This window comes from Bicyclus anynana, chromosome 25, assembly GCF_947172395.1.
Source record: "Bicyclus anynana chromosome 25, ilBicAnyn1.1, whole genome shotgun sequence".
Taxonomy (NCBI): Eukaryota; Metazoa; Arthropoda; class Insecta; order Lepidoptera; family Nymphalidae; genus Bicyclus; species Bicyclus anynana.
The window spans coordinates 6,501,868-6,573,956 of NC_069107.1; the positions used below are offsets into that span (position 1 = coordinate 6,501,868).

The 72,089-nt window shown below is 37.9% G+C and overlaps 1 protein-coding gene across 1 annotated transcript; it reads right to left on the reverse strand.

Annotated features, from left to right (window-relative positions):
* Positions 1-1,880: 1,880 nt before the first annotated feature.
* On the reverse strand, positions 1,881-56,811 carry LOC112058328 (ankyrin-3). The gene is made up of 25 exons (XM_024099077.2): positions 56,332-56,811; positions 37,031-37,135; positions 31,436-31,615; positions 28,382-28,498; positions 27,402-27,557; positions 26,704-26,869; positions 25,817-25,977; positions 25,128-25,297; positions 24,546-24,652; positions 22,947-23,107; positions 21,930-22,232; positions 21,445-21,582; positions 20,736-20,882; positions 20,023-20,166; positions 19,535-19,656; positions 18,612-18,705; positions 17,371-17,542; positions 16,367-16,519; positions 14,766-14,886; positions 12,438-12,458; positions 11,594-11,713; positions 11,010-11,114; positions 10,061-10,221; positions 9,613-9,738; positions 1,881-8,122 (listed from the first exon to the last, which is right to left on the reverse strand). The coding sequence occupies exons 1-25, from the start codon at positions 56,356-56,358 to the stop codon at positions 7,932-7,934; spliced, it is 3,468 nt and encodes a 1,155-aa protein (XP_023954845.1). The 5' UTR covers positions 56,359-56,811; the 3' UTR covers positions 1,881-7,931.
* Positions 56,812-72,089: the final 15,278 nt, after the last annotated feature.

The window sequence follows — 72,089 nt, forward strand, 5'->3', positions numbered from 1 at the left end:
GTAAATATTGAAAGAAGCGTGCCATGTTTAATTTCAGATAAGAATCATTCAGTTTTGCTTAAAGATTTGATGAATGTGTTTGTTAATGTAAATATAAAAGTATTTAAAATAAACATAAATAAAAAGATAGAAACTTTACTCACCAAGAATTCACGTTAAATGCAAGTTTTGTAGAAGAACTAACTAACGTTTTTGTTATTGAAAGCGCAGATAGCTTTTGTGACGAAACTCGTTAGTCAACCAAATAAGGACAGTGTTTAGGAAATTGCAGACAGTGCGTAATTAAGCGGATTATGAACATTATGAAATCACAAGAAAAGCACAAAAATCAACAAAACCAATACGAATAAATCGCATTATTGGAATATCTCTCACACATGCGTTTGTAAATTAAAATGCAACACACTTTGTTTCTTACACATTAAGCTTTTAAGAGAAAAATTAGCAAATAAAAAATTACATCATGCATATCTCACGTTTGGTCTTTAGGAAATAAAATATCACAATCGCATATAATGTTGTATCAATTTTCATGTAGTTTAAGCATTTGGAACATTACCCAATAAATTTAGCACATTTCTTAAAAATACAGTAAACATCAAAACCTATCGGTTACACGCCATTCCAAGTATTTATAAATCACACAATCAATTTATATAAATATGAAAAGATAATTAAATATTTGCTGTAAATAACAAGCGCAAAAGTACTTCTTGTACCTAATTAAGATTTCATCTCACAGAAGTTCATAACATGCATAATTTTTGACAGAAAAATTAACATTTTAATCCTAAATCAATCAAAAAAGAAATCAAAATTTTTAAATGAAACAGATTTGTTAAAACGTATAACTTTTATGCAATCAAATGAATTTAAAACAATATATTTTCTAAGTTTGCTGTCAAAAATGAAATGGGATTTCAATCAAATTGTTTAGATATATTTCATTGTACACATTAAATTTAAGGTCTTCTTCCACAGAAAGCATTATATTATTTTAATTTTTATTTGTAACATTCATTAGCTCAACGGTAAAGGAGCCAGATTCATTTTCGATAAAAGATCTAGGTTCGATCCCCGCCTGCTGGAATATTGTCGTAGCACAGTCTTTAGACTACTCTTGTTGATGAGAATATTGGTCATATTTTTGTTTAAAGAAAATAAAAGTAGAACTTGTTCGCCATCCTTCAGACTGGAACACAGGAAAGCTTGAGATAAACATCGTGTCAGTACCTCTAATATTTACAAAATCTATGGAAAAGACCTTAAATTAATACAAAATACAAAATTTCAACAAATTGGAACGCATGCTAAACTCTAACCCAAAGACCAACAAGAGAACACAAAAGTCATTTCAATTTTCCATCGTCACGTGTGAGAAGATTACTAATTATTGTTACATTGTTGCGTGATTTCATTCAATTCGATAACCGCTTAGGCTGCGTTTACATTGGTGGAGTGGAATGGAAGCGAATTTTCTGTACAAAGTATAAGGAACTTTATGTTTATGTTAACGTCGAAAATTCCCCTATCGATGCTACGAGGGTTGTCAGGTCGCCGAAATTAAAAGCCGAACTGTCCAGTCAGTTTGGCCTGACATTTGGGTAAAAAGGCCGGACAGTCTACATTATTGTGGATTTTGTGTACATCAGTATTAATAGGAACGACAATTTTTTTAATGTAAAATCAAGCATTCATAAAATGAACCGTGAATTTAAAAAGCTCGTCAAATGTAAAGCCTAACAAAAGCCGGTACAGCCGGACACCATTTATTTTAACCGGACACATAATAGAAAAGCCTAACTATACTCGGCTTTATCCGGACACCTGGCAACACTAGGGGCTACTCGTATTTGTGGAATCTGGGAGTAATCGCGTTATAGAGTTCGATCGGTCGGTATTACGCTATGTTGAATTCTCGAGCATTCCCGCGAATTCACGCGGCTTCACGCGCAATGAGGCGAAATTTGGCGCTTCCATTCCATTCCATTTGGCAGTGTAAATTGACCCGTATAGTGACAAACAAAATTTTTTTTTATATATTTTATTTTCTTTCTCGACACTACTCATACAATATACGTATTTTTAAGTGAAATACTAAATTTATTGGGTATAATAATGAATATACGATTACAGTACAAACAAACTTATCAAATAATGGTGGTAACTTTATGGTAACGATATGTGGGGACACCATTTTTATAAATATATTTTTTTGAATATTTTACACAATTATTTCTAAAATAAATAAATAATAGTAAAAAATCTACACAACCTATATCAACTTATCGAACACCAATTTTTCATCCAAATCATCTCAAAATTGAGCCAATCAGCGTATTTTTAATAATACTTTTAGGTTATGTATGGGGTGATGTACCTAATGGTGATCTTATAATTATTTCACTTTCGATTACAAAATCAATGAAAATTACAAAAAAATTGACGATTGCAGTAAACCCGCTCATTGTTTTATTTATTTTAAGTTTGAAAGACTGCAAGTCTTAGGTGGTAGAGGACTAACTTGAAGGGGGTAGAAAAAATTTCTTCCCATATATACGACTCGCTAGTCAACATGGACCATCTACGCTATCTCACTTGTTAAGTCTGAACGGTCTTTCAGATTTACCAAATGAGAGCTTAACATGTATCAGGTTGTTAAGGGGTACGAATTTTTCTACCCATAACACAAATGGCGGGTTTTAAACGCTTAATTATTTCCCGGGTGATAATCCACAGGCAAGGCTACTTAATCTTACTGCTAAATTAATAAAATTTATATCGTATATTGGATATAAAAAGATAGACCATTATCACTTAATTTACTGGTTAATTATATAAATTTTTAGTACCATTAACATTATAAAGGGCGGAAAACATATTTGTTACGCGTGTCAAAAACAATGCCGCATGATGAATCTTTGCAAGTTAGCTCTTTACTACAATCTCACCTGATGGTAAGTGATGATGCAATCTATGATGGAAGCGGGATAACTTGTTAGAAATAGGATGAAAATCCACGACATCGGTTTCTAGACGACACCGTACCAGAACGGTAAATCATCATCATCATTATGGTCCCACTTTAGGGGCAGACTCCCTCCTTATAGGAGAGGGGAGGGGGTGGTGGAGATAAAGTGATTTATTCTTATTGTCTACCAGAATCAATTTTACACAATTCACATAAATGGCATTCTGTTTATTATTCGTAACAAATATGTGATCTACATCAAATCTGCAAAAATATCGCTGTTTAGAAAAATTAAATATATGCACTTTAAAAAAATTTGGCATCCGTATTTTGTACTTCGGTAAGCTAATGGCAATTTTCTTCATATTAGTATAATTATAGCCCGAGAGGGCGTGGGTAATCTAGAGGGGGTGTTAAATAATCCTTTTAATGTTTTATCCGTGAAACATATGACAGTTTAATACTTCTATTGAATTTTGAATCGCCCTTTAAGATTCAATCGTTTATCAAAATTGTTTCATGATCTTAAATATTATTATTATCAAGAATAAATTAATCCATATATTAGAAAACATAAAAGAAATTACAAGTAGGTATCTTTGTCATTTGTATCATGGTTACCTGAAACTTGTATTAGATATAAGAATTGAGTTTCTGATGAATTTGCGTATCTATGCTTTCAAATTGTTAATTTATATTGTCATTTAGTCAATTTTACAAAGGTAATGCAAAAGAAAACTACTAAGAAATTTAGAGAAGCACCCCTTAAAAAATTTCCCACAGTCTCTCGTGGTTTTATTTTAAGAACACAATGCATTTGGCGTGAAATAAATAAATAAACACTGTAAATAATATTCTATTATCTCTTAATTCTATTTAAATACTTTGATTACCTATTTCTATTATATTATTTTTATATATAAAGACGTTGTCGATGAGCCAGATTTGATATGCTGATTTTCAACCGTACTATATTTTAATATTGAAAGAATCGGGTAGGTACTTCTATGTTTATCCTATGCTGGCTTAACAAGGACATATTATGACATATTAGATATATATCCTACTAGTAGACGCCTCGCGGTTTCACCCGCGTGGTTCCCGTTTCCGTAAGAATACAGGGATAAAATATACCTACAGCATTCCTCGATAAATGGGCTATCACTGAAAGAATTTTTCAAATCGGACCAGTTCGGGTACTTCTAGACACATCCTATGCTAGCTTAACAAGGACATATTATGAGATGTAGAGCTAAGGGTTCGTTTCATGTGGGGTTATGTCTCAGACCAATTACCTTCTATAGGACCTGCCTCGGTAGAGGTTACCCCTTTGTCAAAAACATATGATCATGATCAAACGTCTTCATCTGCATTTATAGAATCGATGTTTCATTATGTTAAAATTACACGCGTGTGTATTACGATTTGAAATTTATAGTTGTGTGTAGAATCGTAAAAACGATAGACAATTTCGTTGGTGAATTTAATGCGATACAAGTTCTGTAGAAGGTAATTGGTATAAGGGTTTTATGGTTTGGGCAGAGTGTCCGCGTAGTTTCAACAGTTCTCGACAGATGGCGGTATAAATAGTGTGACTCGCGCTAACGTTTGTTTATTTGACTTTATGTAGTACAAACCATGTTAGATGGTTTTTTCTGTTCAGTTTATGTGTGTGCAATTAATAAATATTCAGTACAGTTTAGTCAGTGTTTCATTGGACACGGGTAGTGCGCCGTAACCCGTTCACAGCGGATCAGACAGAACGATAGAGAACGGGATAGAAATACAGGAAATGTCAATTAAATAAAAACAGTTTTATTTAAAACAATTGTAATAATACTAGCGGACGCCCGCGACTTCGTCCGCGTGGAAGTCAATGTAAACTTTGAATTTTAAAAATTCTTGATAAACGTCATATTTGTTATTTTTTTTCTAATTTATGAACAAATTTTTAAAAGTGTAACTCTAAAAATGAAGGAATTTCCATACAATTTTTCAACTTCTATTTTATCCCCTTGGGGGTAGAATTGATCAAAATCCTTTATTAACGGATGCCTACGTCATAACATCTACCTGCATGCCAAATTTTAACCCGATCCGTTCAGTGGTTTGGGCTGAGCGTTGATAGATCACTATGTCAGTCAGTCACCTTTGAGTTTTGTATATTTTGATACATAAACAAATGAAAACGGTGATCTTACAAAAATTAAGGTTCTGTTTAATAAACTGTTGAGGCCATCTTAGGCTTTTTGAGATTGCCTCTATTAGTATTATTTTTGAGATTGGTCTATTAGTAGGCCTATGCTTTGAATCATGAGGATTCGAGTTCTGAGTCAAAAAAAGTGTGTCAAAATGTGCAATTCACCAATAGCGTTCCGCTAGCGTTCATCTTCCGCCCGTCCGTTGTCTGCCTAAATCTTTAGAAATACCTAAGTATTCGCTTCTAAGGGCTCCCGCACACGAGCCACCGGCCACAACCACAAAACACCGCTACGGGCATCGATATAAATCGTTAGATGGGCCCCTCCATACTAAAGAACGCACAATTTTATGTCATTACCCAAAGACGTGCACGCACATTTTATCTTAGTACGTAACAAGCGCGTGCTGTGAGTGGACGTGGACTTAAAAAAATATTTTCTGTTTTTTTTTCATTTTAATCCCTTCATGTTCATTTTGGAAGTGTAAAAACACTAGCCACAACAAGAATAAAGAGAAATGTGTTACGAGTGATGACGTACTCAATGTGCGAAACCAATGACAATTCCGCGATGCCTTGAGGCCCATCTAACGATCTACGATCGATGGCTACGGGCATATTTCCTGTAGTTTTCATACACTAAACGCCGCTACACGCCACTCGCGCGATTACAATACTGCATGTACGGGTTATGGGCTCAGACCAATTATAGAAGGACCTGTATCGCACTCATAGTCACGAACAAAATTGTCTGTCATTTTCTGAGGAAAACGAGCTTAGTTTTGGTATATATGTTATACTAAACTAGAAGATTTTGCCCGTTTTTTACACAATTCAATTACACAAAACCCGGAGGTATTTTTACGGAGCTCTTTAACCGACGAACACGATTACAACTATTTAACATATAGATAGTTTTTATAATCAACGATCTAATGCGATTATAAAAATTCACTTTGACAGAAAAGTAACGTCTAGCGAGGCAGGTCCTATACAATAATAATTGGTCTGAGGTTATGGGTTATTTTGACAGTATAAAATTGGCTTTATTATTATTTTATTTTATCAGTCACAGTAATTTTGAATTAGATTTGTATTGGTCATAGAATCATAAAATGTCAAATTGTATAAGCTATTATGTTTTCTTTTTTTGTTTGAATATAAATTAGGATTAGGTATAGGTACATAGTCTATTTAAATTTTTATACTAGAAAGAATCAGGGTCTTAATTATATTATAAGCTATCTTTGTAAACTTGCTTTCTAATGAATAAAGAAATTATTATTATTTATTATTATTATTAAAAAAGTAGCAGCCACCGACCACAAGTGTCGACCACTGACCACAAGTGGCTGTCGCGCGCTTCAGCTACTTTTGTGGCCCCTTCTTGCTTCTTGTAGCGGCGTTTGTGGCTATCGAGTGTGGTCCGTGTGCGGCGACACTTAATGATAATACTCCATACATAGATATTAAACATATTATTTTTATTAAAGTGCCTGTATGTGATTAAATATTCACTTGAGACATCGACAAGAACTACGCAAACCGTGTTTTTTTTAATTTTTCAATGTAAACCTAATTATTACACTATACCCAAAGGATCGCTCATTAGATATTGCTTTTCTCTGATTGGATATTCAAATAAATCTATAAGACTTTAACAAAATTCGATAATATTACAATTACCTGTCAAGTCCCAGAATATTTTGTTTTTTTTTCTATTTCACTAAACAACCTTTGGGCAACTAATTTTCAATCCCAAATATTAAGTTTATTTCTTCATATTGATGTCTATTGAACTAAAAATACTTTATAATATAATTAATTAAAAAAAAAAGTTTTAAAATACAAAAATGAGCATTTTTTTTAATAAAACCTGGCTCAAAATTACGTGATAATTTATTGTTGGACAATGCCTGACTAGTTAGAATCCACACGAATCTAAATCGTGAGTAGAAAACAGCTTGCAAACGGCTCACGCCACGTTGCGTGAACAAGTTCATGATTAAAGGCCCCGTATGAGTTCTAAACAAGCAACAGCGTAATTTTTTGTGACTTGTACAATGAACCTGCTCATACAATTAATAAACGTGACAGCACTACTACCTCAATCAAGGTATTCATGAAATAGGTTATCAAATACAATATTTGGGAGAGAAAAACAGTTATTTTATATCTTTATAATTACCATTAATTAAAATTATTCTACATAATTCGATTATGATAAAAATTCATAAGCTTCGATTATTATTATTGTTTGACCGACTTAGTCGATTGAAATAAATTATTGTATATCACTATGAAAAATACTGATTCGTAAAACTATAATAAATTAACTTCTACTGAGGTAACTTTGTTTTTCAATGTAACAATATAAGTGCCTATGCTAGTGCCCTATCTCTAGTATTAAATATCGTTGGGCGGATACTACTATATACTACTACTAAATAGATGTAAGTGGTCTAACTTGTTAGGAGTTGGAAGAAAATCCACACCCCTTTCGGTTCCTATACATCGTACCTCTAAAGGTCGCCATTGACGGTCAATTATTCTCACGTTTCTGAAAAGCAAACGTGGCTAGCATAACTCACTTGGTGGTACGTCTTTGCCAGTAGAACTAGCCACAGTTAAATAATGCACGTTTAATGCATGCACGGTTAAAAATATAAAATTACATGGAAAAACAATGTCACCCCAAACATATTGTAAAATCTTTAAATCTCACACATGTTATACAATGAAATATCTTATGTGGTAACACTACCAAATCAAAGAGAACCTCTTTTTCTTAGATACGTTATTGACAGTGATCTTTTTCAGATTCAAATCCTTAACCCCTTTGCGGGGTTTGAAGAGGTTTACCTGCAGGCCAACTTTGATCTTCTTGGTGAGTGCTCCCTGGGGGAACACGGCCTGGACTTGCGGGACCACGGAGCTGGATACCATGCCACCTGGGGGGACATAATTTGATGACATTACTATCATCATTATTAGTCTCAGACCAATTATAGAAGGACCTGTATCGCACTCATAGTCACAAACAAAATTGTCTGTCATTTTCTGAGGAAAACGAGCTCAGATTTAGTATATTTTTTATACTAAACTAGAAGTTTTGACCGTTTTTTACACCATTCAACTACACAAAAAGGTATTTTTACGGAGCTCTTTAACCAAAGAACACGATTACAACTATTTAACATCGATTCTATAGAGACAGCTTTTATAATCGCATTAGATCGATGATCATATACTTTGACAGAAAAGTAATATCTAGTGAGGCAGGTCCTATACAATAGTTAGTCTGAGTTATTAGTCGATGGAAGAGACAACCACTGCTGAACAAAACAAAAAAACAAAAGGTCCTGTAAGGACATAAAAAATCCACGCATTGCATAATTTTCTTAAGCCCAGAAACTAAATATTTATTTATGACCTCATAAATCACATTAATATTAATTAAAAAGGCGAAAATTTGTGTTTTAATTTGTATGCTACGGAAGCGGTTCGTCTGAAATTTGGAATGGAAATAGATTTTACTCTGGATTAACACATCTACTACTTTTGATCCGTGTCAAATCTGTTTCCCGTGGGATTTGTGAAGAACTGAATTCCACGCGTACGAAGTCGCGGGCATCCGATAGTAAAACATAACTACATGCTTAAACTTTGTGTATTTGGTATTCATGGTTATTGGCTAGTCATACACAATTATGAACGTAGCGAATGGAACATAGTTATGTGTTGTTCTATAGTCTATACCAACGCCCTGTACCAAAATTAGTTGAGGGCCCAAATGAATCATACCTGCGTGCTCTCCATTCCCGTGGAGATATACCGGGATAAAATATAGCCTAACTTTCTAACTAAGAAAGAATTTTTAAAATCGGTAGAGTTGTTTGAGCTAAATTGTAAACGACAAACAAGTGAAAAGTCAATTTACCTCTTAATAATATTAGTTTAGATTGAGACAAACAACCTCAGAATACAGAAAACTCCAGAAGGTGTGATCGTGCGTAGGAATTAAGTCGTTGAAACTACTCTTTTTTGGTGTAATTTCACGAATAAGCGATTTGTCTAAGTAAACCGTGTTGTGTGATGTACAATTCTTTGACACAATGTGGATTTCGGTGTTTGCTGTATTCTGAGCATCCAACCTTATTTATATTATAAACCCATAACTACCCATGTACATTATATTTATTTAGGACTAGCTGACGCCGCGCTGTTTCACCTACTTACGCTGGTTTTCGTTCCCGTAGGAATACGGGGATAATATATAGCCTATAGCCTTCCTCGATTGATGGGCTATCTAACACTGAAATTTTCAAATCGGACCAGTAGTTCCTGAGATTAGCGCGTTCAATCAAACAAAAAAATTCTTCAGTTTCATATATTTGTACAGAAGTATAGTTATCAATTAAACAATATACACAATTAATACCTTCAGGTCCTATGGCATGCACTTCCTGGCGGATGCGCGATATGACAGCGAAGTACTGCGGGAAGTCATGTGTGAGGATGCGAGTCACCCGAGGTGCATCCCAGCCTTTCTCCTCTTCGTTGGTTTCTAATAACATAAAGTTCATTAATATTTATCATGGTGACCAAGTATCTCGAGATATATTACGATCTTTAACATTGATTTTATATTACAAATATATTATATACTCGTCGTTTTTTTTTTATCCTTTACAAGTTAGCCCTTGACTACAATCTCACTTGATGGTATGATGATGATGCAGTCTAAGATGGAAGCGGGCTATATACTACTGCCTTTCTTGATGAGTACTTCTTACTTATGATAAACAGATGAGGGTATATATTTCTAATAACGGATCTCGTACGATAGCTCATTGTTAAACAAAAGGTCCGGAAAGTTTTAAGCTCACCTTCGATCTCCAAGGTCTCGTTGAGTATATCTTGGACCACATCATCAGTAGCGTCAGCATTGTGCTCCCTCCAACTGGTTCCATTGTCAGACCGTAGGATCACGATCTCTCGCTCCTTGCCGCGGAGAGAAGCGTAGTGAGGCACTTCTAGGATGACTGGCCTACATGTATTCAATAACAATTTTATATTATTCACCCACCAACCCGCATGAGCACAGCATGGTGGATTTGAAATTCATATCCTGTCTCCTATAAGAAGGCCTGGCTTGTAGTGGCCCTTTAAAATGGGCTGTTTTGCGATAATGATGATATAAGCTTATTCCTTCCTTTCTAATAAAAGGAACATATTTGAAGGTGTTAGGTAAAATGGAAGGGCATTTCATATGTATCCTGTTGTTGTTGTGTTGTTGAAGACAAAGTCTTCGAACAGTGCGTGTTGCCAGTGATGACATGTGGTTCTGAAACTTGGTCGCTAACTATGGGCCTCATAAGAAGATTCAGAGTCACACAGCGGGCGATGGAACGAGCTTTGCTATCAGTATCTCTGTATGATCGAATCAGAAATGAGGAGACCCGCAGAAGAACCAAAGTCACCGACATAGCTCAACGTGTCGCGAAGCTAAAGTGGCAATGGGCAGGCCACATAGTTCGAAGAGCCGATGGCCGTTAGGGTCCCAAGGTGCTACAATGGTAGCCCCGCACCAGAAAGCGCAGTGTTGGTAGACCCCCCACCAGGTGGACTGACGACATCAAGCGAGTCGCAGGGATTCGCTGGATGCAGGTAGCTCAGTATCGTGATGTTTGGAAGCCCCTACAAAATGTCTATGTCCTGCAGTGGACGTCCATCGGCTAACATGATGATAATGATATAATTCTTTGTAGTTAGGGGGACCCACAGGAAAATATTGCTTAATCCAGCACTGGCATTATACAAAAGTTTGTAATTTACCCTAAGAACTTGGCAGAGACTGGGCCCATCTCCAAAACCCGTGACGCTAGCGCCTCTCCCTCCATGAGGGGCGGCATGTGGTTGATGCGGGATGGCTTCAAGTATCTGAAATAAAGTGAAGTATACTTAAGAAAATATAATATACAAACCTTTGCCTTTATACCTTTCTTTCTAAGTGACTATTTATACAGCAGCCGTACGAATAAAATTATTTTACTCTTTAAGTTAAGTTTCCAAGTTGTATATTATTATTAGTCCGTTCATTAATTAGACTTATTTTATTTAATATTATCGTCAGAGTTAGCACGGAACTGCATGGCATAACATCGTGCTAACTGCCTCTAGGGTATTTCCTTTTTCTTTTTCTCCTCTTTTTCCTTTTCTTCCCTTCTTATCATTATTTTCAAGATCATTTGTGCATATTTCTGCCACTCGCCTTCGTATGACAGCATACGCACTATCAGGCTACCGGAGTCTACGTGGCTATCTTCCGCATGTGTCGTCATTAATTAGACTGACGACAACTTTCCAGTTACCGTACGAATAACTTCAGCCTATAATATTTTGTGTTATTAAAAACTTGCCTGCAAGTGATTCTAGTAGGCTGTTGGGCAGACAGAGGAGGGACGATAACCCTCACCCCTCCCCCGCGGCACCCGCGCAGCGCACCCCCGCGAGCGTCCACCAGGAATGACACCAGGAAGCTGCAATTTTTTTCATTTATTTAAAAAACAATATTAATCATATTTTTTAATATGACCACAGAATATATAATAATAATATGACCCTTAGAGCCGTGATAGCCCAGTGGATATGACCTCTGCCTCCGATTCCAGAGGGTGTGGGTTCGAATCCGGTACGGGGCATGTACCTCAAACTTTTCAGTTGTGTGTATTTTAAGATTAAATGTCACGTGTCTCCAACGGTGAAGGAAAAACATCGTGAGGAAACTGGGCACCTGCATACTAGAGAATTTTCTTAATTCTTTGCGTGTGTGAAGTCTGCCAATCCGCATTGGGCCAGCGTGGTGGACTATTTGCATAACGTGCGCTTTGATAATTACAGCCTCTGCTTCATTACTACAGCTCTCGCCTTTGACACGAGCTGCAATATCGCCTCGGCTGTAATTTTTATCTTACCGCACTTATATCATAATGTACTATTATCATCTCTTCTACATTTATATTAAAAAAATTAAAAAGTTTTTATTTTGAGCAGCATGGAGCAGTTTAATATACGATTTAATTTACGGTTAAAGTGTTTTTCAGATAGAATGGGTACGGTGACAGTCGCATGTATGATAATACGTACTGTACCTACTATACCTATTATCGTGAAACGCGGCACACTTCCAAGAGTGAAACGAACTGTCACCCGCACCATCCTACATGTAACGAACTTTAGGTGACTAATTGATGGTACACTTACTTTTTCCACTGAAGCTTTTTCCTGTAGTGCAGAATCCAGAACGCATGCGTTATAAATGGTTAACTTTATTAACACGTTTCTGAAATAGGTATGAAAATAATGTCACAAAACTTTTTTGATTAAAATTACTTATGGAATAAGAAGTACAGACCTGAAAGAAAGCCTACCCTAAGTATCTAGCTTATATATCCACTTAATTTATAGCGTTTTTGTTTTCTTTACAAGTTAGCCCTTGTGATGATGCAATCTAAGATGGAAGCGGGCTAACTTGTTTGGAGTAAGATGAAATCCAAACCCCTTTCGGTTTCTACACGGCATCGTACCAGAACGATAAATCGCTTGGCGGTACGTCTTTATCGGTAGGGTGGTAACTAGACACAGCCGAAGCCTCCCACCAGCCAAAAAGTGTTACGACTGGTCGTACCCTTAACTGCTTTTGTGTGAGACTGTCGCGTCCCAGGCATGACCTCCGGACGTATGCTCTCACCCAATCGTTTTACGATTTAAACATAATAAGTCAGGAATTACCTTATTAAATGAACAAATAGAGTTATCGAAGTCACCACTAATAAAAATGTTTGAATGCGATGCAAGATAAATCGCTTATATTATGAGTATCTTGGCAACGCCCACCTCTTGCCCCATCTACTTTTTGGTCTATAAAAGACGAAGCAAAGGTCGAAAACGACACTTTGCAATTGCACGTTGTAGAGTCAACATCTCCTGAGGATGCTCCGGTTTCGGGGTGAAACGTACGTAGAGAGTATTTTATCGGACCTGGGTGACGTTGTCGCATGGGTTCGTCGACTTTTCGCGGATGATAGCAAAATAAATAAATCATTATATAATCATGATGATTTAAGGAGGGAGTTTAAATAGTTGCAGAATAAAATGTTAGCTTGCTTTTAACCTATAATGCGGCTTTCAAGGGTATACTAATCCTTGTAGCGATAGTTGATAAATAAAATAGAGAAATAGCAAATAGATTTTGCTAAAGCTAGCAAAATCTATTTACTCTACTAACAGAGAATTTGTTCGAATGCAGAAAACCCCAAATAAATATCGAAAATATTGTAAAATGATGACACAAACATCAGACATTACAAACACGGAATTAAAATTGCTAAAGCGTTAATTTTAATTTTTTTTTCTAATAAAAATATAATACCTAATACTTTTTTAACCTAGTAGAACGGCAATGAACAATTTAAGAACCTCAATTTTAACTAGACTATTGTCTACGTGTGTGAAGTCTGCCAACCCGCATTAGGTCAGTGCGTGGTGTACTATTAGCCTAACCCCTCTCATTTTAAGAGAAGACTCGCGCTCAAACGTGAGCCGAGGGTTGTTAATGATGATGACTAAGAATAGTTTTTTTTCTTAATATTTAAGTGCCGTAGGCTCCTTAATGGGTCTACATTTCTGAGGGGTTTGGACGAGCTCAGAAACATCGTCTGAAGCTCAGACCAATTATTGTATAGGACCTGCCTCGCTAGACGTTACTTTTCTGTCAAAGTATATGATCAACGATCTAATGCGATTATAAAAACTGTCCCGATACAATCGGTGTTAAATAGTTGTAATCGTGTTCGCCGGTTAAAAAGCTCCGTAAAAATACCTTTTTGTGTAAATGAATTGTTAAAAAACGGGCAAAAACTTCTAGTTTAGTATAACATATATACCAAAACTAAGCTCGTTTTCCTCAGAAAATGACAGACAATTTTGCTCGTGACTATGAGTGCGATACAGGTCCTTCTATAATTGGTCTGAGGGCTGAAGGCAGAAGCAGAATAGATAGGCGGAATGACTCTCTAAGGGCGTCTCCTCTGAGATTCGGATCTCAGCTTAGAGGGCTGTTTTGGAAGGGTGTTTTGGCTTGTGTGAGTTAAAAAGCCCATGTCCAAGTGACGTTAGATATCGGGGACCTCTTCTTCGCTGGAGACGCTGCGTAGCTTGTTGTGTTGCCTAGAAAGCTTTTTTTTTTATTCTTTAGTTAGCCCTTGACTACAATCTCACCTGATGGTAAGTGATGATGCAGTCTAAGATGGAAGCGGGCTAACTTGTTAGGAGGAGGATGAAATCCACACTCCTTTCGGTTTCTACACGACATAGTACCGGAACGCTAAATCGCTTGGCGGTACGTCTTTGTCGGTAGAGTGGTAACTAGCCACGGCCGAAGCCTCCCACCAGCCAGACCTCAAACAATCGGCCCAGCCGGGGATCGAACCCAGGACCTTCTTGTAAGTCCACCGCGCATACCACTTCGCCACGGAGGCCGTTAAAGTTGTTTGTCGTTATGTCATTGTCAGGATGGTAGGCTGTACTGACTTGGGTTGCGTAGGGTCGACGTTGTAGCAATATCCCTCGGGAGCCTGCGCCGTGCTGTACCGACTGATGCTCTTCACCACCACCTCCTGCTGCGGCTGGTACGGTATACCGTTCATTGAAGCTGAGGAAGAACAATTGGTGTTAAAAATATGTCTAGCACACTGCAGCAATGGAAATGGGCGATGGAACGAGCTATGTTAGGAGTATCTCTGCGTGATCGAATCAGAAATGAGAAGATCCGTAGAAGAACCAAAGTCACCGACATAGCTCAACGAGTTGCGAAGCTGGCAATGGGCGGGGCACATAGTGTGAAGAGCCGATGGACGTTGGGGTCCCAAAGTGCTGGAATGGCGACCCCGCACTAGTAAGCGCAGTGTTGGCCGACCCCCCACCAGGTGGACTGACGACATCAAGCGAGTCGCAGGGATTCGCTGGATGCAGGCGGCTCAGTATCGTGATGTTTGGAAGTCCCTACAAAAGGCCTATGTCCTGCAGTGGACGTCCATCGGCTGATATGATGATGATGATGATGACACTGCAGCAGCCCTAATTGGCATGCCAACTCAGCGTTGTTTCGGACTAGCTGACGCCGCGCGGTTACACCCGCGTGGTTCCCGTTCCCATAAGAATACGGTGATAATATATAGTCTATTGCCTTCCTCGATAAATGGGCTATCTAACACTGAAAGAATTTTTCAAATCGGACCAGTAGTTCCTGAGATTAGCGCGTTCAACCAAACAAACAAACTCTTCAGCTTTATTATATTAGTATAGATAGTAACTTTAACTACATTTCTAATTTGTATTTTGTATTTCATTAAACAGTGTTTTAATCTTATTATCTTTATTTTTTTTTATTGTGTGTATGTTTGTTACACCTTTATTCCGCAGCCGCTCAACCGATTTGGCTGAAATTTTGAATTCGAATAGATTTTACCCTTGATAGGCGACTTTTACTTTCGGAAAAATTCATGGTTGCCGTGGGATTTGTGTAAACTACAAATTCACGCGAATTTAGTTGCGGCCGTCTTCTAGTAAAATTAAAATACGAGTAGAATATTTTTTGCCTCGTAACAAAATGTCAATCAGTTGTCTATTTATTTTCCTCTCTATGTATAAGTTCACAAACATAATATATACGAACACTTATAATTCATTTGTTTGTAGAAATACGCTAAACTCTAGAATTCTAGATGATAGTCAAACTTTTGACAAGTACTTTAAAGGGGAATAAAGGTGGAGAAACTTTGTGTGAAAGTTTGAATTTCCTCAAAGTTTCCCATGTGGATGAAGTGTGCTAGTTAGATAATTCATCATAGTCATCATCATATCAGCCGATAGACGTCCATGGCAGGACATAGGCCTTTTGTAGACACTTCCAAACATCATGATCCTGAGCCGCCTGCATCCGGAGAGTCCCTAATTGATTATTCCACCTGATGGAGAGTCAACCAACACTGCGTTTTCTAGTGCGGCGTCGCCATTCCAGCACCTTGGGAACCACTGGCTCTTCGAACCATGTGCCTCGCCCATTGTGACTTCAGCTTCGCGACTCGTTGAGCTATGTCGGTGACTTTGGTTGGTTTGACTTAGATACTTACTTTGTGATATTTCCATAATGTTCTTGTGGCTCAAGGCTGATTCAGTGCGCTCGTCCTTGGTGACGTCAATGGGGAGAGAGTCATCCCCTAATGACTTCATGTCATCCGCTGTCAGATAGCGGTACGGCTGGTCGTTGAGGATTGTGTCTTCTCCTAAAATATAAATAAAATTAATATTATCTTTTATTTAATTTTTATTTATTTTTTCTTTTTGGACGAAGTTCCTTATCGCGCGTTGCGAAAAAATTAAGACCAAAAGTTGTAACGACACTTTTTGCTACAGTCGTAAACCGTGCGGCGTGCCGGTGCAAGTGTTTCTCTCTCTCTCTTATAGAAAGCAAGTCAGTTAATTTCATTTCGCCTTTCTCTTTCGCACTGTGGTGTGACGGTGATTATTTTTGTTGACTGTTTAAAGGTCTTTTTGTACATAACAAATTAAAAAAAAAAATAACAACTTCGTTCCATCCGGGTGTCCCTTGAGACCTCTCAAGCTTTTTTATGGGAAAGCCTACGGAAAGTTAAAAATCATCGCCTAAATCTCATAAATTTTTAGTATTTTTGGAATAATATTTTCGTTGTAAAGCGTAGCTTAATTGATTTATGATATTTATGTGCAGTGTTTTATTTATAGCTAAAATAATTTAAAAGCATAAGTACATTTAATTTGTGTTAAGGTGTATCACTTAAGTAATAAGTTGAATTAATTAAAACTTAAACACGAAATAGCTGACATATCACTGTATAAGCATGAAGCAAGTAATCGTCATCTAAAATTGTTACAAGCTATTATTTTGAATAAGCTAACTACATTTCGTACTATTCCAAGTCCGCTGATGACACTCCCATGATATGCGGGCGACGGGGGGAAAGACTGCGCGGGCGTGAAGTAAGGTGCGAGGGTGGGTTTTTCATTCATCGCTACACGCCCCCAGGTCCGCATTGGGAGTGTTACGAACGAAGTTTCCAAGCTATAACTCTAGTCTACTCAAATAGTAAATTCTTACCACCTTCTTCCTCAGAATCTGACATGAATGTCTCCAGCATGGTCTCCGGAGCGACCACCTTGTATTTGTCTTGGGACGCTGGCGCCATGGACGGCTCCGACACCTCCTTCAGAGTCTCCATGACGGTCACATAACCCAGTTTGGAGGCTATATCCAACGGAGTTTGGCCATTCTGTGTAGACATTCACACCATTATTATTATTTTACTACTAGCTGACGCCGCGCGGTTTCACCCGCGTGGTTCCCGTTCCCGTAGGAATACGGGGATAATATATAGCCTATAGCCTTCCTCGATAAATGGGCTATCTAACAGTGAAAATTTTTTTCATGTCGGACCAGTAGTACCTGAGATTAGCGCGTTCAATCAAACAAACAAACAAACTCTTCAGCTTTATAATATAAGTATAAATGTATACAATGTGACGTATCTTATTTATAACAAACACTTATCAACCCATATTCGGCTCACTGCTGAGCTCGAGTCTCCTTTCAGAAAGAAAGGGGTTAGGCCAACGGTACAATGCTGGCCTAATGCGGATTGGCAGACTTCACACACGCAGAGAATTACGAAAATTTTCAGGTATGCAGATGTTATAATAATACATCCTTCACCGTTTGAGACACGTGATATTTAGTTTCTTAAAATGCACACAACTGAATCTGAACTGAACTGCCCTCCCTGAACTGAACTGGAGTCGGAGGCAGAAGTTATATCCACTAACAGAGGCGGAGCGGGCTCCCTCCACTTGCGGAGGGCTGCTCTAAGCCCCGCACCGCCTCTGTTAGTCGAGTAGTTTGGTATCCCATCCTCGTCGCCACTTGTAAGGTCCCTTGTCCTTACTGTAATAGCAGTAATTCACCGTCTCACCACTACACTGGCCAGCAGCGCACGTCCGCCTCCTCTCGATGCCAGAGACAGACTGGCTTCTTTGTCAGATTACCGGTGTATATATACACAAACACTACACTATCCATAACACGGCGAACCGTTTCCCGGAACGCGATTGATAACAAACACACACCATGATTATTATAATTATTTGTGTTGTTATAATGTTTATGGGCCGCATAAAAAAATCAGCGGGCTACGGAGCAAACTAAGCTTTCAATAATCAACCCCCGACGGCTTTTTCCGACGTGGGAGAGGTGTTATAAGTATGACGTGTCTGTATGTGGCACCATAGCTCGTGAATATGGGTTGATAACGAATTATTAATACTATGAATTGAAGCTTTACTTACGACAGTAGCAGCGTTGGCGTCGGCTTTGTGCTCCAGAAGGATGTTAACTATATTGATGTGGCCTTGTTGTGCTGCGTGGTGCAACGCGGTGTAGCTGTAAACAAACAATTCATTATAACATAGCCTATCAGACGCATCGCGGAATTGTCATTGGTTTTGCACATTCAGTACGCCATTATAGCGTTATCCATACAAATATTATTGTTTAATAATTATTAGCATATCCACATTATTATTTAGTTCGTAGATTATCAATAAGTTTACAAAGTACAAAATTGTAAGTCGACATGTGGCGCGCACATGTCGATACTAAGAACTCTTTTTTTTTTATTCTTTACAAGTTAGCCCTTGACTATAATCTCACCTGATGGTAAGTGATGATGCAATCTAAGATGGAAGCAGGCTAACTTGTTAGGAGGAGGATGAAAATCCACACTCCATTTCGGTTTCTACACGACATCGTACCGGAACGCTAAATCGCTTGGCGGTACGTCTTTGTCGGTAGGGCGGTAACTAACCTAATTAACCCAATGTATTTTTTAGTAATGTGTTAACCCAATTAACACATTACTAACCCAATGTATTTAGCAATATTAAACCAGTTGAACAGTAAACGGCGATCGATAAACACGCTTTTCTTTGCCACCTTACCTTTTTACCACACGCGGCAAACCATCACTCGTAACACATTTCTCTTTATTCATGTTGTGGCTTGTGTTTATGCACTTCCAAATGAACACGAAGGCATAATTAAGGGTTTAAAATAAAAAAAAAACAGTAAATATTTTTTCAAGTCCACGTCCACTCACAGCATGCGCTTGTTACGTACTAAGATGTGCGTGCACGTCTTTGGGTAATGACATAAAATTGTGCGTTCTTTAGTATGGAGGGGCCCATCTAACGATTTATATCGATGATCTTACCCATGTGAAGTCTGCGCTTTCACCGAGGCGTCGTTGTCTAGCAAGTAGCGCACCATGTTGGCTTGTCCGTAGTGGCTGGCGATGTGGAGAGGTGTGTAGCCGCCCTTAGTGCATATGTCCACCTGCGAGCAAATGTAAGTAAATATATTGATGTGCAGGTGTGTGTAGCCGCCCTTAGTGCACATATCCACCAACGATAAAATGTACTGTTTAAAACTTATTTATTGATGTCAAAGTTAAACGTCAAGACGTAGAATAAGAGCCTGCGTCAGTCAAACACCATCATCTTTTGTAGGCTGAAAATTTGTCAGCCAATGCTCCTACCATAGCTGTAGCTTGGCAAATTCGTTCGTAACACTCCCAATGGTCCGCGCCGGCCGGAGGGTGTGTGGCGATGAATTAAAACCCACGACTGATGTACCTCACTTCCCCGCACGCACGATTTCACACCCACACAGGCTTTAAAGTACGATTTAAAGAACTCATACCTCAGCACCATTCTTCACAAGTAGCTGAGCGACGGGCACTCTGTCCTCCTGAGCAGCAAGATGTAACGCCGCTAAGCCATTCTTGGCTTGCTGGTCGACTTCAGCACCGTGTTCCAGTAATAGAGAGCACATTTCTGTGTGACCCTGTTTTGGATTAAAGAAAGATTAGAGGTCACTGACGAATAAGAGAAAAGAAAATAAGACTTCAGTTATGTCTATTTCAGTAGCGTGCAGTTCATGGATGCAAATGTACTCCCTACCCTTAGTTACTCATTCCTCATCATCATCATTATCAACCCATATTCGGCTCACTGCTGAGCGAGTCTCGCTGTGAGAGGGACTAGGCCAATAGTCCACCACGCTGGCCCAATGCGGATGGGCAGACTTCACACACGAAGAGAATTAATAAAATCATCAGGTATGCAGGTTTCCTAATTTTCCTTCATCGTTTGAGATATGTGATATTTAATTTAATAAAATGCACATCTGAAAAGTTGGAGGTGCATGCTCCGGACCAATCTACGCCCTCCGGAATCGGAGGCAGAGAAATCCACTTGGCTATCACGGCTCACTCATTGGAGCCACTGGATGCAAGGAGCTCTAATATGTGTTGTTTGGAAGTCCTTGGACGTCGATCGGCTGATAATCATGACAATTAAAGGCCTTCCCTAGTGCAAGCCGCTGGTCCATTCTATCACAGATTAAATACAAACCTGTTGTGCAGCCAAATGTAATGGAGTGAATCCAGCCTTCGATTCAGCGTTTGTAAGCGCTCCGTACTCCAACAAAGTGGCCGCTGTTTCCATCTGGTTCTTCCTCGCTGCTATATGCAGGGGTGTGTGACCATTCTTGGCAACCGCCTAAACAAAACGGAATATTTTGATTAAAAACCTTCCCTAGCACGATATTTAGCTTAAACCGAGTGATCCTGATTTGAGTTTAATTTCTGATGACAGAAGGGTTGGTCCATTTTTTTGCGCAAAGAATCCCTGGCTGTCCAACGCAGAAATTCTAGTATTCTTGCCACCATTCCACATGGGCATGATTTGGTAGATATTAGGATAAGTTAGCTTTAGTTCAATTTATTATTTTTTATGTTCTAGAAGCCAAGTTAAGTTTCCAAGCCAGTTTGGTATCTAAATCACCCCTAAACGCTAAGAGTTAGGCAGCATTTAAGGGTAATTTTACATAGATTCCAGTTTAAAGCAAGCGTAGAAAACAATTTATATCTCTCCTAAACTTACCTCCCTAACTATCGTCATCGTATTGTATCATCTTCAGTTTGTAGTAAGCCATTGACTGAGATTTACTATCTATCTATTGAAACTTAGATCTTTCAGAATTTTTCACTAATGATTCAAATAAAAGCAATGATTCTTAATATAACAGTGGATATAAAGCTTTTAAAAAACTGATATTTACCTTAGCATCCGCACCCTTTTCGAGGAGTGTGTTAGCAACTGCTTGTTGATCATACTGAGCAGCAATATGTAGAGGGGTCATCCCATTCTTTCCGGCTTGATCTGGTGATGCTCCATGAGCCAAAAGAAGATTAGCCACCTAGACATAGAAAAGACAAAAAAATGTCGAATTACTCCGTTTTAAATGATGTATGTCACATTACTACATTTTAAATGATGTATTGTTGTTTTGTAAAATATTATTCAAAATATAGTAACTATATCTAATTGTTTTAAGCTTATTAATCATATTTATTTTCATTAATTTAAGAACAATTTAATTATAATTATTATTAGGTGTGAAATGACTAGCGATTTATACCCTCATTTTTAATTTGTTTGTTCGTAAACAGTACTCCTCAAGTATGGCTTTAGTATAGGTACCCTCACATTGTATAATTTGTTAAATACTTTATATAAAGCATTCACTAAAAGTTTTACACTTACCTTCAAATTCCCATATTTAGCAGCAAGATGCAAAGCAGTAAATCCCTTTTTGGTAGTCGCAGTCAACGGTGCATTATGTTCTATCAGTGCCGCTGCAACTTCATGGTTATGCTGCTTAGCAGCAATATGCAGTGCGTTGTAATGGTCAGCAGTCATGGCTCTCACGTCAGCACCGTGTTGCAGCAGTAGAACAGCAATGTCGACATTGCCGAGACGTGATGCGATGTGTAGAGGAGTCTGCCGCTCCCTTGCTTTGGCTTCCACTGCGGCTCCGTTGCGGAGTAGGATGCGGATTATATCCGTCTGTTGAATACAAATTCAAACTCAAAATTCTTTTATTTCAAGTAGGCTTAGCTTACAATTTACATGCACTTTAGAGATGTCAATGCTTAAATCAGTTTCAAGTGATTTCTAGTTTATCTGACTGTTAGTTTGATGGTTGTGATGGTAGTTGATTTCGTGGATTTAGGAGGCACCCACGTGGGGAAGAATGTAAAAAATTAGGTTATTCCCAGAAATTTTAAACCATCACGAGCCTATGAATGAGTTACAGTAGGCACAGGCCTCTTTCTTTGTATACTTTGAGCCTATTTGGGAGTGAGATAATCCAAAACACAAATGCTTTTAAACGGTATTTCAATGTTAGTTTGCTCGTCACCAAGATTTACTCTGGAAAATTTTCTTAAAATTGAGAATGATTATCTTTCTTCCATGTTTATCGAAACTGAAACTTCGAGCAGCAGCAGCATAGATACTTCGATGTTGTGTCTTGTAATAGACTATGCTTGACTCGTTTTTCGAACCCATATTCTTCTGAGCTGGTTCTTCAAACGCGTCGTGAGACTAACGAGCGTTGCAAGAACCAACTCGTGAGTAATTTCCCCGTATGGGTTTCAAATGAGTCGGGCATAACCGACGTTGAGTTACGTGAAGTTAAGTGTGTAAGACTAATGAATAACAATAGTTTAAATTGTAAAATCATAAAGACTATGATAGGTTTATTGTTCTGATTCTTACCTGATTAGCCCTAGCAGCTAAGTGCAAAGGCGTTTCTCCTCTGACCGTAGGCACGTCAGGGTTGGCTTCGTGCTGCAGTAGGTAGATGACGATGTTCATACAGCCCATGAATGAGGCCACGTGGAGTGGAGTCAGGCCGGACTCGGTAGTTGCTTGAATACCTATAAAGGTGCAACTAATGTTGTAAGAGTTATGTTTATTCTAAAAAAAAGGATGCTAAAAGAGTTTTGCTAAATATTCAATGGTATCAGTGAAATAAGGAGCTTGATTGTTTCGAAGGAATTTGTGATAGTTTCAATATAATATTTATGCTATATAAAAACAAAGAGAACTGGTAGAAGCATATAGTAAAAACTAGCTTGGATCATTTGGGGATCTCTACAAAGAATGTAGATCAAATAATATATGCATCTTGGTTGCAATTTGACATATTCGTGGTTGGCGAGTTCGAGGATTTTATCTGTGCAATTATGAACGAAATTATCAAGACGGTAAGCTGCAGGAAATATACTTTTGAAAGATTTATTATTTATAGTTGTTCCGATTTTAATTTCAGTTAATGATCTTATAGCGAAAAGTTTTAACCAACACCTTAGAAGCTTTTGCATGACTGTTGGACCAAAGGGCGAATACTGAAGACAGTAGAGTCCTTGAGTCCTCGGTAATAATAATAATAATAATAATAATAACTTATTTGCTGAAACTGTGGGTTACAATGGTTCTTACACTATAGATAAAAATTCCATCACAATTTACTGATATATCAGCGTGCAAATATTTACAGAATTTTACAATAATTTATTATACCTACAATTATAAAACGTCAATATTTATACATTACAAAATTTTATGTCATTCATGTACTCGTCAACACTATAATAATTCTTATTATTTAAAATGGAGAAGATTATTCGCTTAAACTTTATTAGGGGCATAGTTTTATATGTTTCTGGAAGCTTATTGTACAAAGAAACAGCCATACAGAAGCAATTATTTGAGAGAAGAACCAGCCGTCTCGGTGGCACACAGATTTTATTTGGTTGCCTGCCCCGCCAGTTTGGGCACATTAGTTTTTTGGTAGTATGAGGTGTATGAGGAGGTCCAAATTCAAAATCCAAAGAAAAGGTTTATACTATACGTAAATATACATTTAAAAATACATAAGAAGACTCAGAGTCACACAATGGGCGATGGAACTAGCTATGCTTGGAGTATCTCCGCGTGATCGAATCAGAAATAAGGAGATCCGTAGAAGAACCAAAGTCACCGCAAAACTCAACGAGTCGCGAAGCTGAAGTGGTAATGGGCGGAGCACATAGTTTGAATAGTCGATAGACGTTGGGGTCCCAAGGTGCTGGAATGGCAACCTTGCCAGAAAGCGCAGTGTTGGTTCACCCCCCACTCGGTGGACTGACGACATCAAGCGAGTCGCAGAGATTCTAGACGCGGCTCAGAAAGTCCTTACAAAAGGCTTATGTCCTGCAGTGGACGTCCATCGGCTGATATGATGATGATGACACACATATACAAGGTATATTTGAATTTAACCCTTCCTTTTGGACTCCCCGTAGCGCAAAAAAATACTTTAGCAGTACTTACTTGCTCCATATTTCAAGAGTAGTTCAACAACTTTGATTCTGTTCTTCTTGCAGGCGATGTGCAGCGGAGTGAAGCCATTTAGAGCACGAGCATTGGCGTCGGCGTTTCTGTTGGAAATACACTTTCGTAAAGTTTAAAAGTTAGAGTTACTGTTTCTTGGGAAATATTTCAAAACTCTTGGTTAAGAACAGGACTCTAACTTGAGGGAGATTGTGAATCAATCCCCATTTATTGAGCTATAGTCGTACTACGCTTCTAGTCTTTTTGCCTAATTGAAGGGAATAGGCAGTGGACGGACGGAAATTAGTATAAAAGAAGAATACTTTGTTTTACCACCAACGGTTAGAAGTGACATACATAATGTAATGGCAAGTTTTTATTGGCTTTGTTCGAAGTTATATTTTAATCCGCAGTCAATGGATAATTGGATCGAATATTTTCTCAAAGTAGACCATAAAACTATTTCAATTGGTACTTGCCATTTTAATGAGCTCAAAAATTTGCTTATATTGCTAATTACCTCAAATCCTTAAATCCTGACTCTAAGTAAACTCTCTAACTTTTGTATGGTTGTGCACTCACCTGTCCAAAAGCAGCTTAGCAACTTTGGCATGGCCACAATGGGCGGCAACGTGTAGTGCGGTCAGGTAGTCAACGGTGACGTCATCAACGGGAGCCCGGCGTGAAAGCAGGACTCTAGCTGCTTCAGAATGATCACCCTGCGCTGCCATGTGCAGTGGGGCTAAACCATTCTGTGGGAGAAGAAATGTACCTATAATGACCATCTCTAGCTGGCCCAATTCGGGTTGGCAGACTTACACATGCAGAAAATTAAGAATATTCTGAGGATCATGATTGATTTTTGGGGATATAATTATCCTGTATGTTACCTAACCTCCTTTAATAACCTTTAATAACCTCCTTTGTCTTTCAGTTTCATTAAAATCGTTAGTCTAAAGATTAGTCTAAACAAACAGAAGAACTTACAGACACTTCAATTTTACTCTGTATTGATAGCTTCTTCTTAGAGTGCTTCTCCATTACTTAAGGTTCAGAAGGAAGGAAGGCTCAGCTTTCTAAACTTTTCCTTGTCCATGGCTAGGCGGAAAAGTTCATCGACTGTCTTTATGCCAGTCCCTTATATTTCGTAGCCAGGACTTCTTTCTTCTTCCTACACCTCTTTTGCCTGCAATCTTGCCCATCATGATGGTTTGAAGCAAACGGTATCTTTCGTGTCGCAAAATATGCCTTAGGTACGATTGATAGCTTACCTTACTCTTACTAGTGATGGGTGCTCCTCGGTCTAGCAAGGACTCCACGACCCTCTCGTGACCGGAGCGCGCTGCGCAGTGTAGAGGAGTGAGCCCGTCACGGGTCCTGGCCTCCACGTTAGCTCCGTTGTCACACAGGAGGGACACCATGTTCTCCTTACCTGGGGACATAACATTTATGAAAAATACCTTGCTTTTTCACCAGCGTAGCTCCGAGGTATTCCCGTATCATTAACAACCAATATTCAGCTCATTGTCACGAGGCTCCTCTCAGAATGAGACGAGTTAGGCCAATAGTCCACCTCGCTAGCCCAATGCAGAATGGCAGACTTAAGACTTACGATTGTAGTGTGATGTGTAGCAGTGACACCATAATTTTGTGGTGGAGGAAACAGCTCTAGCTGATCTTAAGACTTGTTGACCTTGGAAAAATATTGTGATGTTTTTTATTGACGGCATCCGTGGCGCAGTGATGTGACTGACTGGGCTGATTGAGGTATTTAATTGGTCGAGGTCTGGCTGGTGAGAGGCTTTAGTCGTGGCTAGTTACATCATCGGCAAATACGTATCGCCAAGCGATTTAGCATTCAGGTACGATGTCGTGTAGAAACCGAAAGGGGTAGATTTCATTCTACTCCTAACAAGTTAGCCCGCTTCCATCTTAGATTGCATCATCACTTACCATCAGGTGAGATTGTAGTCAAGGGCTAACGTGTACAGAATAAAAAAGGACATAATTATTATCGTCGTCGTTCGTCGTTATCTACCCATATTCGGCTCACTGCTGAGCTCAAGTCTCCTCTCTGAATGAAAGGGGTGAATAATTATTATACTCGTGCCAAATTTCATTCAATGGTCAATCCACTGGTAAAGTGGATGTGACTTACCCCATTTAGCAGCGACGTGTAGAGGACAAATGTTGTGTTTAGCTGCACAGTTGACGTCAGCGCCTTTAGCCAGCAGCAGTCGGGCCACGGACTCGTTGCCGTAGTGAGCGGCGATATGGAGCGGGGTGAAACCCGACTTTGAGGTCACGTCCGGGTTGTGCTCATTCTATTAAGAAAATTAAATTGGTAAGCTCTTTTAAATACTGATATCCTTACTGTAGTGTTTGTGTATACTAAATAGATACCTACACTACACTATCTCATGTACATTGGTAGTGGGGGCAATGGGACAGTCTATCACCGGCGCTTGACCGAGGTGGTCGTGCGCGGTCTGCTTGCCATACCAGTGTAGGAATGAGCCAGTGATTAGCTTATCTTATAGTAAGGACGAGGGTCCTTACACTTAATAAACACGTCCGGCACATCTTTGCAGGCTCATATGGAAATTTTCTTTCACCCTCTTAATCATATCATCTTTGGCAATCCATATTTGGCTCACTGTTGCACGAGTCTCCTCTCAGAATGAGAAAGGTTAGGCCTATCCACCACACTGGCCCAATTTTGGCTGGATTGGAGACTTCACACACCTAGATATGTAAGAAAATTCTCAGGTATGCAGGTTTCCTCACGATGTTTTCCTTAACCGTTTGAGACACTGGCTCGACAATGTTGACTGTCATTCTCAAAACTCTACTTACCTCGAGTAATAAATTGGCTGCTTTTACATCGTCTTTTTTGGCAGCAATATGCAGAGCAGGCAGACGTACTCTGCCACGCGTGTCTGCTTCTAGAAGCACTGCCACCACTTTCTCGTGGCCCTGCTGCATCGCCACTGCTAGAGGCGTGAAACCATCCTGTAAATGGAATTGTCATTAAGCTTGTCGCCTCAAATAGTATATCATATTACAACGTACTAAGTAATTAACACTGTTTCAGCAATGCATTGACGCTTTGAAGATGTGATGCTACAGAAGAATGCTTCGTATTTCGTGGATAGCACGCAGAACCAATACATCGATGTTGATCAACTGAAAGAATTCGAAGAGACTATACACCATCTGTCATCAAAGGATCCTTGAGTACTTCGGTCACATTGCCATAAGAGAAGGAGATAACTTAAGACACTTGATATCTACCCTCCCTCTTGTCCTCGAGGACGTACCCTGACGCGTTGCTCATCTAACCTATTGGATCAACGCTAGAAGTACACGAGGCTCGATAAGTCGCGAAAAACAAAGCCACATGACGCGAAATCGTAAGGAAGAGTTATTAATAGTGATTGAGATCGGATCCCCAGCTCAGACCAATTATAGAAGACCTGTATCACACTCATAGTCACGGACAAAATTGTCTGTCATTTTCTGAGGAAAACGAGCTTAGATTTTGTATATATCTTATACTAAACTAGAAGTTTTGCCCGTTTTTTACACAATAAAATTACACAAAAAGGTATTTTTACGGAGCTCTTTAACCGACGAACACGATTACGACTATTTAACATCGATTCTATAGAGACAGTTTTTATAATCGCATTAGATCGTTGATCATATACTTTGACAGAAAAGTAACATCTAGCGAGGCAGGCCCTATACAATAATTGGTCTAAAATCCCTAGTAATGAGGAACATCCATAAAGTACAAGTTCAATTATCTGATCATTATCTTAAAACAAACTTACCTCTGTGGCCAAACTTTGGTTTGCGCCATTAGATAGGAGAAACTTGACAACTCCATCATGGTTCTCCTGGGCAGCCATGTACAGTGGGGTGAAGCCATTCTGTGACTGAATGTTCACCTGGAAGAACATTACTGTATTATTGAATTGAAACAGCTGACGACAACAACAACAACAGCATTGAGCTATTGTGTGTTAAGATCTAATCCAATCTCAATTTTGGGAAATGCATTGAGAGTAAGGCTAAGACTGCAGCAAAAAAATTAGGCATCCTAAATAAGGTTAAGCGATATTTCACTTCTAAACAGCTTCTTACCCTGTATCAAGCACAGGTTCGAACAAGCATGGAATACTGCAGTCACCTATAGGATGGGTCTGCTAAATATCAGCTCTCCGCATTAGACTCAGTTGATCGTCGTGCTAGACATATCATTGGTGATGAATCTCCGACTGGAGATCTGCAAAGTCTTCTACACCGACGTAACGTTGTCTGTCTTTTAGTTTTTTACCGAATATATTTCGGACAGTGCGCACAGGATCTTTTCAGTCTAGTCCCTCCATCCCAATTCTACCACAGAACAGCAAGACACCGTGCAAATTGGCGTCCTTTTGTTGTCCACTCAACTCGCACAAAACGTTTCGCATCGACGTTCCTTATAAGAACAGCGAAGATGTGGAATGCCCTTGCGGCTTCTGTGTTTCCTAACACTTATAATTTGTGCCTTCAAGACGAGAGTGAATAGGCATTTCCCAGGCACGCGCGCTCCAACCTAGACCTCATCATTGCTTTCCACCAGGCATGATTGTAGTCAAGCGCAAGTCTATTTAGAATAAAAAAATTATAAAATATTGCAGACGCGCCATAAGATACCCGCTTTGCGTATAAACACAGAATACTTAAACGGGTATGTACAAGATAAATTGAATTTTTAAGCAGTTGGAGTAAAAACAGTATTCAAACATACTTCATTTAAGGGCAGGAAATTAGTTACCCCACGGTATACTGTGGATAATTTTTATTTTGTCAAGATTTTAGTCAAGGGCTAACTTGTAAAGAATCAAAAAAAATATTTTTCCGCGCGGCGAAAATCTCGAAATGTGCGCCTGCCTTTACGATTCGTAATGTCTGATATCGTTGGTCTCATTTTAACATCCAGAACATTATAATCTTTCTCCAATCCGTAAATAACAACCAAAAGTTGGCAAATGACTGTGTGCGAATTGAAATACCGGCTGTATGCATTATCAAGATGCATTTTCAGAAGGTTAATATTAATGCGATTCAGTACAAATCACCGACGATGTAGAAATGAAACTGTTAAGCCTTGTACAGACGTGCAAATCGGTCTTAGTCGGACGTGTAAACACGTCCTGTGAACTTTACATGTCTCAATTAAATACATTCCAACCAACCGAACGTGAAAACTTCTGATTATTATTTTTTATTACAGGCTTTGAATTTCTTTTTACACTTTTACTTGTTTGAAATTTATAGGTTGAACAGCATTTTCTTACATCTACATTTTTTTAATTACTATCAAAATATTCAAAAGAACGAGATTGCTTAGCTATTTTCACATTTCCAGCAATTTCTAGGTTTTAAGATGTACTACTACTACTATTTATTATAACAGATATTATCGGTGTGATATTATGCTATCACTAAGTGTCTATATAATACTAAGTTGGACCGAGCAACTCGGCCACAGACTTTGCTATAATTTCCAGTATATTCCAGTATAGTATATAGACTCACAAGTCCAACTAACCTAAAGACTCGTGAACCCGACCGACCGACCTAATTTAAAGTTTCAAGTTGGCGTGTCTATGTATGTTTAAGCCAGTGTCGTTGACCCTGGGGCTTTGTTGGTCTGAACGGCTATTAATCATAAGGAAAGCGGGGTTTACGACGAACACTTCTTTTATAGCCTTTTTACGTCAATGGCATCAATGCAGACATACCTAGTGAATACTAGCTAATAAATAGGCTAAGAAGGGAATAAATTTATACAAATTTATTAAGATTCGTAGGTTTTTTATGCTTATACATTTCATCATCATCGGATATTATTAAAATTTAAAAGAAAATATAATATAAAAATTGGTTTCGCTCCGTCGATTTTTAATCTAAGTTCCCAACCTTGAGGACTTTTGGACGAAAAGATGTCGCGCAGTTTTCCGAACGTTGCCCAGTTGAATTAAATTCGCCGGTTCAGCTCTTTCACAAGATTGGACATACTTGACTGTATCATTACTTATCAGAGTTACCTTGGTAGGAGCATTATAGAAAATTTTGAAGGTCTTTTGTACCATACAAAAGGCTTTCTTGAGCTCCATTTTGCTCGAGCAGTATAACCACATCCTCCTTCCACGGTGCCATCTTTGGAGGTTAGGTGGATGGCGCACCAAAATACTTAAATGGGCTTTATTATTCACGAGCAGTTTGACCACAGCGTCCTAGCTGACCAGGGACGCGATAATACGCGTCCATGGCTAAGTCACGCTGCCACTCTGACCATTTTAGCATGGCTATCTTTGGATGTCGATAACCATGCTGCTGCTCTAGCAACTTCCATGCGGCCTTCTTTGAAGGTGAGGTAGAAACAAAGACTTACTTGAGCTCCATTTTGCACCAGCAGTTTGACCACAGCCTCCTTGGCGGCCAGGGACGCAATATGTAGGGCAATGTTCCCCTTCCTGGTGGCAGCATCGATTGTAGAGCCATGCTGCACTCGGACCACTTTAACATGGCTGTCTTTGGAGGTAGATGCCACGCTTCTGTTCTAGCCACTTCCATGCAGCATTCTTTGAAGGCGAGGTAGATATAAAAGACTTACCTCAGCTCCATTTTGCACCAGCAGTTTGACCACAGCTTCCTGACCGACCAGGGACGCAATATGTAGGGCAGTGTTCCCTTTGGTGGCAGCATCGACTGCCGAGCCATGCTGCACTCTGACCACTTTAACATGGCTGTCTTTGGAGGTGAATAGCCACGCTGCTGCTCTGGCCACTTTCATGTGGCCTTCTTTGAAGGTGAGGTAGAAACAAAAGACTTACTTGAGCTCCATTTTGCACCAGCAGTTTGACCACAGCCTCCTGGCCGGCCAGGGACGCAATATGCAGGGCAGTGTTCCCCTTCTTGGTGGCGGCGTCGATGGCCGCACCACGCTGAAGCAGCTCTCTGACCACTTCGACATGGCCGTCTTTGGAGGCGAGGTGGATGGCGTTTAGACCATTCTGGAAGAGACAGAGTATATTATGATATTGTTTTTTCGACTAACACTCAGCCCTTGAATCTCTTTTATCCGGGCCTACTAACTACCTTTAAACTACCTCCCTGCCAAATTTTAATTTTGTATATTTCATGATGAATAAGTAGCGTTTCAGCTTTATATACAATTATATACATATATATCTAGATATATTCATCCAATTCCTCTACAATTAATCAGAAAGACTGTGTTAGGAGTAGGTACATTACACCATAGATGAGTTCCTTAATGATAAACATGCTTGGAGGCCTTTGGATCAGCTTCCACCTTCACACAGGAAGTAAAACTATAAGAAATTGTAATGTTGTCATCAATTGTAAATTATACTGTATTATGTATATAGTATATTGTACTGTATTATTTTTTTAAAGACCTACTGTTAAGTTTCTAACCGGTTCTTCTCAGCAGAACCTGCCTTCCGAACCGGTGGTAGAATCTTTACAAATAGTCAACTGACGTATCAAAAGTGCTTGTAAACTGAGGTAACTGAACATCTTGAAATAAATGAATTTAAAATTTGAATTTGTCAAGCCTATAACCTCTCGGTGGAGATCATAACTGTTTTTTTTTCTATGCCTATTTATATTCCTACAAAGAGATAATTTCAAACATGGAGGTAGAAGTATTCAACCTCCATATTTGAATGGTTCAATATAAATGTTACGAAAAAGCATTCAATGAATGTCATTATATTTTACATAGAACAAACTTTTTGCGACCTCATCAAGTTCTATGCCTTAATGAGTCAGCTCCATGAGAGAATCGCTTAGAATATAGGTCAAAAGGACTATATCTCCCTGTATAATATAAATAACTTGACACAGTCTGTCGTGTTGTGTTTAAAAAAATATATATTTTATTCAGATTCATATGAGGATCATAATTATAGCAGTTGTAGACAAAGGAGTCAACAGAATGTATCTATCTGTAATCTATCAATTTACTTCGCTGTCTACGAAAACAATTTTAGAATTCTATTTTCTAAATATATATTATTATTAGTATAATAAAATGAAAATATACTTTATTGCTCACCCTATAGAACATAGAAAAGATACAAAAATAAATGCAATATGCACAAATAGGCGGCCTTATCGCTAACAAGCGATCTCTTAATTTAACTTGGTACAGCCAAAATCAAATTTAAAGATGCACAGTACTGGCCCGCACAAAATGTGCATAAAAATATATAATAAATTACCGCAAAACATTAAGAAAAAGGAAAACATTAATGAGTTTTTATTAACATTAAAAAACTTTTTGCTTGAAAAAGTATATTATAAAATCAATGATTTTTTGACCGAAAAACGATAAATCCGCCTCTCTACTTATCTTATCTTATGTTATGTTAAGTTAAGTTAAGTTTTACTTTGTAGTTACAACACCCTCACAGGGTTCCATTTGTAATAATTATGAAATTTTATTTATGACATGTGGAAATGTAACTTAAATGAATAAATAAATAAATAAATCTCTTCCAGGCAACCTAATAAAAACATATATTTAGGGTGTACCTACGGAAATAATAGAGTCATAACCCATATTCGGCTCACTGTTGAGCTCGAGTCTTCTCTCTGAATTAGAGGGGTTAGGCCAATAGTCCACCACGCTGGCCAATGCGGATCGGCAGACTTCACACACGCAGAGAATTGAGAAAATTCTCTGGTATGCAGGTTTCCTCACGATGTTTTTCCTTCACCGTTTAAGACAGGTGATATTTAATTCCTTAAAATGCACACAACTGAAAAGTTGGAGGTGCATGCCCTCCTGCATTCGAACCCGAATCCTCCGGAATCGGAGGCAGAGGTCATATCCACTGCGCTAATAATAGAGTAAAGGAAATAAAATCCAAGAATAACATAAGAAAATAAAAAAAAATCTATTTCAGTATTGATTTGTTAGCACTCAGCACATGAATTAAAGTGGTTCAAGTATTGAAAATCGAGTCTGTCAGCAGCCTTTTTTTTTTTTATTCTTTACAAGTTAGCCCTTGACTACAATCTCACCTGATGGTAAGTGATGATGCAGTCTAAGATGGAAGCGGGCTAACATGTTAGGAGGAGGATGAAAATCCACACCCCTTTTGGTTTCTACACGGCATCGTACCGGAACGCTAAATCGCTTGGCGGTACGTCTTTGCCGGTAGGGTGGTAACTAGCCACGGCCGAAGCCTCCCACCAGCCAGACCTGGACAAATTAAGAAAATCTCAATCGGCCCTGCCGGGGATCGAACCCAGGACCTCCGTCTTATAAATCCACCGCGCATACCACTGTGCCACGGAAGCCGTCAAAGCCTTAACTAAGAGAGGTTAGAATATAGGTCAAAAGGACTATATTTCCCTGTAATATATATACATTCCAGCCTGTGCCAAGCGCCGGGAACTGTGACATGAACAAAGCATTACGAACTTAACTCCGGTGCAAGCTGCAGAGCTTGGCTGACGTCCAAGTATTCCAGAAATGGTAGAAAGGAAAATTAAATTTTTTAATAGTGTGCATGTTTGGCTTTCATTTTAAAAATAAATGGAGTTGTTCTTATTTACGTAACCCTCTTATTTTTATTCTTGGCTTTATGTGTAAAGTACCACACAAAGGGCAATGGAAAGAAGTATTTTAAACATAAGAAAAATCCATAAAATAAGAAGTGCAAGGATTAGACAAAAAACAAAAGTTACAGACGCCCTAAAACATGCATTGACACTAAAGTGGCAGTGGGCCGGTCACATATCACGTAACGCCGATGACAGGTGGACCTTACAATGTACAAGGTGGACGGACCACAAGTTAAAAGGAATGTTGGCAGACCAAACAAACGGTGGACTGACGACATCATTAAACTGCCGGGAAGGAGTGGATGAGAACAGCAAAGGAAAGGGAATCATGGAAAAGAATGGAGGAGGCCTTAACCCGAGAAGGGGCTCTAATCTCATAGATATTGTTAACATACTCACCAACTAACATTAATTAAGTATATATATTTTTTTTCATACTAACAATACTAACGAAAATGAAACGTGAAGAGATTTGAGAATAAATGGCTTTTTTTTATTTCTTTTTTTTTTTATTACACGTAAACCTCATGTTTTTAACCGATTTCAAGAAGGAAGTTCTCAAGTTGACCGGTATGTTTTTAAATAAATCCGAAATTAACCATCTATCGTAACTAAAAAGTGTGAAATAAATAAATAAATTAAACAAATAAAAAAACCCGACTGCATAAAGTATAAAAATTGAAATGAAAAAAAAACAAACTCAGACCAGAGGTGTAAAAAGCAATTAGAAAACAGTCGGGACCTTAGATATTGGATAGAATGATTTTCTTCTACATTATGTTATAGGTCCGTACTGTTTTCTAATTGCTTTCTTTGTTAGTAGGATGAGCAATTAAAAGAGTAACTATTAAAATGAAGGACTTTCCATAAAAACTTTCAACCCCTATTTCACCCACTTCTATTTTTATTTTAGGGTCGAAATGTATTCTATGTTTTGCTCCAAGGTCCCATTTACGATCATACCAAAATTCATCTTGATCGGTTTAGCCGTTTATCCGTGAAAAGGTAACAGACATTTATAATATTAAGTATAGATGTCGGATCTTAGACCAATCAATCATACCGACAAATACGTAGCGCCAAGCGATTTTGCGTTCCGGTACGATGTCGTGTAGAAACCGAAAGGGGTGTGGATTTTCATCCTCCTTCTAACAAGTTAGCCCGCTTCCATCTTAGACTGCATCATCACTTACCATCAGGTGAGATTGTAGTCAAGGGCTAACTTGTATAGAATAAAAAAAAAATCATCAAGGAACGTAAATGTCACCTGAATCCCTTTAAAATGATCTGCAAACTTTTATAACTGTGGACGTAAGCGAATTAAAAATTACCGAATATTTTTTTTAAGTTCATCGATCGTTAGCAACCTTTGTTCCAATGTTTACTGCATCGAGCCCGCAATATTTACGTAACAACTGACTACGTACTGTACCCAGGGGCCTAGGACCTGCGTTCGTGACTGGATCGCGTGATTTGCTCGCATGCTAATACGACTCAATCGTTTTCCTAAAAAGCACTTTATTACTTCAATCATAAAACCCATTTCTGCGCAAAGGTCGCCATGTACATAATGTCAGCAAATTAAACAATAATGATACATTTTAATCTGGTTCATATTATTGACACGTCAAATTGTTTGGGAATATTGTTCGTAGCTTTTCTAAATACGGAACCCTAAGCCGCCCTCATTCGCACGAGGGTTTTTTTAATAGTAGAGGAGCCGAAGAGGGGATTTTTGCAGTTACTCGAGCGCGGCAGATAAACATAAGGGACTATACCTTACACTTTGTCGAGTACCTCCACCGAGTATGAGCCCTTAATATTGGTGGGTACGTTTAGGGCAACCAAAAAAAACTAACTTCATAAATACTCAACCAGCACGTCAAATTAAGATAAGGTAGGTGAGTTGATAGCTTAAAACTGCACATTTCGAAAATCTGACGATTTGAGCGTAACGTAATGGAATGGGAGGGTTTCAAAGTTACAAAATTAAACCCTTATATTTTAGTGCTCGAGGTACGAGTGCGATTAATTTTTTACTTTTTTTAAAGGAAATAATCTCCCAATTAATCGCTAAAATTTTCTTACAATTTCAGTAAGCCAAAGTAATAAAAATTGTTTTTAAAGTCTGTAGTTTTTTTTCCACCGCTAAAAGCGGAAAAAGTAAATAACCATTTATTCTTCCTATAATTTAATCTACCAAATGTAATCGGTCTCAATGACGCTCGAGTAACTGCAAATTTAGCATCCCGGGCTCCCCTACTATAACGGACGTCAAATAAACGTTCAAATACTACAAAGGCATTTTTAAGTATATGTGTTCACACGACAGCGTTTTTAAATTACGACGCTATTTATTATGTAATGCATATGTAAGTTTTAATATTATATTTACGTATATATTATATTATATTTATTTAATTATTTATATATATAATTACATATAATGTATTGCACCTTCCCGCTCTTTCTTCGCAAGTTCTCTCGTCAGGGGTTGCCTGGTAGAGATTATTTTTAGTAATAAGGCCGCCTTTGCATGCTAAGTTTAATTTATCTTTTTATTGTTTTAATTTATAATTGTATTTTTGTGTGCAATAAAATATTTCTTCTTCTTCTTCTTCTATTTTTCAATCAGTGTTGCATTTACAATTATGGGCGTAGGAAATAAACCTTCATTTAATTTACTTTATTTGAACGATTAAAAAACACTCGTGCGAATGAGGGCTTAATAACATAAAATTGAAAACTAATGTTAATGATGATGATAATGAGTGAGTCTTTTGTGTAGCCAGTGTATTTAAGTATCTATGAAGTGCACGGTCACTTACAGCATTGCTGACATTGATGTCCACGCCCTGCTCCAGCAAGCTGATGATCTTGTCGATGTGTCCGGCGCGCGCGGCTCGCAGGAACGCCGTGCTGGCGTCTGCCTGCTGACAAGGAAAATACCCTCTATTAGCATTTTCTAATTAGTTTGGAGAAATTTTCATTTACTAGCGGTCACCCGCGATTTCGTACGAGTGAAAATCGCGACAAAGTATCCTCATAACATTCTTCGTATCATCTCAGATCATGCCAAGTTTCATTTGAATTCATTCAGTAGTTTCAGCCTGATGCCCGGTCAACAAAACGACGGACAGACAGACAAAAAAAATATTTTTGGCTTCAACACCGATTGTAGAATGCCCTCAAATGAAAGTTTTCAAAATATATTCAATGTTCAAAATTTGACTTGTTACAGTTTTATTATAACTATAGATTTATTTAATGCAAGCCTCAATTGACTTGGTCGTTAACTATGGGCCTCATAAGAAGGCTCATTGAGTACATATGATATGTACTCAATGTAGACGAATACAATATACCTAGGACATATCCAGCTATGTAGATCCATTATCTTTGACATATGTCAAAGATAATGGAATTAGCCTGCTGGTCTTGTAAAAATGTTTTTTTAGAAACGGAACAACTTCCCAAAAAAAAACATTACATGCAATTACCATCCCCATTAGAATTTCCATAATAGTGAGTAGAATTTGAAAAAGTACGTTTTGGAAAAACATGGGAAGTACTCTTCGAAATAATGCTCTTCAATTCTAAAGTATGAGCCCTTAACAGAGCTAACCCTTAAATAGGGTGACAAAGCCTTTGGATAATTTAGGACTGGTTGAAAAATATAGGCACTTTTTAAGATATTACATTAATTATGCTATCAGCAACTCCTTGGTTAATACTGACGTTCATTTATAAACTTATGTTTTGATGTTATTAGAATGCTATTTTATGTTTTTGATTATTTTTCTTGATTATAGTATTATATTTTAAAATTGGGAAAAAAGTCGCAAAATAGAAGGCCTGTTAGCCTGATATTTGTATTATTATTATTTTTTCATCTTCTATATTAACCTAATCTATTAAATTTCAGCTTGAGTATTTATTTACACTAGCGGACGCCCGCGATTTCGTCCGCGTGAAATTTAGTTTTTCACAAATCCCGCGAGAACCATGAATTTCACCGAAATGAAAAGTAGCCTATGTGTTAATCCAGAGCAAAATCTATTTCTATTCCAAATTTCAGCCAAATCGGTTCAGTAGTTACGGCGTTAAAGAGTAACAAACATTCATACAAACTTTCGCGTTTATAATATTAGTAGGATTAGTTCTACAAGCTCAATACCATCCATAGGTATATAATAATAATGGAGAGAAAAAGTTGTACTGTATACAAAGAAATACACTAAATAGCTTTACTTCGTCTTGTAGATAATTTTTGTGATTAAGTTTCCAAAATGAATTTACTGCACTTTTGAATTATTATACTTACAAAAAAAATAATGATATAATTTATAAGTAAATTTTAGTCCTAATTTAGTTTAAAAATCATTTGGAATACTGTAACTACTATACAAATACTGTTGGTGTACTGTGTTGTCCCTGTTATCCCAAAAGAGCAGTTGAAATTGGGGCACCCTACAATAAAGTATTTAGTTCTTTCATCCCCTCATGGTCCAAGTAACTTCAAGTGTCCTTTGGTAAGAGGTATAAGGGTATAAAAGGGGGTGTAGACAAAGCCTTCCTGTAAGTCTCCACTTTGTAGGTGGGAAATAAATACAGTTCTTTTCGTACACTCTTTGATCGCGGACTCCTTTTTGTACCGGACTTTCACTAAATGAAGGCTTTGATAGTGGTTTTAAGGAAACAAGATGAAACCCTTAAATATTTTTTAAACATTACACTTACTTTACACAGCGGGCGATGGAACGAGCTATGTTAGGAGTATCTCTGCGTGATCGAATCAGAAATGAGGAGATCCGCAGAAGAACCAAAGTCACCGACATAGCTCAACGAGTTGCGAAGCTGAAGTGGCAATGGGCGGGGCACATAGTGCGAAGAGCCGATGGACGTTGGGGTCCCAAAGTGCTGGAATGGCGGCCCCGCACTAGTAAGCGCAGTGTTGGCCGACCCCCCACCAGGTGGACTGACGACATCAAGCGAGTCGCAGAGATTCGCTGGATGCAGTTGGCTCAGTATCGTGATGTTTGGAAGTCCCTACAAAAGGCCTATGTCCTGCAGTGGACGTCCATCGGCTGATATGATGACGATGATGATGACTTACTTTACATACATTACACTTAAATTTCTCCGTTACTCTACTGTACTGAAGTACTGAATTAATTTTCGCCACTGAATTAATTGACGCCACGCGGTTTCACCCGTGTAGTTACCGTTTCTATGTGAATCATCATTATCAACCCATATTCGGCTCACTGCTGAGCTCGAGTTTCCTCTCAGAATGAAAGGGGTTAGGACAATAGTCCTCCACGCTGGTCCAATGCAGATTGGCAGACTACGCAAACGCAGCAAGTTAAGAAAATTCTCTGGTATGCAGGTTTAATCACGATGTTTGAAACACATGATATTCAGTTTCTTAAAATGCACACTACTGAAAAGTTGCATGCCCCGGACCGGATTCGAACCCTCATCCTCCAAAATCGGAGGCAGAGGTCATATCCACTGGGCTATCACGACTCTATATATTTCGGAATAAATTAATATAGTCTGTATTCATCATTCTATTTGTGAAAGATATTTAAAATCGGTCCAGTAGTTTCAGAGCCTATTCGATGCAAAAAAAAACAAACAAATCAACGATTTCAGAGCCTATATAGCCGGAACAAACAAACAGACCGAAGAAAAAAAAAAACAAAACAATTTTTTTACATAATTACCTACTTTTTAATATTTCCTCATTTTGTAAAAATCTGTTACTTTAAAATTACAAACAATAAATTCATTTATTTGTACTAAATTGATAAATAGGTAAAGTAGGGGGTAATCTCTGGATCTATTGCACCGATTTTGAAAAATTTGTATCACTAGAAAGCTACGTTATTTATGAGTGTCATAGGCTATATTTTATCCTCGTATTCCCACAGAAACGAGAACTACGCGGATGAAACCGCGGGTCGTCGGCTATATCTATATAGTAAGGAGTAGTAGATGCCGCACGGTTTCACCCGCGTGGTTCCCGTTCCCGTAGTAATACAGGGATAAAACATAGCCTATAGCCTTCCTCGATAAATGGACTATCTAACACTGAACGAATTTTTCAAATCGGACCAGTAGTTCCTGAGATTAGCGCGTTCAATCAAACAAACTCTTCAGCTTTATAATATTAGTATAGATTTGAAATAAGTGTATAGTAAACTAAGCTATTGAAGCAAAAGGCTTACCAACTGTAACACAAAGAAAACGTGTGCATTCACGTCCCCCACAGACAGACATACATGTTTATGTATGGAGGGTGAGTAACCCTTGAGTGGGGGCTGAAATAATTGCTCGTGGTCTACCCTTCGTCTTACACTTGCTTGAACATGCATTACTTTGAAAACCACGTATGCAGGTGAATTTTTAATAATACGAGTAGGTTATACCTGTTTATATTTTAATATACTAGCAGACGCCCGCGACTTCGTCCGCATGGAAATCAATGTAAACTTTGAAGCCTAATTTCAACACTTTAGAGTTTTTTATTATCCATTGTACTATACGAAATTAATGTTTTTTTTTTCTTTTTTTTTATTCTTTACAAGTTAGCCCTTGACTACAATTTCACCTGATGGAAAATGATGATGCAGTCTAAGATGGAAGCGGGCTAACTTGTTAGGAGGAGGATGAAAATCACACCCCTTTCGGTTTCTACACGGCATCGTACCGGAACGCTAAATCGCTCGGCGGTACGTCTTTGCCGGTAGGGTGGTAACTAGCCACGGCCGAAGCCTCCCACCAGCCAGACCTGGACAAATTAAGAAAATCTCAATCTACCCAGCCGGGGATCGAACCCAGGACCTCCGTCTTGTAAATCCACCGCGCATACCACTGCGCCACGGAGGCCGTCAAAACGTCAAATCAAATTTAATATTGTTTAAATATTAAATTTGATAATGAGTCAACTACCCTATTCGACAGTGTGAGCTTCGAGTTCTCCTCTATCTCTCTCTATCGTTAATATTGAGTTAAACAGAGATATATAGAGCTGAATTCGAGACACACTGTTGAGTTATAAAAGTATCGTTACAGAATAATCCCCCTAACCTTTCATCTTTTGACTTCGGGAATTAAGTCAAAACAATCATTCATTATCATTATTTGGCTGGTGGGAGGCTTCGGCCGTGGCTAGTTACCAGCCTAGCGACAAAGAAGTACCGCCAAGCGATTTAGCGATCCGGTACGATGTCGTGTAGAAACCGAAAGGGGTGTGGATTTTCAATCCTTCTAACAAGTTATCCCGCTTCCATCTTGGATTGCATCATCACTACCATCAGGTGAGATTGTAATCAAGGGCTAACTTGTAAAGATTAAAAAAAAATTTACAAGAGCGATCCAAGGAATATTATGTCATTCACTCAAAAAACATTTACAGGCAAAACAAAACAAAATCAAAATTTACTTGTGACAAAAATACTACGTTTGAAATAAAAAATATCACATCCCCAAATTAGCCGAATCATTGCACCCCATGACGTCACAGTCGGGCGATAACACAAATGGGGTGATTTCGTTTGCGATGGTGATTTATTACTGCACCCCCTCCGATACCATCGATTTCACCCAGACAAGCACTTGTTGGGGTCCATGGTAATCGGTTCACTGGACGAAAAATATTATGGACTAGCGAACGCCCCCGACTTCGTCCGCGTGGCATTTAGTTTTCACAACTCCCTCAAAACCATGGATTTTTCCGGGATAAAAAGTAGCCTATGAGTTAATCCATGCTATAATATATCTCAATACAAAATTTTAGATAATTCGGTTAAGTAGTCGATGCGTGAAAGAGTAACAAACATTCGTATCATCAAAATCATCAGTTTACACAAATCTCGGGAAACCATGGATTTTTTCGGGATAAAAAGTCTATGTGTTAATCCAGAGTAAAATCTATTTCCATTCCAAATTTTAGCCAAATCGCTTTAGTAGTAGCGGCGTTAAAGAGTAACAAACATCCAAACAAACATCCAAACATTTATACAAACTTTCGCGTTTATAATATTAGTAGGATAACTTTTCAGTTTTGTGTATTTTAAGAAATCATGTGTCTCAAACGGTGAAGGAAAAACATCGTGAGGAACAGGTTTCCTCACAATGTTTTTTCTCGGTACCTGAGAATTTTCTCAATTCTCTACGCGTGTGAAGTCTACCAATCCGCATTGGGTCACAAAGTATTGTAGGCAAGCACAAACCTCCCAAGCGTAAAGAAACTCTTGCTATTAGTGCTCGCCACATATCTTAATGTTTGTGAAGTTAGCTGCTTAATCCCGGTATTTTTGGGTCTGCAGATGATAGCACAGTATCGGAGAGTTACACATCTAGCCTTAGAGCTAGCGGTGCTGAGACTCTTGAGCTCAGATAGGCCTTGGTCGACCATGTGAACAAGAACCTAAAGATGGTATCAGACTGGGGTGACACCAATTTGGTTAAGTTCAACACTACCAAAACTCAGGCGTGTCTATTTACTGCAAAAAGGAGCCTTTTCACCTTGGCTCTTACTTTCCAGAGAATATCTGTTCCAATTAGCGATAAAATTGAGCTCTTGGGTATTACCGTCTGGTCCAACCTCAATTTCGGGAAATGCATCGAATCTAAAGCTGAAATTGCAGCCAAAAAACTGGGAATCCTGAATAAGGTTAAGCGGTACTTTACACCGAAATAACTGCTTACCTTTTACCAGGCTCAGGTCAGAACTTGTATGGAGTACTGCAGTCACCTTTGGGATGGTTCTGCAAATCAGCTTGATGCTTTAGACTCGATAGATCGCCGCGCCAGAAGGATAATTGGCAATGAACCGTTGACACAGGCGAAATTGCAGACTTTGCAACATCGTCGCAATGTAGCTGGTCTGTCGGTTTTTTACCGGATATACTTTGATGAGTGTGCTCAGGAACTTCACCATCTAGTTCCTCCTTTCTACCACAGAACAGCAAGACGTCGCGAACAGTGGTATCCATATATTGTGTATGTCCAGTCAACTCACACGAAACCATTTGCATCCACATTTCTAATTCGTAAAGCAAACATTCGGAATGCCTCCTGTAAGCTCCAACTTAGACCGCATTAATGCTTTCTATCAGGCTTAATTGTAGTCCAGCGTAAACCTATATTGCATAAAAAAAACTGCGGAATGAGTATAGATCGCATCGTGGTCGAATCTAGCCGGTTCCACGCCCGCGCCGTTTGTACCGTTGTTGATTCATTGCGCAGTCATTTGTTGCTTCACAAACACAATATATACCGATAATAATAATATGGTGGTACCGAGCGGACATACTATTTTAGCCAAAAAAGCTCCGTTGACGTGCGCACTTCGCACTCTGAACGTCGTAGCTGAAAACATCGACATCTTCTCTTGTACTCTGAGTGAACTCACAAGGATTGCTGAGTGGTGTATTTGTTATACTAAGTAGGTAATATTAATTGTAATGTATATAGGTAAATAGAATTAAGTTTTAGATTTATAATATAGTACTAAGCTAGCGAATTAGGTGATACCTGTAAGGCTAGTTTTAAGTTATGATGATAATAAATAAATAAAAATAAAATAAATATATCGTGGCGGGCACTGTACTTGCAAGGATTTGCAAGCTACGATACATTTTTCAAATAGCTACTACCTACACGCGCAGTTGAAAACAACCGTCCCTAGACACCTGGCAAAGTCTGCAAACAAAAGTGTCTGGGAACCACAGCCTTTGTGTTACAGTCTAGCGCAAATCCTGGGCAATATTCACAAAACAAGTACAACGTTCTTTATACTGCGCTACGATGCTTGGAGACTCGTTTTTTATTGACAGCTTCTTTGGTACAAGGCTTTCTGAACTTTTTTTGACGGCCTATGGCGCAGTGGTATGCGCGGTGGATTTACAAGACTATTCCTGGGTTCGATCCCCGGCTGGGCAGATTGAGATTTTCTTAATTAGTCCAGGTCTGGCTGGTGGGAGGCTTCGGCCGTGGCTAGTTACCACCCTACCGGCAAAGACGTACCGCCAAGCGATTAAGCGTTCCGATACGATGCCGTGTAGAAACCGAAAGGGGTGTGGATTTTCATCCTCCTCCTAACAAGTTAGCCCGCTTCCATCTTAGACTGCATCATCACTTACCATCAGGTGAGATTGTAGTCAAGGGCTAACTTGTAAAGAATAAAAAAAAAGTAGGACTTTTTGGTTAGGTATCATACCTAAATGAACCGAAGAGCTTTAGGAGATTTGAAGTAGAACGTTGAATAATTTTACACCGGACGCAAAATATCTCAAGTATTCACAGCCAAAAATTGTAAGGGATGCTACAAACAAGAGGGCTTGTAAACCAGACAGGCTTTGTCGTTGCTAAATTTTGAAAGAGTACCCGAAATGTGTATAGACCTTCTCTGTAGCACACTTGAATTTACGCCATTGTTTTATGCAAGGGTATCCAGACCATGTACATTATTAAACTTGGCGAGTTTTATTTTATTTACTGACTACAAGATTCTCCGAGGTTTTAGCCGCTTAGTTCCCGTTCTCGTGAGTATACGGGTAAATTATGTGCTATGAAAATGTAGCTTTATGTAGTGGAAGAATAAAAAGAAATCGATCTAGTAGTTTTTGAGTTAAATTGTAACAATAGGGATGATGACAGTTTTTTTAATTGTATATAAATTAAGAGTATACTAATAGCAAAGCAAAAATGTAAAAGTAACAAGGTATCTGCGATCATTACTTTCGGAGCTATAGGGATTTAAAGGGTCAGATTTGCGGCGCTGTCGCGGATCCCTGAATAACGCTCCATACAAAGTGGCACGATTTAGTGACGTCGTTGGCTCGCTGATCGTTAGGTTGGTGTATAGTGTATGGGCGTTCAAACAAAATTACTAATATCTTTGTTATTTGTGCATTTATGTTTATAGTTCATATATTGAAAAATATCACATTTAATGTAAGGAAGCTAAAACTGTATGAATTTTCATCTAATTACGATAAAAGATTTTTAATAGATTTTGAAATTTTATAAACTCATTTATTTTGCAAATATCCAGAAAATCTTTGCTTTTTATATATAAATTAGTTAACATTGATCCTATTTACCCGAATGTATCATAAAAATCAATATATTCAAACCTAGTCATCATCCCCATTAAAGGAAACATACCAACAATAAACATATCTGATATAGCGATATATCAATCCGATACGACGGCCTCCGTGGCGCAGTGGTATGTTCGGTGGATTTCAAGACGGAGGTCCTGGGTTCGATCCCCGGCTGGGCCGATTGAGGTTTCCTTTTTTCTAGGTCTGGCTGGTGGGAGGCTTCGGCCGTGGTTAGTTTTGTTTTTGTTGTTTTCTTCTTAGTCTTCTTCTTAGTTTGCATCGTCATTTAGCAGCGTGAGGAGCATCAGTCGTGGGCTTTTCATTCATCGCTACACGCCCCCCGACCCCCGGCCCGCGCGGACTATCGGGAGTGTTACGAACGAAGTTGCCAAGCTATACACTTTGTTCACTAAACACTAATGTTATCGCCGTTTAGTGTTAGAAATAGTAGTCTGTGACAGATATGACGTCGCTCGATCTCGTGTTGGCTTCAGTGTGCTCGTGGCGTTCGAGCCGTCCACATCTCTTGTTGTGTAATTCTTTATGGGTTACTTGGGATAGGCGGGGAGAGTGACTTGAGTGGAAAAGGGGAGTGTTTGATATCAGTAAAAGGCGTCTTTAACCCTACACACATCGTTCACAAGTACGTGACTCCACTCAAGGTCATTTTCTGCCATTCTAGGGTCTTATTTTGGTTACAGTTTGATTTGTTAATTAAGTTGTCCTGACAAGTGTTGTGAATCATAACCTTTGTTCGACATTAGTTTTCTTATATTTGTAATCTCTTTTGAGTCCTATAATACTAATTGAAACAGTTTCCTAAGTTTTAATCTTTTTCCCTAATGATGGCACTTCATTTGAGTAATATTTTTTAAACTGCGGGTAGATATAAAATTCAGCGAGTTTCGCACTCAGCGATGATTCCGCTTTCAAAACGTTTCTGAGTAATTAAGCGGTGAATTTTACGGATACGAGAAGTGCAATTTTAAAATAATTGCCCGGTATTTATGTAGCCAGAATAACATGGGTAAATAATCTACAGATATTTTTTATTTATAGTATGCGCATTATCATCTGAGTCGTCCGGTCATAAAAGTCAAAAAAGATAGGAATGTGCAGCGCGCCTACCTGCGCACCCTAATTATCGATAAACGGCTACCTGCGCACGTGCTAATGATGAGTCAATAATGATTTGGACGATTCTGATTGGTCGGTTTCTAATGTAATTGCATTGCGTATTTTTTTTGCTATAAATGTGTTTACTGCAATTAAATAAATACATTCATGTGTTACTCGTTGCGCACTATGGATACTAATATATAATAAATTTGGCAGAAGACGAAGATTCTGATGATGAAGACTCAGATGAAGATTAATTTTATTTAGTTAATAATTATATAATATGAAATATGTATTATATTAAATCAAATATTGTTAATTTTTTTAATTTTGTGAACAAGATACGATAATAAACTTTACTTATCGATAATATGTCTTTCATTGTTACACCCTTCACTAGACGGCTCCATAAGACCCATAAGTGCAAGCGAGATAGATATAGAGAAATGATTTATGGCCCTAAGACTCAGTTGTTAATGCTATTAGTATAGTGATATAACTTATAAATTAATTTGAAGTAGTTTCAGTAGATAAACCGTGATAGCCCAGTGGATATGACCTCTGCCTCCGACTCCGGAGGGTGTGGGTTCGAATCCGGTCCGGGGCATGCACCTCCAACTTTTCAGTTGCGTGCATTTTAAGAAATTAAATATCACGTGTCTCAAACGGTGAAGGAAACCTGCATACCAGAGAAATTTCTTAATTCTCTGCGTGTGTGAAGTCTGCCAATCCGCATTGGGCCAGCGTGGTGGACTAAGGCCTAATCCCTCTCATTCTAAGAGGAGACTCGAGTTAAGCAGTGAGCCGAATATGAGTTGATAACGATAACGATTGTAGATGAGTAATGAGTATTGCCTTTACAATGTGTTTGTATTGCTAATCAATCGGCGCCACTTGGGTCGGATATTATTATTCGGACTACTGGTCCGATTTTTAAAAAGAATTTTAAAAATCGGACCAGTAGTTCCTGAAATTAGCGTGTTCAAACAAACAAACTCTCCAACTTTTTAGTTGTGTGCATTTTGAGAAATTCAAAAATTAAATGTCACGTGGATGAAACGGTGAAGGAAAAGCATCGTGAACGAGAAAAAACGTGAGTAAATAAAACGTGCGAAAAAAACGTGAGGAATAAAAAGGTGAGGAAACCTACCTACTACCAAAGAAATTTCTTAATTCTCTACTTGTGTAAAGTCTGCCAATCCGAATTGGGCCAGCGTGGTGGACTATTGGCCGAACCCCTGTCATTCGAGCTCAGCTGTGAGCCGAATATGGGTTGACTAGCTGACGCCGCGCGGTTTTACCCGCGTGGTTTACGTTCCCGTAGGAATACGAGGATAATATAAAGTCTATAGCCTTCCTCGATAAATGGGCTATCTAACACTGAAAGAATTTTTCAAATCGGACCAGTAGTTCCGGAGATTACTGAGTGTTCCTGAGATTACTGAAGGATGTAACAAAGGGATGTTCCTATAGGTACATCCCTTTGTTACATCCTTACACAACAAAGGGAAGGCATCGAAAAGGAAATAAGATTATTAATGGCACAATAACTGGGTCGATCGAGGCGTCATATCATAACCCATAAACGGCGAAGTACCGTCCGCAAATAAAACATCTTTGTAATAATGATTCAAGGATATTGGTGTTACAATCTATACTAATAATATAAAGGAGAATGAATTGTTAGAGGTAAAGGAATGTTTGTTGTTAAAAAAACATACACACAAACACACAAAACCTCTTTATAATATAGATAAACGAATATTGTATATAAATTTAAAATTGATTGCCTCGACTGATAGAAGGGCTAGTTCATTTTTTGCGCAAAGAATCAGCCTGGCTGTCCAGCGCGGAAATGCAGCCAGTATTCTTGCCACCATTCCACGTGGACATGATTTGTATAGTTATTAGGATAAGTTAGCTTAAGTTCCTCATTGTATTTTTTCTCAATTAAAAAAAATTATAACAAGATTATATATTAAAATAACACAAATAACCACCAAGGATGGACTTAGATAGCGATAAGCGATAGATTTTATAATAATGTAGCTTTCCATTTGTTTAGTTAAAATCGAAACGAAACCTATTCGCTACAAACAAACAAACAAAAAATCCTCTTTATAACATTAGTGTAAATTAATACATTAAAAAATGTATTACTTAAAGAGGTTTCCAGTACATTAGTTAAATAAATTCCCACTTTTTGAAACGAGAAGACTGACTCATGAGCATCAGTGCAAAGTACACATTCCCCCTCTCGAGGGGAAAGTGTTTTTTTTTGTGCGCAAAGGGGGAAACTACCCCTGAATGCAGTAACATTTTACGACTCGGCTACCCCACAGGAGATTGCGAGCTTTTTGTGTCGCTAGATCTTGATGACTCACTTCATTTGCGCGGATTTGTCTGGTTTTATGACATACTAGCTTATGACTGTATCTTTGGCCACATTTAAACGAATACCTATAGTCTCGCAAGTTCGTTGATGACACTGCCGTGATATGCGGGTGACGGGGGGAAAGACTGTGCGGGTGTGAAATCGTGCGTGCAGGGAAGTGAATTGCATCAGTCGTTTTCACCACTGCGCCACGGAGGGAGACCATTTTTTTTCTTTATTCTTTCCCGTAAGGAAAAGGCAAAGATATTACACCGTACAACCAAATTATAATTGTTAATTATTTTTTTTTATCAAATATAGGTACCTACTCGAATTTTGCAAATGTTTTTTTTAACCACGAGCTCTCGGTGATGAGTCCGCAATCCGGCCATTTTAATATTGAGCTATTGAGGTTATGTTATTTCACGTAGTATCTACTATTATCCCAGCAACAAAAAAAAAAAAAGTGTCTACTATTATCTATAATAATTATATATAACAGACTAATTACACTGCCTACGAACACGTTCAATAATGATAAGTTAACCATGACGTAACTAAGTCAATTTTTGCGTATTTTTGGTCTAAAAGCTATTCCCTTGGCCACTGACATCACTCTACATGTCTGGCGATAGCTCAACTATTTAGGTAATTAGGTAGGTAAAGTAATAATGAATTTTGTTAATTACATCGTGGTTATTTTATATAATAAATAATTAATTTAAAATTCAAATTCGTCGTTGCTAAGAGCCGATGACAAACTCAAAACTTCGACAGATGTTCTTATAAAATGAGCATTCACTGCAATAATTAATTATTATTATTAGTTACCTACACAAAATTATTTATTTACTTACAATATTTAATAAATAAAAGGAGCATAGACACATATGATAAACTTTCAGATTTTAGAATTGAATCTATCGTGAGGATTATACATATTAATTTATTATGAACCACGGCTTAAAAACTCACGTCATACAACGTCGGAATATGCCCGACTAGTTGTCCGTCTGAATCGTGCCGCGTTGTAAGAACCAGCTCATGACTAAGGTCCCTGTATGGGTTCGACTATTCGGGCATACTCCAACGTTGTATCACATGTGTTTTAACCGTGTTTCATATTAAATTGAACTTTCAGTTTTTATAAAATCTAAATCAGTACCTTCATTTTAAATTTCAGCCAAATCGGTTCGCCAAGCGATTTAGCGTTCCGGTACGATGTCGTGTAGAAACCGAAAAGGGGTGTGGATTTTCATCCTCCTCCTAACAAGTTAGCTCGCTTCCATCTTAGACTGCATCATCACTTACCATCAGGTGAGATTGTAGTCAAGGGGTGACTTGTAAAAAAAAGTTGAAAAATTCACAAAAATCCATAGTCCAATAGCTATTCAGGGCGTTGACATCACCCCATAAGTCTGGCGATGGTTAGCAAGTACATAGGAACAGTACAGTAATTATGAATTTGTTAATTAGATCATGCTAATGGGGCGAGGGTGGTGTCACGGTCGTTGTTAATATTTGTACAACATGAAAGCTATTTGGGGCATCTTTGTTTTGCGAATATTCAGAGTTATGTACTTATCGATAGGTATAGGGTAAGTACTAATGTAGGAAACGAGAAGTGCGAAATTGGGCCCAGAATTGCGAACAGATACAGAAATGAAAAATGTACTAAAAATCTTGTATTTTTCAATAGATTATTCCATTTGAATCTTAGACAAAATAATATTGGCCAACAGGGAAAATAAGCTGATTTCATTATTTTCATACTGATTCAGATTTACAAATTCGTATTAACTGATTGACATTGGTGGTCCGCTGTCTTTGAAAATGCGCGCTGTCTTTGTGAACATCAATGTCATCGGAGACATTTGACAGTAAATTCATTCTATGTTAAACAACGTTAAAGGTTTAGACAAAATGTGTCAAATTAATGTCAAACAAACAAAACCTAAAAAAAACTGTCAGTTTGACACAGATCAAGGAATTTGATGTCAAACGGATCCTGATCAATTTACGCAAATGCAACACAACTTTAACAAGTAATTTAGCTGTTTTAGCCAACGTAGATTTTTCTGAAAATTGGCCTTATGACATCTCATTAAATGTTCTAAATAACGGCCAATTTTCAGCTTTGTATCGTTCGGATTTTTTGGGCCCGAGTTTGTATGGAGACTGGGTTTCTCCTTTTAGTAGTTTTTATTAATGAATGATAAGCTCGCGCTTGACTACAAATATGCCTAAAACAAAGCAGTAATGCGGTCTAAGTTATAGCGCGCTTACCTAGAAGTTGCCTATTCACTCTGGCTTTGAAGGTATTTAAATTATTTAAGTGTCAGGAAACATAAACACCGAAAGAGCGTTCCAAATTTTACAAATCATTTTGAACGAATTGCCTGGATATCCACAACGTAAGGATGCTACATATAGAAGAGCCACGATAGCCCAGTGGATATAACATCGGCGTAGGTTCGAATCCTGTCAGGGGCGGGCACCTTCAACTTTTCAGTTATGTGCATTTTAAGAAATTAAATATCACGTGTCTGAAACGGTAAAGGAAAAACCATCGTGAGGAAACCTGCATACCTGAGAATTTTCTAAAATATCTTCGTGAGTGAAATCCGCATTGGACAAACCAGGCTGTTAGTAGATTAAGGATCTAAGTTAAACAGTCATTAGAAAATGAACATTTTCTATGAAAATTGTTTCCTATAATTATGTAAAATAATATTAAATTACACATTATAATCTATACTTATATTATAAAGCTGAAGAGTTTGTTTGTTTGTTTGATTGAACGTGCTAATCTCAGGATCTACTGAACCGATTTGAAAAATTCTTTCAGTGTTAGATAGCCAATTTATCGAGGAAGGCTATAAGCTACCTATTATCCCCGTATTCTTATGGGAACGGGAACCACGCGGGTGAAACCGTGCGGCGTCAGTTAGTACAAAAATAAAAATAATAAAATGATTTGATCATGAAAATCAAAAATATACTAGAGAACCTAAATAAACAAATCTCAAACCACTCAAGCCAACCAAGCAACTATGTGTTACGTACATATATCTAGCAACATTCCTTTGTTTAAAGCTTTACGAGTAAGTAGGTTAGTAGGTGTCAACGCGCAAGGAATCCTATAACTGGAAAAACTAGGGAAAGTCGTGTGGGGAATGAAGCCCTTCAGGAACATTGCAAAGTCAAGGGCGTATTCATTATACCTATTCCCTTTGCAGTATTGGGTTATTATTAATAAGTATTATAGTATGATATATGAAATTATCAGATTACAAAATAAATACCTATTTAATTAAATTAATTTAATTGTAACGGAGATAATTACAATTTAGTTTATACCAGCGGTTTATTCGTCCGCATGGAATTAAGTTTTTCACAAATCCCGCGGGAATCATGGATTTTTCCGGGATGAAAAGTAGCCTATGTGTTTAGCCAGAGGTAAATCTATTTCCATTCCAAATTTTAGCAAAACACAGCATCAGTAGCCGCAGCGTAAAGGAAGGAACAAACTTACACACTTACACACACATATACACCCAATTATACAACATATACACCCAATTATACAACATACACACCCACTTACGCACAAACTTTCGCCTTTTTAAAATTAGTGTGATTTATATTATACAATTTATATTTCATACATTTTAATAAAGAAAAGAAAGGGACTTGAATTTAATTCAAAAGAACAACAAAAAAAATATTGAGTAAAAAAAATAAACTAGGTATAATAAATAATACTTTACTATTGATTCATTCACATTACGATAGTATGTGATGATAGACAACAAACACATACATAGATTGATATGCATTTGATCTAAGTTTTTTTTTTAAATAGAGCTGAAATAAAAGTAATAAAATCTATCTAGTTTGTGTACGTTGCTACTCTTTCTTTATTCTAGAGAGCACTTAGCTAAGTGGCGCAGATATCAAGTGTCGGAACTCCTGTGATGAGGCATAGCCAAGTTACTCATCTATTTTCTTCCAACTAACGCTAACGCTTCGCTTCGTCTCGAAAAGTAAAAATAAAGATATGACATAATCGATTCATACGTTGATCTCGTGACAGTTTTTACTTAATTAAACTATAAATTAATTTAATATATTTATTTTATTAATAAATTAAACAAGGCTTACCACTGCACATTACTACAACACTTTGCCTTTTTCCTATGGGAAAGAAGCCAAAAAAAAGTAACAATATGAACAATTAACTTTTTCTATTATGTCAAATATTTTTTCCATTGTAGGTAATAGACCAACGCCGATACTGGAGCTAAATAGTAGATTGTTATTGTATTGTAGAAGGGGCTAAAAAGACCCATTATATACGACCCATATATATTTAGGATGCGCTAAATAGAAACCGAGTTTATAATGGGTTTAGCCCCACGTGTTACACTCTGCTTTTCACCACGATTGCGAGAAAATAAAATAGTTTAGTACAATATTCAATGATTTATTTTAATTGAAAATTAAATGTACAAAGTCTACAATTTTGGATATTAAGGGAAATGCTTTTACCCGGTAACATAATTTCCAACTACTATGAAGATAAATAATGAGTATGTGAGGCAAACGTGGGAGATAAAAGTTAAAAAAACTCCTTTCGTAAGTGAATCCATTCGTTGTAGTTTTCTCCACTTTACCTAGATAGGTATTTAAGTAAATGCGTCTCTACTTTGATGGTAACAGATTGAAAATTTCATCCATCTCCAAATTAGGATCACCATTCTCACTAGATAAAAAATATGTAAATTACTGTCACAAATTTACAATGAATTTCTTAAAAAAATCAAGTGTGTATTATTCACGCCAATTGTTTTTTAAATTCTCGCTTTTTAATTTTATTTTTCTTTCACATGAGAAAAAGGCAAAGGTATTACACCGTACAGGATGTCCCATGTCTTCAAATCTCGCTCTATTCACAACTCAATAAAAACTAAATAAAAAAATAAACGCATTCCACAGACAAGAACGCTGCATTTCATTCCAATTTAAAGTTTTTTATTTACTTTTCAAAACAATCAGGGCCTTACCTATAATGATTCTATTTTCGAATAAAACCTTCTCCGTTTTATAGTATACTACTTGGCTTGTACTCGTAACAGACAAGAATTAAAAAAAACAAAATTACTTTAGCCCCTAGAGGCTGAAATGCTTGCTTAGCCCCGCTGTGGAGTGGTAATATTACAGTGTTTTTGAGCAAGAGTAGTGATAAATATTTTTTACGAGGGTTATGTTCTGTGGTACAAATACAACAAATATAGAAATAGCAGATAGACATAACTTAGTAATTGAATCAGCGCGGGAGCCGGCGACAGATCCAATTGGCTTCTAGATAACTAACACGATTACAGCGCGCGGAGAACGGTTGAAGAGAAAAAACAATAGACAAAAGACAATAGATTACAGACAAGAGTTAAATTAGAAAGAAAGAAAGAAAGAAGAAAGAAAATATATTTATTACTACATTATGCCACACATCACAATTATTTAAGAATAATACCCTGCGATATGTGGCATAACCTAGAAAAAGGTCCTAGCTCAGCATATTGCTGTATGCTCCCCATAAACAAAGAACATACAGCGCTGATTTTCAGCTAGGACCCAGTTCTAAGTGCCACCACGAAAACAGCCAACATAAACCTATATTAAAAGCAAAACCAAATTAAAACTTATAACTAGATTAAAAAATATAAAAAAGAACAAAAAGAAAAATTATATAACATTAAAGTACCTACAGTATTAAAACCAACAATCAAATTTATTCCCAAGTTTAAATTCACCTACTATACTATTATTATTATATTTACTTACTACATCTACATAATAAATAATAAAGAAAAAGAATATTTATATAAAAATGTAATATGAATTACTTTTTGTATTCATTTGAATCTTTTCAAATCAAATTCTTTTATTTGAAGTAGGCTTCGAAGAAGCAGGCGCGGTACTACGGTTCATTATTTATCATCATTGACAACTTTTGATCGGCTCACTGTTGAGCACGATTCTCCTCTCAGGATGAAAGTGGTTACGCCGTGGGTTAGGCTAATAGTCCACCACGCTCAATGCAGATTGGCAGACTTCACACATGAGAATTGAGAAAATTCTCAGGTATGCAGGTTTCCTCGCGATGTTTTTTCTTGACCGTTTGGGACAGGTGATATTTAATTTCTTACTATGCTTATAACTGAAAACTTAGAGGTGCATGCCCCGGAACAGATTCAAATCTACGCCCTCTGAATCGTCGGCATAGCTGAGGCCAGCCTAACGCAGGTTTATCCAGGTTTATAACGCCTGGGTCTACAAATGAATAAAATTGAAGTGTTTATTTGTAGTTTAAAATGAACAGGATTCACTAAATGCATATGTAATAGTCATTTCATATGCATATGTACCTATATATTAAAAAAAAATTAAATATATAAACAAATTTGTCCGTATGTTTGTTCTGAAAAGGCCGAAATGACTTTGACAGGTCTTGTCAAAGTCGGTTGGGCCTATACTGTCATATAGGTTACGTTATAAAGTCCTCGTATTCGCACGGGGACGAGCATTACGCGGGTGAAACAGCGGGGTGTCCACTAGCATATAATGAACACAGAATAAAGAATGATCCAGAATAAGCCTTTACAAGACACCGCATCCGCACATACAAAGTTTTTTCTTTTATGAACATTACTGATGAGACGCTTCGTGTCGTCCTGACTCGAATGTATTCGTTTTAGACATTTTGTATTTAGAACAGCTACAACACCGTCGTGTTCTGTGCGGTCTGTCTTTCTATTACTCTTTAATCTGTGATAATGAATAACAATTTTATTTTGCACTCAGCGATCGTCAAGATTTTTAACATATCTTTCGTGTCGTAGACATTCATAAGCTATCTTTGTAGAAGTAAGTTTGTAATGCACAAACTTATACAGGGTGCTGGGGAGTATTTCCCATAACTTCAAGGTGTTGTCAAGTCAACTTATAAGATCCGAAATGCATAACTAATATTTTTAACTAAATCATGCAAACTTTTTATGTTTTCATATAAAGTAATTCAAATAATTCCGACTATCCATTTAACACACACCTTTAGCTATCCTTGCATTTTAAAATACGTAAAACTTGGCTAAGTCATTATTATAAGGAAGCGTAAAAGGGACACATTTTAAGATCTATTTCCAAAAAAAAATATTATTATTTATCCTGAAAATATTAATTTTAGCACAATTTAACACAAACATTTTAAATTAATTTTCGTTAAAGAACATAACCCCAGAGTTAAAGAAAGTACTCCCCGGCACTCTGTATATACAGAACAAAGAAAACAGTCGCCAAAAATTCTGAAAAGAGCTAATTTTCTTTTACGTACGTTCACAGTACATCTGAAAAGGTTACACAGATATAAAAGAATATTATATAAGTAAGACATGTGTGTCCTTGACACGAAGTCAGTGATGCGACAAATATCCCCCGAGGTTCTTTTACATACCTGATTCGGCGTAGTCTCCGTAGTCATGTCGTCGAGCGACGCGAGTCTAGTCTTCTTTCTTCGATGACATGAACAGCAGAGTTCTACCAGCTCGATACCACCCTAGCGAGTCTCCGGACTCGAATATACTACAGCCCGGTCGGCATCGCGGACGAAATATCGATTTTACCGCGTCCTTGCACTAGTACGACGACGTATCTACGAGTTAAAAGTCCTCGCGAACATTACACGAAAAAGACCTTATTTAAAAAAAAGAACTAATGCGTAGCGATTTAAAAATCGAAGCGGCTTAACGCCATAGTTTATATATATTTTTTATATAGTCCTTTTTTACACAGATTACTAATTCTAACACTAAGCAACGATTAAAGCTGAAGCAATACACGGACACATATTTATAATTAGAAGCATATCTTTTATTTATTTATAGTATTTATTTTCGTTAATTTTCCGAACTAGTTGTTGCGCTTAGGACCTTACCGCGGGGGTGTAAAAGAATTTTGCCGGCTACGACCGGCGAATTGGGTGGGGTGGTTCTCCAACGCATGCGCGGGTTTCTTAGTGTGGGTGTTTCGTACTAGCCAGTGTAACGTGGTCTCCCTGCGTCCCTCTATGTTGTGAATTTAACTTTAACGGGGGCCACCTTTCCAGGCACCGGAGCTCAGGGTACAGTGGTCGAGTTCACAAATACAATCGATAATGCAGAGAGGAAATATCAGACACGGTGACGGGCTAACAAAGCTGCTAGATTCGCGAAGCGTCGAGCAATTATCATTTTGTACAGATGCTAAATATAAACACAATTGCTCCCATATAAAGCAGCCCTTTCAAATGTATCCAGGAAACACAAAATTAGAGAATGCATACCTTACATTACCAGCTTGAATTTCATCATATCAGCCGATGGACGTCCACTGCAGAATAAAGGCCTTTTGTAGGAACTTCTAAGCATCCAGATTGTGAGCCGCCTGCATCCAGCGAATGCATGGATAGCCCTGCTACTCGCTTGATCGTCTGTCCTCTTGGAGGGTCGACCAACACGGCGTTTATTAGGGGAGTCGCCATCTCTAACACCTTGGGACCCCAACGGCTCATCCAGCCCATCGGCCTCCGTGGCGCAGTGGTATGCGCGGTGGATTTACAGGACGGAGGTCCTGGATTCGATCCCCGGCTGGGCTGATTGAGATTTTCTTAATTTGTCCAGGTCTGGCTGGTGGGAGGCTTCGGCCGTGGCTAGTTACGTAAGCGATTTAGCGTTCCGGTACGATGCCGTGTAGAAGCCGAAAGGGGTGTGGATTTTTATCCTCCTCCTAACAAGTTAGTCCGATTCCGTCTTAGACTGCATCATCACTTACCATCGGGTGAGATTGTAGTCAAGGGTTAACTTGTAAAGAATAAAAAAAAGAAAAAAAAATTGGCTCTTCGAACTATGTGTCCTGCCCATCGCCACAGCTCAGCGACGTTGAGCTATGTCGATTGATTGAGTATAGTTTTAAAATTTTTTGTTTAGTTTTTCAAAGTACTTGGCCCAGGGGCTTTGCAGACCCTGGACTATTTATCTAATAGCTCGTAGATTTAAAAATCGCGTAGAAATGCAAACAGACAAGTAATAATTAAAGAAATGGTTTATGTGATCATTAAACGGTCGAATTCTACTACCCAGACCACACCAAAAGAAAATTTGAAAATTAAAACAAAATATACTTTACTTGTTCCTTTCTTTTATCTTTCTTTCTTCCTTTCTTTTATTTATTTATTACTTCTTTTTTTAAAATTTTAACAATATAAGTATAAAATACAAAACATTATTAAAAATTTATAAAAAAAATTCACCCTCCCGCTGCGGGACATTTGAGTGTCCAAGCAACCGGTGGTCAGGGCTCCAGAGTGAGGAACCTCCTCACAATACGCGCCGTCTCAAGAATCACTGCCTTCTGTATCCGACTCTTGATCCAACAGTTAAGCGAAAGCTTCTTAAGGTGTTGGTCGAAGCTTTCGCTATAAGACCATTGACTGAAACAACTATCGGAACAATAATAGTTGACTCAACATTTACCTTTCATTTATCTTTTTATATTTTCTTGATAAAATTTACCGAACCTTTTGTTTTATAAGCATTACCAACTGCACTAAAGAGGTCGTCAAAAACCTGAACCAGTGTTTCAAATCTAATCAGGTTAATAGCAACATAACAACATACAATGTCGCTGGCAATTGCAGTTTTATGACTTGTTCCTTTATAACGCGGACATGGTCATTAAAATCACCCTCTCTTATAAAATCACGTATAACCATTTGACTATCCTGATATTTTAAAGAGGAAAGATTTGATTGTTAGTTTGCATTCTCTGAAACTACTGGACCGATTTCAAAAATTCTTTTACTAATGGAAAGCTACGTTATTAAGGAGTAACATGAGCTATATGGTATCCCCGTATTGCCACGGAAACGAGCACTACGCGGTTGAAACCGCGGGTATTTATATAAGTTCTGACAGCGACTTCGCCCGCGTGTTTGCTTTTTCCCTTGCTCTCTATAAAAGCGAAATTCCACCTGCACTGTTGCCAACCAAACCAAACCAAAGGCGTGCACAAGGTTTTCAACTACGGTATGCACTATAGGTACAAATTGTACGAAAAAAGAAAATTCATTCTCTAATACAAGATTCGTAATAAGTTCTCAGGGTAGGTAGGACATTTATGTATCTATGGAGTGCACGTACTATTGATTATTCTGACATTTCCAACATCATCTTATTTGTAGCAATTAACATATACACCGAAGGTTTCCTCATAAATCATCATAAGTATTAGTGGAAACCGCATGAAAATCTGTTCAGTATATTTTTTGAGTTTATCGCAAACAGACTGGCAGACAGATGCGGCATAAGATTTGTTTTTATAATATTACTTAGGTACTAGTGGACGCCCCGGCGTAGTTCCCGTTCTCGTGAGAAAATTGAGATAAAATCTAGCATAAGACACTCAAAAAATAACACTTTCTAGTAGTCAAAGAATCCAAAAAACCCTTCTTGCGGTCGGGTAAAGAGAATTAAAAAATCAGTAGTTCCAAGAGATAACTCTTACAACACCAAACTTTACCTCTTTATAATAAGTACTAGCTGACGCCCGCGTGGTTCCCGTTCCCGTAAGAATACGGGGATAATATATAGCCTATGGCCTTCCCCGATAAATGGGCTCTCTAACACTGAAAGAATTTTTCAAATCGGACCAGTAGTTCCTGAGATTAGCGCGTTCAATCAAACAAACAAACAAACAAACTCTTTAGCTTTATAATATTAGTATAGATTATATATATAGTAGGTACAGATTTATTTATATTATTAATTATCGCTTTAGTATTTATTTATAGAACGGAGAAAGGATATTTCAACTTTGTGTTAAGACTTACAGAAATATGTTCAATCACGCGCTGTTCATGGAAAAATATAACTTATTTCTTAAAGCTAAAGTAGGTTATCGAGTGGTGTGAAATTTTATTTTAACCTGACCTTTAAAAGCAACGTGGGCGTTAGGAAAAGGTAGCTTTGTCGTTGGAAATAGTTGTATAATTGATTGGCTTCGATTGACGTTACATCCATTAAAATAAGGTTACAATATGACATTTTTATTTTTACCCGACTGCAAGAAGGGTTATGTTTTTCGCGCGTATCTTGTATGTATGTATATATGTATTTTTGTAATATTCTTTATTACCTCATATCTTCCAAACCACTGAACGGATATACGTAATTAGGATATCGTTAGATTTGTCTCAATAACCACTTGGGTTATTGAGACAAATCTAACGATATAGATTCTTAGATAGGTGAAACTAAAAAAAAATAACAAGACGACTGTGAGACGCTATAGACTCGAGTTGAAAAAAAATTTTTTTTTTCTAATATTTCAATATGGGTATCAAATTCAAGAGCTTTTTGTGAGGATTCATTCATTCGACTGTTTTCTAATTGCTTTCTACACTTCTGGACTGAGCTTGTTATTTTTCTATTTAGTTTTTTTATACTTAATGCTGTCGGGTTTTTTTATTTGTATAATTAATTTATTTATGTTGGTCCATCTAGAAAGTGCTGCCAGTAATGACCTATGGTGCCGAGACTCGCTAACTATGGGCATCATAAGAAGGCTCAGAGTCACATAGCGGGTGATGGAACGAGCTATGTTAGGAGTATCTCTGCGTGATCGAATCAGAAATGAGGAGATCCGCAGAAGAACCAAAGTCACCGACATAGCTCAACGAGTTGCGAAACTGAAGTGGCAATGGGCGAGGCACTTTTCGAAGAGCCGATGGACGTTGGGGTTCCAAAGTGCTGGAATGGCGACCCCGCACTAGTAAGCGCAGTGTTGGTCGACCCCCCACCAGGTGGACTGACGACATCAAGCGAGTCGCAGGGATTCGCTGGATGCAGGCGGCTCAGGATCGTGATGTTTGGAAGTCCCTACAAAAGGCCTATGTCCTGCAGTGGACGTCCATCGGCTGATATGATGATGATGATGATGACATTTTTGGTCTAAAAATGGACTAAGAGTCTTAGCACACATCACCATCAATAAGAATCCATATTCGGCTCACAGTTGTGCACGAGTCTCCTCTCAGACTGAGGGTAGGCTAATAGTCCACCACGCTGGCCCAATGCGGATTGGCAGACTTTACACACGCAGAGACGTCACCGGGGTCGCCATTCCAGCACCTTGGGACCCCAACGTCCATTGACTAAAAAATATTATGATGAAAATGATATCTATATAGGTGCAAAGTCATAAAAGAGTAACACTGATCAGCATCGTAAAATTATGAAACGAAAGTAATTTAATAAATATTGCCTACAATGTCGAGTTGTGTGTTTATGAATTGTAAAAACTATCATTTATGAAACACGGTTAAAACTCTACGACTAATGTTGAACACATACGAGGCCCTTAGTCATGAGCTGGTTCTTGCAACGCGGTACGATCCAAACTGCGAAGCGACCTTATATCGCGTCAGTTTTAACCGTGTTTCTTAATATATAGACATACATTAATATATAACATAAGTAAACACAAAATATATGCAGTGCAGTGGAGTCGCTAAAGGAGATGGTCCAAAATTGTATGGAGCCCAGGATCATTCATTGTACCCTGGCGAATCTACGAATTTACTTTAATTCTTTCGCAATAATATTCATTATCTCCCAAGAAATGCATCATCAATAAGGGTATTAATGGCGGATAGATGACGTTTTCAACGCATTAATCGATTTGACGTTTGCTGTCAACTGTCATGTCAGTTGCTCTATGGCCGCCATCTTGATATGCCTCCAAAACTTGGGTTTATATTTTATTTATTTCTTTTTATTTAGTTATATTTATTCAGTTTAATAATTTTTTATAAATTCCTTGTATTTTTTAAATTTTAATGATACGAGGTACAAGAGTGGACTTGAAATGGATTACTCGGTAATTTTGTAGGCACGCAACACATCTATAGTATAAAATAATCATTAGTGTGCCCATCAAACCAACTAATTATAACTTACATACCAAAAGCTTTTCAAACTAACGAAACTTGTTAGCAATGAGCTCCTACGGGAAGCTGGAGGCTTTTGTTCTGTGGAACAAGCACTTAACTCTGCCTTACCCTCAGACTATAGTCTCAGTAATTGTCGGCTTTGTGAGATATCTCTTTTATTTTCTAGACCTCCGTTTTATACTTCCGTTACTGTCTAGTTTTATAGAGGTCGAACAATGAATGCTTTTTGATGGATTTTTTTTAATTACCAGAATGTGGTACAAACGTATGTGGTAAAAACTATGTGACCCGCGAATGCCTCTTAGACTTAAGGGTAAAATATACAAAACGGTTGTAAGACCTGTCGTCCTGTATGGATCAGAATGTTGGGCGGTGAAAGGGATGGATAGTAAACGAATGCATGTGAACGAAATGCGTATGTTGAGATGGATGTGTGGTGTGACAAGAATAGATAAAATAAGGAATGAGTATATAAGAGGAAGTCTGAAGGTGGCGCCAGTGACAGAAAAATTGAGGAGTAGAAGGTTAGCTTGGTATGGACATGTAATGCGTAGAGAGGAAAGTCATATTACTAGATAAATGTTGAATGTGCAAGTGGAAGGACATTAGAGGAGAGGAAGGCCAAAGAAGAGATGGTTGGATTGTGTGAAAGAGTCCTCTTTCTTTTTGTGTGTAAAAGTAGTGGATGATGAGTTGACGAGTAATAGAAACGAATGGAAAAGATTGACATATTTTTCCGACCCCACTTAAGTGGGATAAGGGTAAGGAGATGATGAATGTGGTACAAACGTATCGTACTTATTCATCATCATCATCATCAATTTCAACCCATATTCGGCTCTCTGCTGAACTCGAGTCTCCTCTCAGAATGAGAGGGGTTAGGCCATTAGTCCACCACGCTGGACCAATGCGGATTGGCAGACTACACACACGCAGAGAATTAAAAACAATCTCTGGTATCCAGGTTTCCTCACGATGTTTTCCTTCACCGTTTGAGACACGTGATATATAATTTCTTAAAATGCACACAACTGAAAAGTTGGAGGCCCATACCCCGGGCCGGATTCGAACCCACACCCTCCGGAATCGGACGCAGATGTTTTTAGGCAATTTTTACATTGACAATTGAGTTTTTGACCTTTGAAATCTGCTACCATCTAAAGCTCCAACGCCCTATAATTCGCCCTGTAATAAAACGGAAAAAAAATGTATTTTGTATGCGGTTGCAAATTTTTGTAGTTTTTTATAAAAAAAAATTAAAGTTTGTTTGCTTTTTCATTTTTTTTTATTTTATAATTTTTATTTAATTTTTTTTTTTCATTGTAAAGAACCCTTAGCACGCGAACCCCAATCGCACTCGGCCCATACCTCTTTCTACGTAGAATTATCAGTACTACACCGCTCGGCGGTTCAACATTGCCGGGATGATGGTAGCCACGGCTGATGCGAATTAAAATTGTTCCAAATTTAAAAATAATTGGAAAGTTTAAAATACCCCCACCTGAGCGCGTGACCCCGATGTATTTCGATCACTCGCATCGTGATAACAGTGCGCAGACGCATCTTTCTAAATTCGTACACGGAAGTTATGCTCATTATGAATCCAAATCCTATCAGTGCTCGCCCACTTTAAATGCAATAAGCGGATAAGAATTTTAGGGTTCCGCGTTGACTATGGGACCTAAAAATGGCATGTCTTTCCGACTATCTCACTGACCCTAGTTGTTTCATCTAACATATAAATTTTAATTATTTCGAGCTTTTTTACAACTAAAACTGTGGGAAATTATTTTCCGAGGGACATTAGGCAGTTAGTGTTTTTAAAGATCATATGAGGTACTTTTTAACCGACTTCAAAAAAGGAGTAGGTTTCTCAATTCGACCGTATAAATTTTTTAGTTTTTTAATTTTTAACTTTTTTTTATGTTTTAAGGAAAAACAAACCACTCTATTTATAGTGAAGGTTTCTATATGCCTACCCTACCTAGCTTATCTAATCTTAATCCATTTATATAATGAAAACTCTGTCTAAGTCAGAATAGTTCAAAATCGCAAACATACCTACATATATATGGGAAACCGAACGAATACGAAACCTTTATATTTAGAGTCGTTAAAGCTCGGGCTTAGCTAACATTAGCTTAGCGTAATGTCATTCGTACGTACATGATCTGTTGGAACATAAAAATATAATGGGATAATGTCTTCAACAGTTTAATGTAAAACGGTCATAAGATACAGACTCGTATTTAGCTAGACACCGCTTATTCATTCGATGGTATAAAAACCGTGCAATTTTTATTCCATCTACGATGAGACTATTGACTTAGTAAAGTAAAATTTAAAATGAAAAAGTTGTTATGAAAATAACCTGTAATTAAATTGAAAAATTAGTGAGCGACTTTATTAATGTCTATGTAAATGTCTAATCCAATGCAATTAAAAGATACAGCCGTTTATGCTGCAATTTTTTTATACTTGCAAGGCAATCAAAACCTACAGGCACAGTATACTTATTACATACTTTCCGTGAACTCAGAATGTTGAAATTTGAAAACAAAGCAACGTCATAGAGTACCAATAAAGGAAAAATTGCGAACAACATACATTTAGTTACATCTAAAATAAAACATTCCAATCGGGTCCCGTCTGTAGACATTCATGGTACAGTTAACGCAAGTTTATTATTATTCAACGTCATGTTGGATAATACTTTTCTACGGTTTCATATGTTTTTAAAAAAAAACTTTATGATTCAAGAGCTAAAATATAATACAAAGTAAAGAAGAAGCGACGCAATAGGAGCTCAGCTCTAATCTTTTTGGCACGCTTCGTATAGTGTGGTTGACGGTATTTAGCTAAATATGAGTCCGTGTTTTGAGTAAACGCTTAACACGACAGTGGGATGGTGTTTAATTTGTCACCAATTATAACATCTGGTTATTAGATCATAATAAATCCACACGATGTTGGGTCGGTTTTATGACCGACATTATGAAAACTTATATTTTAGTGTTGCCGTGTCTATTTACCCGTCCATCCGTGGCTTATGACTAGCCTGAGATGGCCAGACCTTCAACGTTTTATAGACAACGTATTATGCCGTTCAAGCCGAGGAAGCTTTGGCAGATAGCAAATTTCAACGGTCCAACCCTTAATCCTCCTACAAAAATATGTAATAATTTTAATTCAGGGCATGTTTTTTCGGGCATTTCATCTTTATATTTTGATAAATTGTTAAGTATATTATTGTTATTGATTAATGTTTTTGTATTTAAATTAGTAATGTTTTCTTTCTTTTTTTTCTCTTTTATGTTATTTGTGTTGTAGTTTGTAATTTTGTTTGTAATTATCTATTAATATAACATTATAATAATATCATATGAATACCATGTGTATATTTTATAGCCTGGGAAGACGAATTGGGCAACTGTAATGTCTTCCCGGGTATTATTTAAGTAAATAAATAAATTGTCCGTGTAAATAATTTTTTTTTTATAAAAATAGGCTCGAGCTTGACTACAATTACGCCTGATACAAAGCAGTAATGCTGTTCAAGTTGGAGCGCGTTTACCTAGAAGATGCATATTCTATCTTGCTATGAAAGTGTTTACTGCTTAATTATGTGTATGTGTGTAACATTAATGCCAGAAGGGCATTCCAAATTTTTGCTGCGCAAATTAGAAATGTAGATGCAATTCATTCACATTTTAAAAAAAAAACGTTCCGTACGAGTTGCTTAGATGACGTAAGAATGCCACCGCTCGCGGTATCTAGCTGTTGTATAGTTCTTCAAGGAGAAGGAGAAACAAGATGGTGAATTTAAATTTGGTAAAAAAACAACAGTCACGCTACATTGCGACGGTGTTGCAAAGTCCTTTCCCTTTCTCTTTTTCTCGAATCTAATGAGATTTGTGAATCTCATGGGATTGCTGCTGCAAAATATCAGGTTAAAGCATTCATTAACCTGATATTTTGCAGAGCAATCCCAGAGGTAACTGCAGTATTCCATAGAAGTTCTGACCTGATCCTGGTAAAGGGTGAGAAGAAAAAAGTATTTTTATAAGGCATGATATGAGATACAATAAATAAACTTTCAACCCTCACAAAAAAGGTATGTCTAGCAAAGGCAGGCTCTCAGTACATAATATTTTTTTTTAATTTTGGCAGATTCCGTGATCGCGTCCCTTAATTGATATTGATGATGACAAATCTGACAAGGCTGCCAAGATATGAAGCCGTTTCATAGCCGTTTTTCATAATTATCGCTCCAATATTTTTGTCAACGGCTACCTTTAGTTACAATATCATGGGGATTATTATTACTTTTTATACATATTTGATGACATCTTTGGTTGTTTATTGTTTCTGTGAGACCCTGAAGTTCTATTTAGAGCAATGTAGGAATTTGTATATTGCTGACTTTGTTGTGGGTTCTTCTCGGACTAAGAAAACCCTCGTAACTTTAATTTTAAGTTGTCGACCAATCAATAATATTATTACATGACGTTTCGAAAGTGCTTGTAAACTAATTTAAATAAATGTATTTTGCATTAGTATATAATTTTTAAATTACCTCTGCCACAGAATCTATGCTTTGATATCTTTGCTATCTTTGACGGCCGCGTGGCGCAGTGGGTAGTGACCCTGCTTTCTGCATCCACGGTCGTGGGTTCGATTCCCACAACTGGAAAATATTTGTGTGATGAGCATGGGTGTTTTCCAGTGTCTGTGTATATTTATATATATAAGTATTTATATGTAGTATATAAATGTATATGAATATTATAATATCAACTATCTTAGTACCCATAACACAAACTACTCTGTATGCTTACTTTGGGGCTAGATAGTGATGTGTATTGTTTAAGTATATTTATTATTATTATTATGCTGAACTCAATGACGTTTGAAAGGGATAGTCCATCCAGCATGTTTGACATCAATTCGTTTCCTCATACAAAAAAATATTGCGGATCATTCTTTTATAGACCACCATCGAATATTAAGAAATTACGAGTAAGTCGGTAGTTTTAGTTCTAGGGAACTCCTCGTTTTTCGTTTTGGTCACGCAGAGATACTCTGAGCATAGCTCCTTCCATCGTTCACTGAGTTACTCTGAGCCTTCTTATACAGATTTGTACCTATCATCGTCACTATCTTTAGCACCCGATGGTCGTCCACTGTTGGACAAAGGCCGTTGTAATGACTTCCAAACACCACCATCTCGAGCCGCCAGCATCCAGAGGATCCCTGCAACCCGCTTGATATCGTCGGTCCACCAATAATACGCTTTATACATATAACTTGTATCATTAGCAATCCATTTTTGGCTCACTGTTGTCTCCTCTCAGAATAAGAGGGATTAGGCCAATAGTCCACCGCGCTAGCCCAATGCGGATCGGCAGACTCCACACACGTAGAGAATTAAGAAAATTCTCAGGTATGTAGGTTTCCTCACGATGTTTCTCCTTCACAGTTTGAGACACGTGATATTTAATTTCATAAAACGCACATAACTGAAAAGTTTGAGGTGCATGCCTCGGAATGGATTCGAACATACGCTCTCTGAATCTAAGGCAGAGGTCATATGACCAGTTAGAGCCGTGATAGTCCAGTGGATATCTCGGCTCTTACTGGTCATATGACCTCTACCTATCACGGCTCTAACTTACTGTATCATCATCATCATCATCATCATTGTCAGCCGATGGACGTCCACTGCTGGACATAGGCCTCTTGCATGGACTTCCAAACAAAACGGTCTCGAGCCGCCAGCATCCAGCGGCTCCCTGCCACCCGCTTGATGTCTTCGGTCCACCTAGTGGGGGGTCGACCAACACTGCGCTTTCCGGTGCGGGGTCGCCATTCCAGCACCTTGGGACCCCAACGTCCATCGGCTCTTCGAACTATGTGGCCTGCCCACTGCCACTTCAGCTTCGCGACTCGCTGAGCTATGTCAGTGACTTTAGTTTGTCTGCGGATCTCCTCATTTCTGATTCGATCACGCAGAGAAACCCCAAGCATAACACGCTCCATCGCCCGCTGAGTAACTTTGAGCCTTCTTATAAGGCCCATAGTTAGCGACCAAGTCTCGGATCCGTAAGTCATCACTGGCAACACGCTTACTTACTGTATATTTGACACTAATTTGTGTAAATATCTCCCCCAAGTTCAATAAGATACAACAAAAAATTCAACCGACTTCCAACTCAAAACTTAGCCTAAACTAAAAAGCAAAAAATAACATCTTACCTATGTGCTACCTTCTGATCAGTTTGAAGGCGGTGCCAAGCCAGTGATGTTTTAATTTAAGCCGTTTAAATTACAAAATTTCTGTGGTTCTTTCAGAAACGGCTTTAATTAAAACATGACACTGGATTGGCACCGCCTTCAAACTGATCAGAAGGTAGCACATAGGTAAGATGTTATTTTTTGCTTTTTAGTTTAGGCTAAGTTTTGAGTTGGAAGTCGGTTGAATTTTTTTATTAAAATTTTTATTTTTAAATTTTTAGTGTTAGCACACCTACTGAGTGTAACCAAAACTGATACTAATAACCTTCGAGAAGTTCTCTTCATTGTCCTTCGTCTTCAATACCAGATCCTTAATTCAGTCACAACCCATCTAGGTGGAAAGTTCTCAGCAATACAAATTCATAAAGTCCCAACAAAGGTAGCTACTGTGAACCGTCGAGGAGTTCCCTTAACTCTCCTTCATCTTCGTCACCAGACCCCTAATACAGTCACAACCCATCTAGGTGGAAAGTTCTCATCAATACAAATTATCAAGTCCAAACACAAGGTAGCTACTGGGAACCGTTGAAGAGTTCTCTTAACTGTCCTTCGTCTTCATCATCAGACCCTCAATACGGTCACAACCCATCTAGGTGGAAAGTTCTCATCAATACGAATAAATCTAGCCCAAACAAAAGGTACCTGCTGTAAATCGTTGACGAGTTCCATCGTCTGTTTTTCGGCTTCATCATCAGACCAACTCCAGACCTTCATAAAATTGTAGTGGTTTAAGATACCTTATGGAAACATTAACAAACGCACTAGCCGTCCCTACGATTTTCGAAAGTTCCCCTCGATTTCTCCAGGATGCCATCATCAGATCCTGACATGAAAAAAATGGGACCACCCTGGAATCAAACCCTTCAAAACAAAAAAAGAGTTTTCAAAATCGGTCCACAAATGACGGAGTTATCGCTGGACATACATAAAAAAAAAAAAAAAAAAAAAAAAAAAAAAAAAAAAAAAAAAAAAAACATACATACAGCCGAACGTAGAACCTCCTCCTTTTTGGAATTCGGTTAAAAATATAAACGTAGCGCACTGCGGCAGACATTTCCAATAATAATTGATGTTTATACTCGTATTTCATGTCCTACGTAGGTAGGCCTTCAAGTTTATGTAATACTAGCCGACGCCCGCGGCTTCGTCCGCGTTAATCGATATATTCGATGTAAACTTTCAACTATCGCTACCCTACCCCTACCCTGCCCCCTACCCCTAAACTAAAAAGTTCAAGATTTTTAAATAAGAAAATGGTCGCGGACTTTTTTCTAAATATTTATAAGATTACAATTAATTTGAACATTTTATGGTTCTATCTTTTATAGTTTAGGTAGCGTACGCAAAATAAGTAACTTTTCTGGTTGATTTTTTACACCTTGTGTCCGAAAAACCCAAATATCTTACGGAACCCTATTATTTTCCAAAATAAAATTTAGCCTATGTTACTTGTGGATAATGTAGCTTTCGAATGGTGAAAGAATTTTTGAAATCGGTCCAGTAGTTTTTGAGCCTATTCATTACAATCAAACAAACAAACAAACATACAAACAAAGTTTTCCTCTTTATAATATTAGTATAGTATTCAATTTGCTATAGGTAACATCGCCTCGCATAAACCTATATGTGCAGTCCAGTACCAATAACCGCCTCGGTAAACTATTGGTTTAACTACGGGCTGCGGTTCTTATTAGGCTGAGTAGAGTTGTGACAAACTAAACCCACCTCAAAGCGCCTTCCGAAAACCAAAGATAACTGTATAGTCTATATACATCTTAATATATATAAATCTCGTGTCACAATGTTTGTCCTCAATGGACTCCTAAACCACTTAACCGATTATAATAAAATTCGCACACCATGTGCAGTTCGATCCAACCTGAGAGATGGGATAGTTTAAATCACAAATTATAGTCGCAATTTTAATTTATTGCTAATTATTTGTCTCTATAATTATAAAAGAAAGTCGTGTTAGTTACTCCACTTATAACTCAAGAACGGCTGAACCGATTTAGCTGAAAATTAGCAGGGAGGTAATTTAGAGCCAGGAGAAGGACATAGGATAATTTTTTTTTTGTAGGGGTAGGGTTAGGGTAGGGGTAGGTTAGGGGTAGGATAGGGGTAGAGGTAGGGTAGGGGTGAGGTAGGGGTAGGGTAGGGTAGGGGTAGGAGTAGGCTAGTGTAAGGTAGGGATAGGGAAGAAGTGCAAATAAATAAATTAATAAGTCAAAGCGAAGCTTGAGCGGGTCCGCTAGTATAATATATATTTGATAATTGATTTAATACGAGTTTATACTTACTCAATAATTATTACTTATTGTTATTGCCGACCATAATTCGATCAACATTGTAAATTTTGAGCGGTACAAATTGCATCATAAATAACATCCCGTTTATTTCCTTTGCCATCTACGTATCGGATAAATGAGTTTCGGAATAAAATAAATTATTAATCTATACTAATATTATATTAAGAGTTAGTTTGTTTGATTGAACGCGCTAATCTCAGGAACTACTGGTCCGAATTGAAAAATCCTTTCAGTGTTATAGCCCATTTATTGAGGAAGGCTATAGGCTATATAGTATCCCCGTATTCCTACGGGAACGAAAAGCACGCGGGTGAAACCGCGCGGCGTCAGCTAGTTATAAATAAGTGGACTATTTATAATTGATGTAAAGGCCAAATGGTGCAGTGGGTAGTACACTGCCTTCTACAACCAAAGCCGTGGGTTCAATTCCTATAACCAGGAAAAATGTTTCTATGGATATTTCCCAGCGTCTGGGTGTTCATCGGACAATTTTAAGTATTAATCTATTTATACTAGCTGACGCCGCGTTGCACCCGCGTGGTTTTCTTTCCCCTTGGAATACGGGGATATTATATAGCGTATAGCCTTCCTCGAAAAATAGTCTATCTAACACTGAAAGAATTTTTCAAATCGGACCAGTAGTTCCTGAGATTAGCGCGTTCAAACATAACGTTCAAATAAACCTTGGCTGAGTTTGTTGAGTATTCTCCTTGTACAAGGCACATTTGGAATCTTCGTAATTTTAATTTTAAGTTTTCGACTATAATTACCACCATTATATAATGACATAACTTGATGTTTCAAAAGTGCTTGTAAGAATAAATGAATTTTGATTTACTTTGACTTTTAGATAACTAGTAGATTCCGCGCGGTTTCACCCACGTGGTTCCCGTTCCCGTAGGAATACAGGGATAAAATATAGCCTATAGCCTTCCTCAATAAATAGGCTATCTAACACTGAAATATTTTTTCTAATCGGACCATTAGTTCCTAAGATTAGCGCGTTCAATCAAACAAACTAACTCTTCAGCTTTATAATATTAGTATAGAGGTCGGTCAATCGGTTAGTGGCAACCCTGCATGCATTCGATCGACAATGTTAATTTTAGCGAGTCAATTGCAATATCATAAATAATGTAACGTATCTATATCAATCTATACTAATATTATAAAGCTGAAGAGTTTGTTTGTTTGTTTGTTTGTTTGATTGAACGCGCTAATCTCAGGATCTACTGGTCCGATTTAAAAAATTCTTTCAGTGTTAGATAGCCCATTTATCGAGGAAGGCTATAGGCTATATATTATATCTGTTTTCCAACGGGAACGGGAACCACGCGGGTGAAACCGCGTGGCGTCAGCTAGTATTAGATATACAGACTTCAGCTGAATATTGACTTTAACGCAATTGTGTAATAGCCTGTCTTAGCCAGACCTTTTGTCATTTTATTAAAACTAAAGATTTGTAAAATACTGCTCCACAATAAAGGGTTGGTCAAGTATTAAGCACTATAGCTGTTGGGGGTCTAGAAGATGATGAAGTCATCAGTGTGTACTTTTTTACACATATGGCAACCCACATGAAATTGTATGTTTGAAAACGAAACGCAATTTCAGAGTTTCCCA

Coding starts and splice junctions, on each gene's coding strand:
- LOC112058328 (XM_024099077.2), bottom strand. CDS start 56,358: ATGACTACGGAGACTACGCCGAATCAG. Junction 19,657..20,022: donor TTGTGAAGAATGGTGCTGAG/GTATGAGTTCTT, acceptor ATTTGCTCGCAG/GTGGACATATGCACTAAGGG. Junction 17,543..18,611: donor ACGCCAACGCTGCTACTGTC/GTAAGTAAAGCT, acceptor ATGTCTACACAG/AATGGCCAAACTCCGTTGGA.